General features: G+C 57.7%; 4 protein-coding genes and 2 long non-coding RNA genes across 8 annotated transcripts in view; 4 read left to right on the top strand and 2 right to left on the bottom strand.

Annotated features, from left to right (window-relative positions):
- The window catches only part of Igsf23 (immunoglobulin superfamily member 23), a 7,992-nt gene extending 5,606 nt beyond the window's left edge, over positions 1 to 2,386 (top strand). Inside the window, exons 4-5 of one of the 3 annotated variants that reach the window (XM_027945942.2) lie at positions 549 to 702; positions 1,645 to 2,386. In XM_027945942.2, coding sequence (XP_027801743.2) covers positions 549 to 702; positions 1,645 to 1,654 — 164 coding nt within the window. In that variant the 3' untranslated portion in view covers positions 1,655 to 2,386. Of the gene's footprint in view, positions 1 to 548; positions 1,011 to 1,644 lie in introns of those variants that run through there. The other 2 variants (XM_027945943.2, XM_071604154.1) reach the window with 2 other exon arrangements.
- A 13,686-nt stretch (positions 2,387 to 16,072) lies between these two features.
- On the bottom strand, positions 16,073 to 20,758 carry LOC114100892 (uncharacterized). Its single transcript, XR_003584167.3, has 2 exons — positions 20,041 to 20,758; positions 16,073 to 16,757 (listed from the first exon to the last, which is right to left on the bottom strand). It is a non-coding gene; the product is annotated as an uncharacterized lncRNA (long non-coding RNA).
- A 359-nt stretch (positions 20,759 to 21,117) lies between these two features.
- On the top strand, positions 21,118 to 34,438 carry Pvr (PVR cell adhesion molecule). The gene is made up of 8 exons (XM_071605180.1): positions 21,118 to 21,280; positions 23,317 to 23,664; positions 24,879 to 25,184; positions 26,620 to 26,737; positions 29,100 to 29,245; positions 30,204 to 30,320; positions 32,262 to 32,299; positions 32,642 to 34,438. Exons 1-8 carry the CDS (start codon positions 21,220 to 21,222, stop codon positions 32,705 to 32,707), a joined length of 1,200 nt encoding a protein of 399 aa, XP_071461281.1. The 5' UTR covers positions 21,118 to 21,219; the 3' UTR covers positions 32,708 to 34,438.
- Positions 34,439 to 38,614: 4,176 nt separating this feature from the next.
- On the top strand, positions 38,615 to 45,375 carry Ceacam19 (CEA cell adhesion molecule 19). Its single transcript, XM_027945785.2, has 6 exons — positions 38,615 to 38,681; positions 38,929 to 38,991; positions 39,489 to 39,893; positions 44,682 to 44,787; positions 44,888 to 44,934; positions 45,263 to 45,375. Exons 1-6 carry the CDS (start codon positions 38,615 to 38,617, stop codon positions 45,373 to 45,375), a joined length of 801 nt encoding a protein of 266 aa, XP_027801586.2.
- A 432-nt stretch (positions 45,376 to 45,807) lies between these two features.
- On the bottom strand, positions 45,808 to 47,603 carry LOC114101051 (uncharacterized). The gene is made up of 2 exons (XR_003584209.2): positions 47,505 to 47,603; positions 45,808 to 46,085 (listed from the first exon to the last, which is right to left on the bottom strand). It is a non-coding gene; the product is annotated as an uncharacterized lncRNA (long non-coding RNA).
- Positions 47,604 to 58,015: 10,412 nt separating this feature from the next.
- On the top strand, positions 58,016 to 63,970 carry Ceacam16 (CEA cell adhesion molecule 16, tectorial membrane component). Its single transcript, XM_071604173.1, has 5 exons — positions 58,016 to 58,052; positions 59,355 to 59,699; positions 59,971 to 60,246; positions 61,348 to 61,626; positions 63,546 to 63,970. Exons 1-5 carry the CDS (start codon positions 58,016 to 58,018, stop codon positions 63,968 to 63,970), a joined length of 1,362 nt encoding a protein of 453 aa, XP_071460274.1.
- The last annotated feature ends 3,724 nt before the right edge of the window (positions 63,971 to 67,694 follow it).

Below are 67,694 nucleotides of genomic sequence, written 5' to 3'. Positions count from 1 at the left end.
CCATTTTTACTTTTTATTTTGAGACAGATTCTTGCTAAGTTGTTGAGGCTAGCCTCAAATTTGAGATCCTCCAGCCTCAGCCTCCCAAGCCGCTGAGGTTACAAGTGTGCACCTCCGCGCCCGGCTCTGTGAGACCCTTTCTAGCCAAAGTGTCGTCTGTCCTTCCCTCCAGCAGGCCAGCTGTGGCTGAGGCTGAAAGAGGCTGACGCTGATGAAAGCCCAGGACAGGATCTGCACCGGGTCCCAGCTCCAGCCCTCTCTCCCCTCTGCGCCCCAGCACGCGCCTGCGAAGCGGATAGACAGACAGACAGATAGATAGAAAGAATAGATAAATAAGTAAAAAAAAATAAGTTTGAAAAGAGAAAAGAAAGACCCTGCGGCTTCCAGCTGGGGGGTGGGGGCCAGGAAGCGGCGACCCCTCGGGGAGGAGCTTGGCAGAGGCCTGGTGGGTGGAGGCCGGGTCCCGGGTGACCCAGAGGTGGAAGACGGGAGTGGGAATGTGCGGGAGGGCGGGCAGCTCTGCACCCTGGCTCCTCCCTGGTCCCCAGAAGTCGACGTGGAGCCCACTCCTGCGTGGCCCGTTCGGCACGACCCCGGCCTGACCCTGACAGGGGCATCTGCCATCGGGCTCATCGTGGCGGCCAGCGTGGGCGGTGCGACGCTGCTCGGCGTCGCGGTCTTCTTCTGCAGGAAGAACCTATGGTACAGCTGTCCCTTCCCTGACCACTGGGCCCATCCACTTGGCCCCCACCACATACAGAGCTCCCTCTGCATAGAGACAGACCTAAATAGCCGGCTGTGGCGGTGCCCACCTTGGATCCCAGTGACTAGGGAGGCTGAGGCAGGAGGATCACAGGTTGGACACCAGCCTCAGCAACTTAGGGAGGCCCTAAGCAAGTTAATGAGACCCTGTCTCAAAAATTTTAAAAAAAATAATAAAAATAAAAAGGGCTGGGGATGTGGCTCAGGGGTAAGAGCACATCAGGGTTAAATCCCTGGTACTAAAAAAAGAAGGAGCCAAGGACTCCATCAGAGAGGGTCACCCTGACCTCCCATGTGCCCCGCTGCTTCATCAGTTCAGGAAGCAACATCAGGCAACAGAGAGGCACTGGAGCTGGGTGCCTGGGCTCCACCAGGCAGGCACTTACCCTGTGCCTCAGTTGGCCAATCTGCAAAGTGGGACCAGAATAAAAGCACCCACCACCCAGGGTTGATGTGAAGAGGGCTGGATCTCACAGCACCTGAAGCAGTGCCAGGGACCCGGAGGGGCTGCCCGGTCCCCTCGTCGTACCTACCTCAGCCCACCCTGTGCCGGGGGCTGCAGTCCCAGGGGATTAAGCATGAAGAGTCCCTCGGGGACCCCGTGTCCCGCTCGGGGATGCCCGTGATACCCACGTTGAGCAAGGAAGACCTGGAGAGTGGGTCAGATGAGGTTGAGTGGCCCGGAGGGAAGGCCTGGAGGGGGACAGGGAGTGTGGGGGCCGGTGCCACTCATCCAGCAGGGAAGGAGCCACGTGGGGACCTTCCGCCGAGGTCACTGAACAGTGCTGAAGACGCGGGCCTCAAGTCGGGTCGCACCAGGGCTAGGGCTTCAGGTCTGACGGTGACAGTGACTCTCCCTCTGTCCCCCTGTCTTCATCCCAGCACTGACTGACAGAGGTGACGAGCGTGCAGCTGGCCCGTGACCTCGGGGAGGTGAAAGGAAATCCTGGCTCAGGGAACAGGACAAGCTCCTGAGCAGGGGGTCCTCGGGGACCTCCTCCCTCCTAGTTCCCTGATGATTTGCCGAGAGCCCAGGACTGCTCCTCTCTGTCCTGCCAACTGCCCGGGCCACGACCGTCCAGCTCACCAAGCCCTTGAAAGCTACCTAAGCAGGCCGTCTGTGTTTCTTCCACATTTGGAGCTGCAAGTAAAAGAAACTCACTAACGGAACCCCCCAAAACAGCGGGGGATGCCAGATACTGTGGCCTGTCATCCCAGCGGCTCAGGAGGCTGAGGCAGGAGGATCACAAGTTCAAAGCCAGCCTCAGCAACTTAGTAAGGCCCTAAGCAACTCAGCAAGACACTGTCTCTAAATAAAGTATTTTAAAAGGGCTGGGGTGTGGCTCAGTGGCTACGAGTCCCGGGTTTTAATCCCTGGTACCAAAAAAAGGGGTGGGGTTAAAGTTTGGGGTGCAGCTAAGGGACAGAGTGCTTGGCTAGCATGCATGTGGCCCTGAGTTCCAGTGCCAGCACTGCAAAATAAATAAACAAACAAATAAATAAAAATAAATGTAAAGGAAGACTTTAATATTAGGATCCAGGAGGATTTCTAAGAATCCTAGGTGTATCCGTCAGCATCTGCTAGGTAACAAATGACCCCCAAAATAAAGCAACTTGAAAACAATCGTTTATTTAATCACAATTCTGTGGGCGGTCGGTCAGTTTGGGCTGAGCTCTGCTGAGCAGTTCTTCTGGACGCTGCCGGGCTTGTTCCTGCGTCTACAGTCAGGTGATGGGCTGCCTAGAGCTGTCGGGACTAGGACAGCCTCCACTGAGGCACCGACCTCAGGCCTCTCCCATGTGGACTTGCCCTCCAGCAGGTGACCCAAGCTCATTCCCGTGACAGAGTCAGGGCTCCAAGGTGGGGGAGCAGGTGCTGCAGGGACGCTCGAGGTCCAAGCTCAGAACTGGCACACGATCATTCCCGCCACATTCTGCTGGTCAAAGCAAGTCACTGGCCGGTCCATTGCAGGGGTGAGGAGACCGACTCCACCTGTTGCTGAGAGGGGTTGAATGCGTGGCCATTTTGGCAATCTGCCACCACCTGAGGCAGAAGTGCGTGGCTGCTGCTCTCAGCCTGTCACCGCCGCGCCTCTGTCCCCTTCTCCAGGACACGGGCTTCCCATTGCGCGCCCTCTGTCTCCGCACGAGGGTGTCGCACCGTCTCCATCCACGTGGGGAGAGACCTTCCGTCCCTAACACCTGTGTTCAAGGGAGCAGCCCAGCTCAGCCGCCCCGTCCCTGCTTCCAAAGCCCTGGAGGAGCATCTGATGGTCCTGCGCTGCCCTTGGTTCCGTCGCCATGGCCGTGGGGCCGCACACAGCGCCAGCTGATGTCCAGGTCAGCCCTTCTGTGCGGCTCCTAGAGCTGGGGGACTTCGCTCATCGGCTGGGCAGATCCTGAAATATGTCTTATGTACATTGAGGTCGTTTTTGCTCCTTAAAAAAAAAAAAAAGAAACTTTCCCAATGCAGAGAAGATGGGGAGGTGGCCACAGCCCCCAGAAATCCATGGCACATATAGAAATCAGATGGAAATTAGACAGGGAGGGGACTGGTCTCACCAGCGAAGCCTCACAGATGGCAGGCATCGGGGACATCATCGTCGATGACTCTTGTGTGCCAAGGTCCAGCCCTGGCTGGGGGAGTGAGGGACCAGGGGTCCTGGAGGAGGAGTGGCATCCGTGAAAGAAGAAGAGTTGGTGACAGGTTGTAAGTTAGGAGCAGCCTCCAGAAGACAGCTCCCTGCCCCTGGAGGGACCTTTATTTTTGTACCTTTCTTACAGGTGTTTTTTCAGGTAGTTAATGGATAGCTTCACAGCCCAAAACTTTTTGATTTACATAATTTTCAAGAGTTACAATCTCTCCTGACATACATTGATTACCTAGATATTGAGTACATTGTTCAAAATATTCTTCTGTAACCTTAGACAATCACGATTCACCTTTTACGTTCACTTCTCAATCACTAGGTGCTAGGCGACGCAGCTAGACTACACGACTCCTGACCTATTATGCACTTCTAACTTTAAAGCATACCTATAATTATTTCATTAACCTTTAACTTTAAAGCGTACTTATGATTATTGGTGAGCGTTCTTACTTCTAAACTAAAATCCCAGTAAAACACACTTAAAGTAGTGAAAGTCTATATTTAAAAGCCTACCACTCTGAAGTGCCTCTAAAATAGATCTACGTTAACTTTACATTACTCTATTTTTAATTTCCAAGGTAATCTCCTTTCTCCGTGTGACCTAATCAACTGCTTTCTTAAAGAACTTCCTTGATCTTTGGTCAACGCACACCAATTCCTGTGTCTTTGTAAACTTTAACAGGCTTGGCACCTCGACCCACTTGTCATTAATATTAACTATGTGTTTTCCAGTTTCATCCTAAGTTTCTGCTTAAGGCAAAGGAGGGTCTCCTGGTTGGGGAATGTATTTTTATTAGCCTCTTGTCCTCGGGGGGATCCCAGAAGCTACACAGGGTGGTCCTTGTACTGTGGGCACAGCATCTGTTTCTCTGTAGCTAGGAGTTGTACAGGGTTGTGGCTTTAGGATGGGGTGGGGGGGGGCTAGTGTAAATTGTTAACCATGGGATAAATATTTCTCGTTGTTCAGGTTGGGGAATACACCATGGTCTGTATCCTGGGAGACACTGAAACGCACCTCAGGGCCTGTCTCCACTGCATCCTTAGTCTCATTCTGGGAATTTTCCTGCAATCTCACGCAACTCGTACTCTTATTATTGACTGACGCACGCCCTGTTGTCCAAACAGAGCACTTGACATTCCCGATGGCTCCGGTTTCCAGGTGGTGGGCCCTGCCCAGCACCCCCCACCTGTGACGCTGTCAGACAGCGGGGGCAGGACCCTTCACCACTTGTGCGGATCTATCATCCGAGAGCATTCGGTGCTTCCCCGACCAACGCGAAGCCCCTGACACAGGAAATCGATTAGCAATCACTGTCCCCACCTGAGCTCAAATCCTGTCCCTGAGGACGCTCCAGGGGAAGGCCACCACCTGGGCACCTGAAGTGACCCATGCAGTGTGCTTCCTTCCTGCGCCCACTGAGGACAGGAGGACGCAGCTCCATTTTTCAGACAAAGCCGGGGAGGCTCAGAGCAGTGGAGTGACTCGCCCAGGGTCACACAGGTGGAATGTGAAGCATGGTCACTGACCCGGGCCACCTGGCTCTGAAATTCTGTGTCCAATACTGCACTGTCCCGTGGCCCCCTCCCTGGAGCCAGGGCCCCCTTCCCCTTCTCTGTCAGGTAAATGGCATTGTGCTCAGGTATAGAGGACGAAAGTGAGGCTCAGAGAGGGAAGGCGACCTGACCAGTGTCACACAGCCTTGCATGATGCCAGGTCAAGTCTGCCCAATTCCAGAGCCCGGCCTAGTCAGCACCTCCCAGTAGAACTTTGCACTGGTGGAAATGGTCTGGGTCCGTAGTCGTAGGTCACCTTCCAGACTAGTGCCCCTCGGTATGTGAACACTGCAACTGAGGAACTGGGCTTTTAAGCTTCTTTAACTCTAATTCATTTTAATTTTAATGCATAGAGGCACCTGTGGCTAGTGGCTATTGTATTAGACAACGCAGCTCAAAATCCTGATATTATTTCTTGACACTGGGGATTGAACTCAGGGGCACCCAACCACTGAGCCCCATCCCCAGGCCTATTTTGTGTTTTATTTAGAGACAGGGTCTCACTGAGTGGCTTAGGGCCTCGCTTTTGCTGAGGGTGGCTTTGAACTCCCGATCCTCCTTCCTCACCCTCCCAAGCCACTGGGATTCCAGGTGTGCACCACCGAACCCAGCTTCTAAATACTAATTTTCACAAACAGCAGTAGTAATAATCCCCAGCAGCCACAAGTGTCCTTGCCGACTCCGTGGCCGCCCTGGGAGGCCTTCCCTGGTCTGTCCGAGGGTCAGGACTTGCTGGAGAGCCCCTGGCATCCTTCCCACCTGAGTGTCCTGCTGAACCTCTTCCCTTCCTGCCCTTCCCTCTGTGGTCAAAGGAGAAGTCAGTTACTTCCTTCTGGGTGACAGTGGGGAGGGGACTGCCCCACAGCTCCAGAGCCTGGCTGCGTCCCAGAGGCGACACTGCAGACGCTGCCTCGTCCAGTCGTCCGCTGACCAACGCTCCGGCAATTCCCACTGCCCTTTAGAACAGCAGGCAAGGGGACACTGTGACAATCCCTCCATTGTCCCCTGGGAAAAACTTCAAATTTCCCCAGAGAGAACTTCCTGGCTACCCCGTTTGTAAATGTCACCCCTTGGTTACAGTCTCACTTACCAGACTGCATCATTAAGTCTTTGTGTGGACATTTGTTTCTCTTGTCCATTAGACGGCCAGCCCCGTGACTTCCGTCACACAAGAGGGGCTTCATGACGGTTGTTGAATGAATAAGTGAATGAGAGATGAGACCACGGCACCAGGGAACTGGGGCTCCTCGGGGGAGGTCATCTGAGGCTCCACCTTCCTGAGGACGCTACGCGGCCCAGATGCGGGATGGGGACAGCCTGAAGAAAGGCTCCCTGCCTTCCCTTGAGGACACGGGCTGTAGGTCATTCCTGTCACTTCCACTCACCTCCCATCACAGAACGTGGTCCTGTGGCCCCACAAGGTCCAACATGGCCTGTCCCGAACCTGCCGATGTCCCTCACCTCGTTCACACCACGCTCCACCTCCCAGCCACGCTGCCCTGACTCAGCCCCGGCTGACAGGTGCTGGTGCCTCCGCTCCGTGAGAAGGGACACCACATCCGTCCTGGTCCGGTGCAGGTAGCTGAGGGAGACTCTGCTCCCTGTGGCCATTCAGGGTCCAGGCTTCTCCCAGCCTGGTTTCTGCTCTCCTCTGGGCCACCTGAGACTGTGAGGACTCACCAGAGGCTCTGAGAGGGGTCGTTGAAGCGAATGCTAGGAACAGCCTGCCAGTCTCCCTCACTTCGGTACTTCGCGGGTTCTCTCTGACCACCGGGCATTTGCACCTGCTGTTCCTTCTGCTGGAATGCTGTCCTCTCCTCTCTTCACCCCATGCATCTCTACTTATTTAAAAATCCTATCTCGCTCTTGTTTGAGTTGCGTCCATCCAGCAAACATCTCCTCAAAACGGATCCAAAGTGGCCATTTTGGCCTGGTGCGGTGGTGCACGCTGTAATCCCGGCAGCTCGGGAGGCTGAGGCAGGAGGATCTCAAGTTCAAAGCCAGCCTCAGCAACTTACCGAGGCCCTAAGCAACTCAGGGAGACCCTGCCTCTAATGAGACATAAAAAAAGGGCTGGGGACGTTCTTCAGTACTTAAGTGCCCCTGGGTTCAGCCCCCGGTACCAAAAGAATAATGCTAATAATAATAATAACAAAACCGAGGGACACACTTGTGCATGCTGAGGAGGGGGAAGGACTGAGGGACATACAACATCAGAGACCAGGTCATGGCCAAAGCTGTTCATTCATTCAGGGACACACTTCCTGCAGTGGCTGATCTGGGGATGACAGGTGGCCAGCCCTCCGGGCCGCAGTTCCGCGGAGGAGGCAGGGCTGGGCCGACCCAGCAGGTCGCGGTCGGGGCTGGAATGCAGAGCCGCAGGTCTGGCCCCGGAGGGGGCCCTGGGGCGGGCAGGGGGCGGGGCGGCTGGACCACGTGACGGGGAACCTGGGAAGCCGCTGTTCCCGAGGGCGGTGCTCCGGCAGCCTCGAGGGCTCAGGAGTCCTTCTGTCCTGGTTCCCGGGGTCTGGAGGGTAGGCGCCCTAGGACGGGAAAGTGACCGCTTCCTAACGTGAGCGTCACTGCCCCAGCGCCACCAAGCTGGCAGCCCAGTGGGACTCAGCCCTGTCCCCACGGTGGGCAGGCTGGGGCCGGCCAGAGAGGGCGCTGCTCACCCTGGGGTCCCATCGGGCTTCCTGGAGGGCGGGGGGTGGGGGGGGGTGAGCAGCCACTAACGGGGCGCAGACGAGGGAGAAGGGTCCAGGACACGAGGACAGGATTCATCCAGAGGAAATTCCTCTGGAATTTCCAGGGCTGCGGGGGGCTGGGGGGAGTGGACGGCTGGATCCCTTGGGATGTCCGCCAGGTTCCAAGAATAGGGACTCTGTTCTGGTAGAAACCCACAGTCCACCCCAGGGTGTGGCCAATTAGTCATCAGATGGAGGAGGACTCTGTGTGTCACTTCCTCCCCCCACCCCCTACCCCTGCCATTGAGAAAACCTGGAATTTGGAGAACAACCCTGTGAGGTACCACACTGCACCCCAAAGGGACCGGGAAAGTGTGGGGGCTGTGGGACATGGGGCTGGGGGTGGCCACCTGGGGAGCCAGCCAGTCATGGAGGACCAGAAAGGGTGTGGTCACAGCCTCCTTCCCAGCTCTTTGTGCCTAGCCTCAGAGAATAGAGAATCCTTTATTCTCTGCACTCCCGGGTCCCTTTGGGGTGCAGTGTGGTGCCTCACAGGGTTGTTCTCCAAATTCTGTGCCTTCACCAGCACCGCCATCCACTCTCTGTCCCCTCCACAGCACCACCCAGGGAAGGGGACAGGGATCATCACTACACTTTCCATCTGAGGAATGTGAGAGTAAGCAACGGTGAGATCCCTCCCCTGCCTGAAACTCTCTATAGCTCCCTGCTACCCACAGAAATCGATTACTTAGGAGTAATGCAGGAGGTCTCCCAAGCCCCAAGACACCAATACCTCTTGTTGCCATTTGCTAAGCAGCAGCATAAGTATATTATTATTATTATTATTATTATTATTATTATTATTATTATTTTATTATTATTATTGGAATTGAACCCGGGGCACTCAACACGTTTCTAAGTAATTTATTTAGCCATCACAATGCATTTTTACTTCATGGATAAGAAAGAAAGAGGCAGGAAAAATGATACAGGTTGCTTAGGATTCCAGCTGTTCATCAGTGAAAACAGAATTTGAACCAAGGGAATCCCGGAGCCCCAATGTCACCTCTGGTCTTTGTCCTTCCCCTCTGCAGGCTTTCCTCCTTTCTCTCCCCACCCCCCACTAAGCCTTCCCACATAGACCCTTTTGGAAAAATCTCCACTTCTGAAATGTAAAGGAAAATGAACTTCAGTGACCATCATGAGCGTCCCTCAGCCTGAGCTTTGCACGGCGGCGATTTAGCAGTGTCTCCTAAGACCACAGAGATGCCCTCCCTGTGATCCAGAAGGCCAGTGTCTAGGAACGCAGGTGAGAGATACTATGGCACATCCAGGAAACGGAAGGGACAGGGTTTTCCTGGATGGAACAGTTTGATAAAGATTGGAAACACCTGAACGTCCCTTCCAAGGAGGACAGGTTCAGAAATCACGGTGCTGTCTTAGAATACCTAGGAACAGGAGGTTTATAAAGAAGTTTATTTAGCTCACAGTTCTGGAGACAAGGACGTTCGAGAACAGCAGTCACATCGGCTTTGCTTCTGGCAAATCACAACCTAGGTGTCACACCACATGCCAGAGAGCTCTGGCTTCTACAGCCATCGACCTGTTTACTCATCACCATTGATCTGTAAGTGGATTAATCCATTCACGTGGCAAAGCTCACATGATCAATCACCTCTCAAAGATCCCACCTCTACACACCATTAAAATGTCACGGAGGATCAAGTTTCCCACATGAGAAATTTGGAGAACACATTTCAACCACAGCAGGGCCTTCGTGTTCTGGCGACTGCACGGCTGTGACCGCATGAGCAGAGCGAGGACGGGGAGCCTCGGCGCCAAGGTAGCCAGGTAGGCTGCTGGGTGGAACCCAGAGGAGGGTGTCCGCTGCTGCTCCTTTCTGGGAATGACAGTGTCCCCACAGGAATGAGCTCTGGCAAAGGATCTCCCTCAGCCCTCTCCAGAAAAGGAGGAGCCCCACGAAGCAGCCCCCAGTGCAGAGCCCGACTCCTTCTCCGTGGATGTGCGGCCCGGATGCTGGGATCACCTGGTCGTCGGCCACACACAGTGGTGGTTTAGGGTGGTGGCTGCTCCCTGTCTTCTGCCAGGATATGGGAGAGAAAGCAAGGCTTCCAGAAGGATCTTCCTCTAGGACAAGGCCGCACTAAGGGCCTGTGAATCAAGTAGTGGGAAGCCATCCCAAAGCACACACTGTTGATTTAAAGAGAGGGGGTTGCAGCCAGGCCCGGTGGCCCACCCCGTGATCCCAGCAACTCAGGAAGCTAAGGCAGGGGGATCACAGGGTGGAGGCCGAGATCAGGACCATGGAACAAGAATGGGGCACCCAAAGAAGGTTTATTGGGGTGTGCTCTCGGGCGAGAGTCACTCGTCCCCAAAAGGGTGAGGGCGGGGGACGTCGGCCCGGAAAGGCAGGAACCATGCTCATAAGGGAAGCTGGAGGTGGGCAGGCCTCCGCCATCTAAACTGCAGCTGCCCACCGCAGGCTGGCCAGCCGGGTCTAGGGGACCGTGTCTGTCGAGGGTTGTCAGGGCCGATGTGGGGTGATGGGGCGACTGCTTCAGCAGGAGGGAACTGTGGTGGCTGGGGTCCGTTGTCATGTCAGCTTCTGATTGGCCATTGGTCTCTTCAGCCAGGGGGACAGTCCCCGCCCACAGCTGCCATGGGGGGGGGGGGGGAGGGAAGGCTGCCCACCCGACATCCCGACCTGTGATGTCACAGGGCGCCGTGTCATCTGGCTGCTTCCTCCAGGGGCCTGGTCTAGGGGAGGCCAGGGGTTGGGGGCCGGTGGGAGGGGCTGGAGGAGCAGCTGATTCACCGCCACGTGGGAGACTTCGCTGATGCGGTTTCGGATAAATCTGAGGGGACAAGGAGCAGAAATTAGCAAGACACAGATCAGGGGGGCGGCCCACAATGGGACCCAACCAAGTGGCGGCCAGGGCAGAGCTCCACCAGCCCGGGAGGAGCGAGGTGGACCCTGAGATTCGGTTCTTCACTCAGCCGATGCAGCGTGTCCCTGTTTCCCTCTACTAGGCCGCTCCGTCGAGTAATGGCAACCTTCGTCCCCGAGAACAGACAGGTTCCTCCTCTGTCAGCGCTGAGTAGGTCTAGGGCCCGCCGCCTGTTTTGGAAAGTGACCAGCACAAGCCACGTTCTTTGTCTTTGGAGAGATGCCAGGGAGCGGGCAGAGGCTTCCATGCCAGCTGTGATGTTTCAAGCTCTTTAGTTGTGGTTAAGCTATGGCCCAATGCCCGGCTCCGATGCCCCAGGCCACCAGGGACGAGGCAAGGGAAATGCCTGGAAGAAAGGCAGCCCCTCCAGATCTGGTGGGTGGAGGCTCAGGGAGAGGAACTCCGCCTGCCCAGAGTGTCAGTGGAGGATCCAGGTGACAGGGTGCAGGAAGGAGCGGCAGTAGAGGAGCGGATGGCTTTCTCAGCACCCCGTCCCACCAAAGGAAGAATCCCGGGGTGCACGGACTGGGGAGGACCCCGCAGTGGTCACGCTGCACCTGGGGGCGGCTTGGGAGGCTCAGCAGGTGGAAAGGTTTTGCCGCTGCTGCAGGGGACTGTCAGAGAGGGGGATCCCCGACAGAGGCAGAGAGGTGACACCCCCGTGGGAATTGTTAAGGGGAAAGGTCAGAGGGACTGCCATTAAGGGGGACGATCCAGAGCAGCACACAGAAAGCAATCAGAAATACCACTGACCCTAGGAGTTGTAGCCCCTGACGCAGCCATGAAAATGGGTCCCCTTCTCTGCCTCGGGGGCCCCTAGTCGGTGAGTGAGGGCAGTTTCTTTCTGAGGATTTCTTTCAGGTTGGCAATCGCTGGTCCTGATGTCCAGGTCTCACCATCTAGGTCCCCTGTGCCTGGAAACGCCAGGTAGGGATGAGGCAGCACCGTTCAGGTCGGGGCACCTGTGGGAACAGATCCAGAGGAGGAGTGGAAGGCCCACAGGTGAGCTCAGGGGGTCCCACCAATGGGATGAGCAGGACTTAGGGCTGGGCCAAGCCTGAGGCGAGAAACATGGTACCAAGGGGAGAGGCCTAGTATCTGGCTGATGTGGGGTGGTGAGACTCACCGTATGGGGTCCCGTCCAGCACGGTTGGAGTGACCGAGGAGGGAGTTCCTTTAAGAGGACAGAGTCTCCTGGTTGGAGTGGACCCTCAGAAGGTGATGGTCCATAAGTTCCCGGAGGAGGCTGCGGACCAAGGTGAGGTAAGGTAGGTGTGAGGCCAGGGGCGGGGGCTGGACGGGAAGGTTGTGGTCATCAGGGAGGGGCAGCCGTAGAGCAGTTCGAAGGGCTGAGCCCTGTGGGGGCTCCAGGGCAGCTCGGATTCGGGTAAGAGCACGGGGAAGCAGATGGGGCCCGGAGATTGGAAGCTCGACGGAGAGTTTGTCGGGTGGTCCTTGAGGACCCGGGGGCCGCTCAGCCTTACCCGGGGACTGTGTCCTGTAAGGAACGTGGAGTCCCAGGAGCTGTTAGGCTGTCTGAGGCCTCTGGACTGTCTGAGGAGTGAAGGCAGTCACTGTGTGACTGGATGGACGTCGGGAGGCCGGACCTGGGGTGATCTGCTCAATGAGGACTGAGGCCACAGTGTCCGGGTCCCCCGGGAGGTCGGGAAGGCCCAGTCCATCCTGAGAAGGTGTCAGCCAGGGTAGTAGGTGTCGGAACTTTCCGTGTCTGGGCATGTGAGTGAGATCTGCCTGCCAATCCTCACCTGGTTGGTGTCCTCGCACCTGATGAGGGGGGACCTTGGGTCGCAGGCCCCCTTGAGGTGTGAGGAGGACCATGTCGAGCTTGTGGAGTGGCCCTGTTGAGTGAAGTCAGCCTGCCGGGGAGGTAAGAGGGAGAGGGGGGTGTAAGGGCTGGGACCCCTGGATGAAGGGAGGAACCACTTCGTGGACTCAACGGAGATCCTGCACTAAGCCGCGTGCTCCTGACGGTGTGCGGACAGGTAGGACCGGAGTGTCGGAGTGTCGCAGGGAGAGTCTGTGGAATAAGGAGGCCTCGATCCAGGAGCCGCTCGATGACGGGCTCGTGTCCCCTGCGGTGAGGGAGAGAAAGGGGACATGGAGGTCTCGAGGGGAACTTAGAGGCGGGCTTCAGCTGAATCTGCACTGGTTGGTGGTGGTTGCTCTTCCAGTTTGGAGGTGCCCCAGACTTGGGGGGCTGCGAGGCCTGGTGGGAGGGGGTGAATGGTGAGGGGGGAGGGGGTGTCCGTAGCGGACTGAATCAAGGGGAGGAGGAGCTGGGAGTAGGGTCATGGGGTGAGAGCTGGAGGGGGGCCCCCAGAGCTGAGAACACCTGGTCCTAGGAGGGGAAGTGGACAGGAAGGGTCACTGAGAAGCACTGGGTAAGGGGACGTCCCTCTAGGGAGTGCGTCAGAGTGGCTGTTTTCTTTGGGAAGCAGGATGTTCCGTCTGTCCCCATGACCAAGATCTGGGAGGGATAGAAAGGCCCGGGGTGGACAGGCAAGACAGAATAGGTGGCCCGTGTCCACAGGAAGGTGATGGCCTTACCCGCTACCTGGAGCAGTACCCTGGGCTCAGCGAGGGTCATCAGCCAGTCCCAGAAGCCCAAGAGAAGGGACTGCCTGTCCGGCCATACCCGGATGTTGAGGCTCTGGAGTGGGTCCAACCAGGGGACAGTTACTCTTCCAATGTTGTCCCAGCTGCTTGGCACTGGGGCACAGCCGAGAGGGGGACCACGAGTTAGGGCACTGGGTGGGGGGCCAGTGGCCTTCTTGTCTGCATTTGAAGCAGGCCCTGGGTGGGGCAGATTTCTGCAAACCCCTGGGAGTCCCCGCCGGGGGCCAGGGTGGCCTCAGAGCTGCCCCAGGGCTTGTGTCTGGAGGCCACCCTTTTCTGTGAGTGGCCTGCCGGCTGAGTTCGGCTGATTCCTCACGGGCACCGTAAACTTTAGAGGCCATTTTCACCAGATCTCGGGTGGGGCTTGGGGACCATCCTCAGCCCACTTTAGCTTTCTTCTAATATGGGGAGCTGACTGGGTGATAAATGAGTGGCCAGAACGGTCACCCCAGAGGGAGATTCAGAGTCTAATCTAGTTCAGAGAGCGAGGGCCTCCGTTAGGCAGGTAAGGGTCGTTGCAGGGCTCTCACAGGCCCTGAGTGACTTCGGTTAGTTTATTAAAATTAACAACCTTATTAGAAACTGCCTGCCTGCCTGCCTGCCAGCAGACGCGGCATCATCTGGGCACAACGGCGTCGGCCCTCTTCTCCATTTTGATAGTCCCAACCAGGATAGGTGTCGGGGACCACGGCCACGCCTGTAGGCACGGTGTCATCGGTCAAATGAACCTGGTCGGCATGGTCCTGTGCAGCTATGTGGACTCGAGTGCATTCATCCTGGGTAAGAGTGGAGGCGAGGGTGACATGGACATATGCCACGTAAGGCCACAGGCTTGGGAAAGGCACTTAAATTCTTTGCCGTAGGCAGTGGGTCAGCAGAAAGGGAGCCTAGGTGTTTCTCAATTTGGGAGAGGTCTTCTGGGGAAAAGGGACATGAACCCGGACGATGCCCTCAGATCCTGCCACCTGGCAGAGAGGACAGAGAAGTTCAGCAACAAATGATGCCCCAGTACTGGATATTCCGTCCTCTGTGATGTCCTCAGAGCCAAAGGCTTCCTAGGACCAAAGACTCTTTCACCTCCCAAGATGAAGGTGGGAGGTTTGTCCCGAGACCAGAGCCACATCTCAGATGAGAACTCTCCAGATGCCCCTGCAAGGGACTAAGGACCTGCCCATGTTGTCCAGAGGGAAACACCTGAGGGAGTCAAGGCCGTTTTGTGTGCCAGCCTTTCTCCACCCCAGAGCTCATAAGCTGGAAAAATCATGCTCCCTCCTACACGGAGAAACCCTGGGCCAGGACTGATCTGGTGCAGCCCATTATCCAGACCTAGGACGGGGCCCAACCAAGAAGAAGGTCTAAAGGTAAAGAGATGTCAAGAGGCCTCAGAGACCTGGGATGGGACTGACTGGGGAGGAGCCGGGGCGGAGGGTGGTCTCACTGGGGGGGGGGGGGGGCGGTTCCGGAGAAGGAGGAGGGTGGGGCAGGAGGGTCTGCGGGTGGTGAGGAGAGTGTCTGGGGAGGTTCAGGGAGTGGAGAGGGTCAGGGTCAGGAGTGAAGTGGCACCCCTTTCTCCACAGAAAAGCCTGCTTCACCATGGCTAATTTTAGGATGTCAGCAAAAGAGTCCATCGTAGATAAACTTCCCATTTTCCTGTCGCCCTGTTTACTTGGCCACTGGCCAGGAAGATACCAGCCCTCCAGGTGCTGGACACCCCCTCACTAGTTTTTCACAAACATGTATCCACTATAGTACTTTGAAGAAATGTGCAAACAAGGCCTCTGACCTTGGGCTGGGCTTCACAGAGATGTCTACATTTTTAAGATAAGTTACAACTGGGCTCCATGGTAACAGCTGGCAGGGGGAGGAAGGAGAGGGGAGGAGAAGCTCCCCCCTTCTCAGGTGTTGTCCTTGAAGGGTTAACTTGCCCAGAACAGTGAGAGAAAAAGCTGCTTTTATGTGAACTTCTGCAGACTGGGAACTTCTGAGCCCCTCCCGTTACACGCTGGGTATAAAACTCTGAAACTCCCTGAACTCGGGGTTCAGGGGATTGATTGACGACAGCAAAGGCTGTGCCCTCTGAACCTGGCTGCAGCCAAATAAAACTGTGTCCTGCTGTCTTCGGTGCCTTGCCTCGTTTGTCCCTACAACAGGAGCAGAGGGGACTTGGAAGGTTTCTTTAGCAAGGAGGACTTGGAAAGTGGAGCAGAGGAGCAGAAAGGGGGGAGCACGAGTCCCAAGAGGCCTGAACATAAGGAACCTCCAGCCACTTTTCCATCTGTCGGCAGAAATGGCCCCAATCAGTGAGGACTTTAAAATCAAAAGTCCCCTCAGGAGGCCACTTAGAGCCATTATCTAAAGTGTATTGTGGGATAGAAGAGGAGCCATTTACCGCATAAGTCCCAGTGAGTCCCAGCTTGGGAAAAAACTCCCCAAGGGAGTTTCGGGGTCCAGAGAGGACTCTGGGTTTCCCATGACGACCGACCCCGGGTGTGCAGGGAGGGAAACGGCAATTGCCTGCTCTGCTCCCCGAGAGCCAGGGCCTGGCCAGGGACGGAGAGGCTCCGCAGTCCACTGGGGGCCGGGTCGGGAGGGGAGTCTCTGCAATCGCAATCGGGAGGGAGTCAAAGATCAAAGAGAAAGGGACTCACCCCACGTTCCCGATCGGATGAGGGCGGGTGGTCTAGAGATCCCTGTTCCTTCGGGTGGCGGAGAGGAGCAGCCTCCACCCCAAGGGGAAGGCTTCAGCTCCTCCCGGGTCTCGGCACCAAATGTAAAGCAGAAAGGGCGCGAAATCAGGACCACAGAACAAGAGGAGGCCCCAAAAGAAGGTTTATTGGGGGCGCTCCCGGGCAAGGGTCACCGGTCCCCAAAAGGGTGAGGGCCGGGGACGTCGGCCCGGGAAAGGCAGAAACCATGCTCATAAGGGAAGCTGGAGGGGGAGGGCCTTGGCCATCTAACCTGCAGCTGCCGACAGCAGGCTGGCCCTGGCCATTTCGGGTCTCCTTGTTCAGGTGGAAAGTCCCCCCCTACAGCCGCCATGGAAGGGGAGGGGAAGGGAAGCCTGCTGACCCCACAGAGGCCAGCCTCAGGAACTTAGCAAGACCCTGTCTCAAGAAGAAAGATAAAAAAAGGCTGTGGGTGTGGCTCGGTGATGATTTTTTCGATGTCAGCTTCTGCTAGATCTTGCTGCAGTAACAAACAAGCCCAGCATCTCTGGGGCTCACATGATCAGTTCCTCTCCCACATTTCATGTGCACTGCAGGTCGGCCGGGGGTCTTTTCCATGTGACATCATCTGGGATCATGGCTGAAGGAGCAACACCCTCTGGGACAGGCAGTTATTGTGACTGAACAAGAACCATGGATGAAGCAAGAACTTCTCAGGCTCAGAACTTCTGCTGGGAATCAGCTGACCTCACTTTAGCTCACATTCTGTTGCCTAAGCAAGTCACATGACGGTGCTTGCTGTCCGTGGGGGGGTGGAGCAGTGACCTCCTCCTGCAGGGAGAGCAGCAGATCACTGGGAACCATAAGACTATCCACAAACCTTCCCTGACCCCACCGTGGTATGACCTTCCGGAATCTTCCACCACCCACTCTTGGCTATATGCAATAGAGAGCACTGAAGGATGGAGGCAGGAGAGCTAACAGGTCACCTGCAGAACCCCCGGGACAACCAGAGAACAGGACGGTGCTCCGCAGGGGGAACTGCCAGCTCCCCGAGGCTGCCCTGGACTGGATTGTCCCCAACCCCATCCCAGTGGACCAGACACAGGACCACCATGTTGCACATGCAGGGTTCCCCATGGACGAGGTGTGACTGGACTCCCTGTGGAGCCAGGTGATGAGGTGCCCTTCACCACTCACTCCCTCCACCAGGCCTGCCTAAGGGGTCATTCCCTTGCCAGGCTACCAGTTGGCACTGTCATCTCCAGAGGCAAGCTGATTGGTGAGACCTAGTCCACAGCCAGGCCGCTTGCTACAGGAAACACTAGAGCTGTGAGTTTGGGGACTTCCGCCTTGAAGGGAGGACATGAAGAGGAGAGTTTAAAATGTTGGGTAACCACAGAGGAAGTGTCCCCGAGCTGGGGTGGCAGTGAACTCCTGTAATCCCAGCCGCTCCAGAGGCTGAGGCAGGAGGACGCCAAGTTCGAGGTCAGTCTCTGCAACCTAGCGAGGCCCTAAGCAATTTAGCCAGACCCTGTCTCAAAATAAAAAATAAAAAGGGCTGGGGATGTGGCTCAGTGGTAAAGCACTTCCTGGGTTCAGTCCCCAGTACTGGGGGGGAAACTCTGCGGGTCCTTATGGTCTCAGAAGATTCAGACAGAGGCACCATGGCACAGGAACAAGACTCTAATGTTCAGGCACAAAGGAGGCAGTGCTTGGGGGACAGCAATCCCAGGCTGATTCAAACAAGGGACAAAAGTGTGCAGCTTCCACAGCATCTACAGGTAGGAGAGACGATGGGGTCTGTTGACGCCATCACAGGTAGGAGTGGGGTTTGGGCTGCACCTGAGCTCTTCAGGCCTGATGGAGGGAGGCAGGCTCATTATTCTGTGACTCAAGGTGCAATTTTTATTAAGCTGAAAAAGTCCATGAATCTCTAGGCTACTTTGGCGAATGAAGGTCTTACTCATGGTGCTTGCTACTGACCGAAAGAATTCCCCACGCAAAGACACTTCGCCGGGAGAATTCCAATTTTATTGCAAAAAGCTGTGTGCTTATATAGAACTAAGGGGGAGATGGTAGGGCTTAGATAAATGGCAGGCAACCCGTTTATTGGCAAGTTCTTTCAGATATCAGCTCCGGAGCCCAGGAATTAGTTCTCACTGGGGCTAAGGTTCCCCGCCAGCGAGATTTGAAATTGGCGCCGCCGGGAGAGTTCACACGGGCGGGAACTTTTCGCGCCACTGCAGAAAAGAAGAAGGTAGGAAGAAGAGGTGCTTAGGCGCCATGTTGGGGTTTTTCTCTGGGGTATGGCTGCCGTTTATACTTTTCCCAACACTGACCACCTGGAAATTGCCCCTTATCATCTGGGAAAGGTCATAAAATAATTTCAGAACAGGGCAGACCATTGTCCTGCCTCATGGGTTTGATTTTAATGGCCCTGCATTTCTGGGCTCTGGCTTCCTGCTGTCTCTGCTGGTCACACAGCCTTTGAAGGCTGAGCTGAATCCTCAACTTTCTGTTGTCTTAATTCCATAACCTTGAAAACTGGTTCTAATTCCTCTGGAGCCAGGTGATGAGGTGCCCTTCACCACTCACCTCCTCCACCAGACCTGCCTAAGGGGTCGTTCCCCATGCCGGGCTGCCAGTGTTGTTGAGCTGATGACCAGACAGAATCCTGGTTCTCAGAGGCATTTATTTGATGGAATCCTCCCTTGTCTGCTCACCCTGTCTTATTTTTCTCAGTGGCCTTTACCAGGTTCCAACAAAGCACCAGTCTATCTTATCTTTCTCTCTCTCTCTACCTCCCACCCCAGCATGGGACCTCCAGCGGGGCAGGGACATACTCCAGTGGTGTCTTCAGCACCTGGGATAGATCCCAATACATAGTAGGTGTTCAATAAATCTGTGTTGACCAGATGAAGGCAAGCAACAAAAGACCCAGGCTGGAGGAATCCACAGAGCTGTGGGAGCCAAAGGAGGGTCATTTCAATGATTCCCTGATCACCCCTCGGGCTCAGAGGTGGGGAGAGGTTGCCGGGGGAGCCGCTCAGCTTCCTCCTCTCAAAATGCCCCTCCCACCAGGCAGCAATCTCCTTCCACTGATTCCCCTCCCACATTCAACCAGACCCAAAGTAAGACATTTAATATAGCCATTCTGACAACATGGGCCTTTGACCTTCTCGGCTATTTGCTGACCCAATTTGTTTGTTCATTTTACTCAGGAACATCGGCTACCAAATCCTAGCCCCCTCCCTGAGACCCTCCCATTTCTTGACCTCCGCTCTGACTCCTTCTCAACCTCCACCCCATTCCTGACCCTTAACCCTGACATGCACCCATTTCTGAGCTTCTGGGACTAAGAGACCAAAGCTTCAGTGGTCTATTTTAGGGCCGAGACCCCATTCCTGTCACCAAAAAACAGATACACAAAGGGAAGCGACAGAGCATGAGGTGAGGGGGCCTCAAACGTGGAGCCCAAACATCAACAGGCGAGGGACAGCCTCTGACCCCCCAGAGCTCCGGGAGAGGCAGAGCCACCATAGCAGGGAGCCTGGGAGCTGGGGTAACCCCAGACAGTGACAGCACGCTCCAGAAGAGGAACACAGCGGCCACACTTTCCCGATTTGGCAATATCTCAGCAGAACAAGGACGTTAGAAAATTCAGAGATTTCCAAGACCTGCCTCTGTGATTCCATCCAGAAATTCACCCGGGTGTGTCAGGCTGAGAGCTGCCTGGCCAGGTCCACGGACTCAGGCCACCCGTGGGCATCAAAACCAAGGCAGAGGGTGTCCAGGGACCAAATCCCCCAAAGTAAACAAAACTCAAAAGAGGAATCTTCAAGAATGACATAGGGATGTTGCAAAAGAGGGCCAGACCTGCTTGGGACTTATGGGGACTCTGGCCAAGACAGACACCCCTGGGGACCAGGAAACCTCTCGGGCTCTCTGGGTCTGTCTCTCTCTGCCGGGTGTTGCTCTCCTCACCTCTCTCTTGGTCTCTCTGTCCTTTCTCTGGTCTTCATCCTCTGTGTCATCTATCTCCCTCTCTCCCTCCCCCATCTCCTAGTCCCCGCCTCTGATTCCCCCCCTCCCTGCCTGCCCAGCCCCCTACCTGGCTCTGTGGCTCCATAATCTTTATGGCCTTGGGACCTGAGGGCTTCCGTGGAACTGTTACCTTTCTGATCCATTTCTGTCCACTAGGCTGGGGCTTCAGGAAGGCAGAACTTCTTCTCTGTATTATTTTCTGCTGTGTCCCCCCCCCCCACAGTGCCGGGGATAATGGCTGGCTCAATGACTTAAGGCTGGATGAAGAACAAACGAGCCACCTCTCTGGTGAGCATGGTCCGTATTTTATTTGGTGCTGGGTTGAACACAGGGCTTCACTTGTGCTAAATAGGAGCTTCCTGCCGATGGCTGTAAAGCAACAATGTTAACCATTGTCTCTGCTGCTGCGGCGGCTGCTGGAGTACTCCAGGCCAGGAATCGGGCCAGGCAGCTTCCTGCCCAAGCCTTACAAGTGGTTGTGAAGCACCATCACCATGCTCCATTTCAAAATGAGAAAACTGAGGCCCAAGAGAACCGATTTGTGCGTTTGTGCCCAGATCTGCCTAATTAATTCCCCAGCCCGTGGGTCCCCGATGAGTGGAAGATCAGGGGCGATTTAGAGCTCGGATCTGTCCCAGTTACGGGTTCCAATTTCAGCTCTGCCACTGAGCAGCCGAGACTTTTTAGAAAACTGCTGAATCTGCCAGGTGCAGTGGTGCACGCCTGTGATCCCGGCGCTTCGGGAGGCTGAGGGAGGAGGATCCCGAGTTCAAAGCCAGCCTCAGCAACTTAGCGAGGCCCTAAGCAACTCAGTGAGATCCTGTGTCTAAATAAAATATAGAAAAGGGCTAAGGATGGGGCTCAGTCTTAAGCGCCCCTGGGTTCAATCCGCGGTACCAAAAAAGGGAGAAAAGGAAATCGCCGTATGTCTCTGCCTGCCCCGATTTCCTCCCCTGTAAGATGGACGTCCTCCCAACGAAAGCGTCGTGGGACCAGCGCCCACCTCCAGGGCTGTCACGAGTTCCAGGTGGCTCACGCCTGCGCAGAGGACGCGCCTTCCCGCGGCGGCGCCGGGCACCGGAGAAGTGGGACTTCCCCTTCCGCAGCTGGCGCCTCGGGTGGGCGGTGCCTAGGGCATTCCGACGCTTGACTCCCAGTCGCTACCTCGGACGTCCGCGGAGGAGCAGCCAGAGTCCAACCCGCAGATCGCAGCGGCGCTCTGGGCCTGCGACACCGAGGAACCAACATGGTCTCACCCCTGGCGCTGCTGGCGCTGCTGGCGCTGCTGGCGCTGTCCTGGGGAGCCGGTGAGTGACCTCTGCGCCGCTCGCGGTCCCGACCCAGCCCCCGCCCCGCTCCCCGCAGCTGTCTGCCTCTTGGGCCTCCGAAGGCTGCAGGCACCGACCCTCTGCCACGCAACCTCCTCCGCCCCGGGGCTGGAAGGAACAGGGACCCCCGCAGGACCCCCCTCTGAACCGCCCTGACAGGGGCCCGGTGGAGTTCAGAGATTCCCGAAACCGGAGTCCGACTCCGGGAAAGGAGGATGACTCACGGCGGTGACCTCCGGCTCCCGATCGCCACGCCCGGGCCAGCCAGCGGCCAGGACCACCGAGAGGGCTGACCTGGGAGACGGCGGCACCGGCGCTGGCCCCGGGACCCTGGCCAGTCAGGGATTCATTCATTCATAGAATCGGGGCACTCTCTCCGCACTTGTTTATTGAGCACCTGCTGTGTGTCGGGGAGGGTGCCGGGTGCTGGCGCCGCAGCTCTCAGTCCGCTTGGGTTCAGACCTCAGCTGCTGGGATCTAATACCTGTGTGACCGTGGGAAAGTGAACTTGCTGAGTGGTGGCCGCGGGGGCGGGGAGGACCTTCCCTGGCAAGGCGGGTTTTGCGAGGATTTCGCCGCCCGCCCCAGCGCCAGGATGGTCTGGGTGCAGGGTGGAGCCCACCGACCCGCTCCTAGCCCAGGCTCTGCCCGTGTCTAACCCCAGGAAGTGACTTCACCCTCCCAGCCCGGCTTTCCCCTCTCTTAAAGGGACGAAAATTCTAGTGTGTATCCCACAGGGCTCTGGAGAGGGTTGGAGGAAGCTTCAGCAGAGGCCACCTCGCCCAATTTCATCCCCCACAATAGTCCTGCCAGGGAGGGGAGTCACCGACCCAGAGCTGCACAGCAAGTCAAGGGCAGAGTCGCCATCCGTCCCAGACCCCTTCAGTCACTGGGGAAAAAAAAAAATGCCTGAGATAATCTTTTTTTTTTTTTTTTTTTTTTTGAGACAGTCTGGGCTTTATTGACATGATCTTGCTTCATTTCATTGATATGTTTCTTCTGTGCCCGGTGGGGGTCGTTGAGGGGTGTCAATCTGACATTATCTTGCCTTGAATCGCTGTGAGGTTCCAGAAGTTTTTGGGGTGCAGGTTGCTCTAGGGGAAGATGCTACTGTGCTATTGAAATCTAACTCTTTTTTGGGGGGGAAGGTTGTTACCAGGGATTGAACCCAGGGGCATTTAACTACTGAACCACGTCCCCAGCCCTTTTTTTGGTACTTGATTTAGAGTCAGTCTCACTGAGTTGCTTAGGGCTTCCCTAAGTTGTTGAGGCTGACTTTGAACTTGTGATCCTCCTGCCTCAGCCTTCTGAGCCACCGGTGTGTGCCACCTGCCTGGAGAGATTATCACCTTCTAAAGAGCAAAGGTTTATTTGGCTCACAGTTCTGGAAGTTTCAATCACTGATTAGTTGGTTTGGGGCTGGTGACAAGGCAGCATATAATAGCAGGAGCGAGTAGTGGAGCTAAACTCCAGTCGGGGAGGAAAAAAGAGACTAAAGTCCCACCATGGCCTTCAAGGGCACACCCCCAATGACCTAAAGCCCTCCCACTAAGCCTCACCTCTTAAAGGGTCCCAGCCTTGACCACATGGACCTTTGAGGGAGTCCTGAGATCCAAACGATAGCACCCATTTTACAGATGAGGAAACTGAGGCTCAGAGGCCTGAATCCACCTGCACAAGGGCCCCACAGCTTGTGCATGTCGGAGCTGGAGCTCCTGCAGGCCCCTCTGTTCCCTTGCCTCCTGTCCCCTCCTGCTCCCCCAGCCCTCTGAGCCAGCACTGACCTTATTATTATTAAGAAGAATCCATAGCGTTATGTTTACTAATGTCGGCAAGGGCCAGCACATGCTGAGGACCTACTGTGTGCTGGGCGGGCACAGAGAAGATTTTCCTATAGGATCTGGCGCCTTACTACAGACAGCCCAGGTTCCAATTCCCGCTGGCCCGGCGGTGAGAGGGAGCAGACCTCTGGGCCAGTGTCCCCATTTATAAAGGTGCTCTTGGTTTCCCTGCAGGAACGGGGACTGTCGTGGTCCAGGCACCTGCTCAGGTGAGCGGCCTCCTGAACGGCTCTCTGTTACTGCCCTGCCACCTGCAGCCTCTGGAGCCCAATGCGCAGGTGACCCAAGTGACGTGGATGCGGCAAGACTCAGAAGGAGGCCTCCACAAAGTGGCGGTCCGCCACCCGACGCGGGGCCCCAGCCTGGCGGAGCCGGAGCGGATCAGGTTCGCGAGCGCGGATCTGCTGGACGCCTCGCTCAGGGTGTCCGAGCTGCGCGCCGAGGACCAGGCCAACTACTCCTGCCAGTTCGCCACCTTCCCCATGGGCAGCGGGATCGCGTGGACCTGGCTCCGAGTGCTCGGTGAGCGGAGGGGACCCGAGGCGGGCGGCGAGGTGGCGGGACGCCGGGGCTCCACCGGCAGCTCCTGGGGACGGAGTGGGCGGGGCCCTGGCGGGGGCGGGGCGAGGTGGAGCGGGGACCCTGCAGGGACCGATCTTGGGGACTGGGAGGAAAATGCAAAACTCCTGTAAACAGCGCCACACTCAGAAAGGTGTCCTGGGGTCGCCTGAGTTTAGCCAGGTGAAGCTTTGCAAGGGGACGCTTGGGGACTTGTCCCCGCTCCTGGGAGCTCCTCACTAGATGTCAGCCGTTGCTCCCGTGTTTAAAGAAGGAAAAGTTGAAACTGAGACAGTTGGGAGGCAGCGACTGCCAGTCCCGCAGGGGACCGCTGGTTGTCCACCCCCCCACCCCCACCCCGACTGCAGGTGGGGCCCTGGGGACGGTTTCCTGAGCGGGGGTGGGAGGGTGGGGGTGGTTGACTAGTTTTCCTCTTGGAACTTGAACAGAAGTCCCCACGCCCCAGTTTTTCCTAGCCCTTCCAATGAGTCATGAAATTTTCATCACCTGCTTGGAACGTGCCCTGCAGACAATAGCAATACTGATGACTCCTCTTGGGGTCCCCCAGGCTGGGATTCCGAGTGTTAGATTTAGGCTGGGGGGGAAACTGAATCCATGAGTCACCCAAGGAAAAAGTCTTCAGTGAGTAATGACCCAGGTCGTGACAGGAAGCAACCCAGGGAAGCCCCCAGCTAGGGAACCACCACAGTAGCCGTTCAGATCTGGTCAACAGGGTTCTGGAACCAGGCGGACCTTGCCAGGAAGCCCAGCTCGGTGACCTTGGGTGGGTCACTTCCCCTCTGGACTTTCAGGGCTCAGGCTTCCTCTCCTCTGCAACATCTTCCTCTGATGTCCCCTCTGGGTCCCCCATCCCACGGCGGATCATCACTGTCTAGGGAACATCTGTTTGTACCCCAGGGTGGGGCAGGGCAGGATGGCCTTGGTCATTACCACCCACCATTGAGCATTTATGTGCCAAGAGCTTTGCCTGCCCGCCTTCTCATTCCCTGTGACCCTTAGTTATCCCCAGTTGACAAATAAAGGCCACCGAGCTGCTCAGGGCAGAGCTGGGATCTGACCTGACCATCCTGGATCCTTAAATAGACACCGGCTGCTGCTGAGGGGTTTGGGAATGACCTCAGGCAGGAGGTGACCCACCCTGTTGCTTCTCCCCCCAGCCAAGCCCTGGAACACAGCAGAGGCCCAGGAGGTCCCCCTGAGGCCATCCACCGGGGAACCTGTGCCCGTGGCCCGCTGCAGCTCCAAAGGGGGGCGCCCACCCGCCAAAGTCACCTGGTCCCCGTTCCTGAATGGCTCAGCCAACAGCACCGTGGAGCCAGGACCCCTGCCGGGCACGTACACCGTCAACAGCGTCTTCACACTGGTGCCCTCCGGCCAGGCAGATGGCAGGAACGTCACCTGCAGGGTGGAGCACGAGAGCCAGGAGGAGCCTGCCGTGCTGCTGGTGACCCTCGCTGTGCCCTGTGAGTGTGCCCACGTGTGATCAAGGGAAAAGTCTCCATCGTCACATCGGCCCCACTGAGCCACCATAGCACCGCCCCGAGAACCGCAGCCCCACAGGACAGCCACTGCCCACACTGACGCCCCACCCAGTCTACACAACTCCCTTCAGCACGGTCTACACTGCCCCACACCTTGCCTGCAACCTGCTTCCCTGGGGCAACTGTCTACACTGGCCTTCCCCAGTGTCCACACGGCTGTCCCCCTTGTCTATATCCGTGCCTGTCCATTTTCTTTCTTTCTTTTTTTGGTACCAGCGATGCTCTACCATTGAGCTACACCCTCTGCCCTTTATATTTTTTATTTTGAGACAAGGTCTCTCTCAATTGCTTAGGGCCTCACCAAGTTGCTGAGGCTGGCCTCAAACTTGCAATCCTCCTGCCCCAGCCTCCCAAGCCTCTGGGATTACAGGCGTGCATCACCATGCCCGGCCCTCCTTATGCATTTTCTACCCAGCTTCCCGTTGTCTACACTGACTCCTGACATGGTCTATACCAATGCTGCTGAGCCACCAGCTCCCCTGGGTTAGATCAGTTTGCCCCGAGTTTTTTACCCGGGCTCCCTGAGCAGCATCGACATGATTCTTCCAGTGTAGCCTACGCTGCCCTCTGCCCAGTGCTGTCTACACTGCCTGCTCCCTGGGCTGCCCAACCCCCTGCATTGCCACACGGCTTCCTTGTGTTCTGAGCCCACAGCCCCCACAGCCTGGGTCTCCTACACAGTGTCACTTCCTCTACCCCCTCCAGCATTGACATCACTGACACCCCAAAAATATGTCCACACGGGCAGCCCCATCCGATGGCAGGAGGGCACGAGCTACTATATGACTTTAAAGTTTGGACTAGCCACCTCCTTAAAAGAAAAATAAATGGTCCTGGGGACTGAACGCAGGGCTCCCCACTACTGAGCCATGCCCCAGCCCTGTTTATTTTTTATTTGGAGACGGCCTCTCACTAAATTGCCCAGGATGGCCCTGAACTTGCATCCTTTCTGCCTTAGCCTCCCAACGTAGCTGGACAATGGGGGGCCCGGTGACATTTCTGGACTGATGCAGGCTCAGCCAGGACTCTGTCTGCAGGACTTGTCAGAACCTTGAACGTGCTCCTGTGGGCTACAGGTGACGGGAGGCTTCTGCTCCCAGGACACCCAGGGCAGGCAGGGACGTGTCACAGGGATGTTGGCAGGGAGCTGGGCCCCGAAGCCCCCTCCACACCCGCCCTGACAGGGCCACCCACGCTCTGCCCTCGGAAGGAGTCCCCCGCCCTGGAGTCCCCCCACAGGCCTCTCCACCTTGGGCAGCTCTGCACTCCACGGAGGCCTTCTCCTGCCGGGAGGGGACACAGTGCACCTTCACACCCCAGGAAAGCGCCCAACTCAGCCTGTGTCCATCTCCCCCAGACCCCCCTGAGGTTACCATCTCTGGCTATGACGACAACTGGTACGTGGGCCAAGATGAGGTCACCTTGAACTGTGAGGCACGCAGCAACCCAGAGCCCACAGACTACGCCTGGAACACGTGAGTCAAGTGGATGGAGACCTGGGGCTGGGCCTGGACCCTGGGTCTGGGGGAGGGGGCTGGGCCTGGACCCTGGCACCCCAAACCAAAGCTAAGCCAAAGAAAAATCAACCACAGTCCAGAGTCTGTGTCTGGCTTCCCACTCAGTCCCACCAACCCCTGGGCAATGCCACTTCCCTATCACCCTGTGAAGCCACTTAGTCACCTCCACAGGCTGCATGAGAAAGTTGAGGCTCCCAACCGTAAGATTCCCCAAAGTCACACCAAGGTTGAGATTGGGAAAAAAAGGCAGAGGGGCTCATTCCTGTCATCCCAGTGACTCAGGAGGCTGAGGCAGGAGGATTGCAATTGTGAGGTCAGCCTCGGCAACTTAGCAAGACCCTGTCTCAAAATAAAATAAAGGGAAGAAAGAAACAAAAAGAAAAGAAAAAGGTATAGTTGATTTCTTTATTCATTTTGGCGCTGGGGGTGAATCGGGGCCTCAAAGATGCTAAGCAAATGATCTTCCACTGAGCTACACCCCCAGCCCCAAAGGATAAATTGCTTTACATTGTTGTTATTGAGCCTTTTTCTTCAGACAATATTTAGGAGTGAAAAGAAGAAAATAGTGCCTATAGTCATGTGAAGCCAGTCACCTCCAGAAGTATCTGCTATTACCTTTTGTTATTTATCCTTCCTCTCTTTTTCTCTACTTCTAAACAAAAGCTGGCTTTCCGTTGCTTGCGTGATTTTGATACTTCCTGTTCTCTGAACACCTTTCCGTGCCAAAGCACGTAGTTCCACAACCCCATTTTCCCTAACATCTTTATTAGGGGATTTTTCAAACATACAGTCATAAAAATTTCCCAGTCAACACTCCAAAGTCCACCCAGTGGATTCTCTCGCTGACACCGTACTGCGGGTCTTATCCCAGGTCTGCCCGCCAGCCCTTCCTGTCCTTGTATTTCAAAGCACCTCAGTCCTTTTTGGAATCTTGCTGGGATTCCATCCCAGGACCTGCCATTATGATCAACTAGCCCTAAGGTGGGACACGGGGATCATTCTCCATGGTCCGCTGTGCAGATGTCACAGTGGTGCCGGTATTAAGCCTCCCACTTTCACAGAAAGTCACAGACATTTACCAATTATCAGTGGGAAAACTGTCATCAGGATTTTCTTTCTGTCTTTTGTTCCGGGGATTGAACTCGGGGGCATTTAATCACTGAGCCACCTCCCCAGCCTTGTTTGGTTTTGGTTTGTTATTGTTTTTAATTTTAGAGACAGAGTTTCACTGAGTAGCTGAGTTGCTTTTAGGGCCTCACTAAGTAGCTGAGGCTGGCTTTGAACTTGGGATCCTCCTGCCTCAGCCTCCCAAGCCACTGGGATTATAGGCATGCGCCACCAGGATTTTCAGTTGGCGGTGACAGGTGCCACCTTTGGCATCCTGGCTCCAGGCACCACAATTCGGGGTCTCAAATCTGATGGCTGGATTTACATCCAGCTCTGCAGAGCCCAAAACGTCACCTCCTCCACCTCTGTCCATTAAACCAAGGTGCTCCGCTATTTCCTGCATTCGGGGCCATGGGCCAACCTACTGCAGTAAATAAGACGGAGCAGATTCCGTCCCCTTGTGGGGCACCGAGGGAGGGGAAATAGGCAGGATGGAGTCGTAAAGCACATAGCAGGTCCGATATTGATAAATGTCGTGACAAAGATAAAACAGAGGAGGGGGATGGAAAAGAGGAGGGTCGTTGCAGTTTAAACAGGGTGGCCGAGGACGTTGTTGTGGAGGTGACATCTGGGCAGAGGCCTGAAGGAGGTGAGGGTGAGGTACCTGGAAGAGCATTCCAGGCAGAGGAACAGTGTATGCAAACACGTTTCTGCCCCTGGGCCTGCATCTGCAAAGGACAACCAGGAGGTCACCGTGGATAGACGCAGGAGCAATGGGAAGACTCATAGATAGTGTGGGCAGAAGGCTGGGGTAGGAGGGCGCAGGTCATGAGGGTGGCAGGGACCAGCCAGGGCAGGGTTCTGAATCCAGGAGGGGAAGGAGCTGAGGTCGGGCTCGCTGACGCCCTCTGGTGGTCATTTGGGGAACAGGCGAAAGCAGAAACTGGAGGGCCAAAGACTGGACCAGGGTGGTGGCTAGGGGGGCCCCAGGAGCGCGTGGATGATGGACAGGTTTTGAAGGTGGGGCGACAGGATTTTCCGGTGTTGGATGTGGGTGTGAAGGAGGAGAAGAGCCCCGGGACTCCAGAGTTGCTCTCGACCCATGTCATAGATGGCGTGATGGTGTCCATGTCCCTGGCACACACTGCATGCTGGGTGGCAGTGTCCCTAGGGCTCCAGCAGAGCCCCGTCCTTACCCATCTGTCTCCCCCAGGACCACAGGTCCCCTGCCATCCTTTGCTGTGGCCCAGGGCACCCAGCTCCTGATCTCCACCAACCAAGCGATCAACATGACCTTCATCTGCCGCGTCACCAACGCTCTAGGGACAAGTCAGAAGGAACAGACCATCCTAGTCAAAGGTGAGGCGCTCCTTGGAGACCTTCAGCCCCAGGATGCTCTGATGCCAGGCTTCCTCTGATCCCTCTGGTGAGAGGACCAGCAGGGTCAGCTTTACTTTTTCTTTTTTGGGCACCAGGGATTGAATCCAGGGGCACTTAACCCCAGAGCCCCATCCCCAGCCCTTTTGATTTTTTATTTTGAGACAGGGTCTCACTAAGTTACTTAGGGCCTTGCTAAGTTGGGGAGGCTGGCCTCAAACTAGTGATCCTCCTGCCTCAACCTCCCAGGCCGTTGGGATTACCGGGGTGCACCCCCACACCTAGCTAGTGGACCTGCTATGTGCCACCAGACCATAGTGCAGCCACCTGGACGCGCTCCCTCCACCCACTCAGGCTGGGCCAGTTGTGCGATGCCTCTTCCCCCAGGGACTCAGAAAAGCCTTTCTAAGTAGGTGGGGAAGAACTGCATCCATCGCAATTGACAGAAAAGCATGACTCAAAATAATCCGAGCAAAAAGAAGAAGTCGAAGACTTTATTGAGAATTTGCTTTCAAGTGCAGTTGGATCTGGGCGCCCCAGCTATGGAGCCCAGCAAGTTTCCTTTCCTCTCGCATCTCCGTTTCTTTCTGCTCTTCGGTTCTGTCCTAGGGAATCCAGCTGGTGCTCAGCAGCTAGAAGAGCTCGCCCCCACCTGTATACCCGGGGGAAGACAGCCCTGAGAGCTCTAAACCAAAACCCCAGGGCTGGCTCTCATTGGCCCAGCCCAGGTCCCAGCCCGCCTACATGAGCCAATCACAGCAGCCAGGGAGCTTGAGACGTTCCCATTGGCCAGGGCTGAGTCCAAGTCCGCCTGAGCCACACCCACTGGGCGGGGCAGAGTGGCCCACGGGCTGCCGGCTCTAGAGGGACGGGTGACGCGCGCAGGGCGGGGGATCGCCCCAGAAGCTCCCTCACCTAAGGCCTGTTTCCTTCCTGCCAGACCCAGAGGGGTCTCGCCTGAGCCCCGGCGCCATCATCGGCATCGTTGTTGCCACCATCGCCTTCGTCATCCTCATCGTCGCAGGGATCCTTTATTTCAAGCTGCACAGGGGCTGTGGTGAGTCCCCTCCTCTTCGGCACACCCCCACCTGCCTGCCGTGAACCAGCACCCCCAGTCACCATAGTTGAACACCCACTGTGTGCTGGGCGTGGTGCTCACCGCGTGCACCTCTCCCTCCATCACCATGGAGTGTCCCCCATTTTAGAGACAAGGACCCAAGACCAGGGAGTCTCCGTCCTTAGTTCATCGAGTCATTTTACAAATATTTAGGGAGGGGGACAGTCATGTAAAGCCTCGAAGGCCACCGGAAGGACTTTGGCTTTTAGTCTGTGTGACACGGGAGCCCCTGCCAGAGTGATGGAGGGTGGGGTGACACGCCCCCACCAGCTTTTCTCTGCCTGCCTTGCCCAGGAGTGACCCCAGGGGGAGGTGGCAGGAACTGGCCCCCTTGATGCTTGGCTCTCAAAGGCCAGTGCCTCTGCACCGCAGGGACTTTGTCCAGGCTGTCCCCTGCCTGGAACCCCCTCCCCCCTCCTCCTGTGAAGCGCTTCTGCGGATTCTGTTGTCACAAGGCTGCGTTCGCTGAGCACTTTCTAGGGACCAAGGGTTCTGACACAGGAGCTCAGTGAATAGCACAACCACCCAGAAAAGAGGGTGCCACCGTAAGCCCTGTGTGACAGAGGAGGGAGTGTTTGCTGTGACAGGAGAAGTCTCCAGTCAGCAGTCACACAGCGAGGCAGGACTCCTGGGAGGAAGCTTTTCCCTGGGGGGAGGGGGGAATCTCGGGGTCCCCCTGGCCACACCTCCAGGAAGCCCTCCACCACCCCACCACCCCGCAGAGTGCACCAAGGTCTGCTCCCATTGGGAGCAGGAGCCATTGGGGTCACCACCGGGTGGGTATGTGTGTGTAACCCGCTGATCTATGAGCCCAGGAGGGCACAGTGGGAGTGTCAGGGCCACAGCTGTGTCCCCAGCACCACCCGGCACTTAGGGAAGGGTTTCCTGAGTGGAGGGGCCAGTATCTGTGTGGGGGCCTCATGCCACACCATGTCGCCCAGCTCGCCCCCTCCGTGACCCAGGCCTGACAGGCACAGGGAGGGACAGTTATTTGGGCTTGTGGCTTCAGACTGTGGTTGCTCAGCCTTGTGGCTCTGGGCTGGTGGCAGCTCAGCACGTCCTGGTGGGAGCCTGGGACAGAGGAGGCCCGGCCAGCTCATGGTGGCCAGGAAACAGAGAGCCAGGAAAGAGTCAGGGCCCAGCATCCCCTCAGAGGGCATGCCCCCCAGTGACCTAAGGTCCTCCCATCGGCCCACCATCCAGTCTCCCAGCACCTCCCATAGCTCCAGGGCTATGGTTAAGCCTGCAACACAGTGTCCTTGAAGGTCATTCAAGGTCATAACCATGGCAACTGTCTCAATCTCACCATGAGCAAATGGTGTGACTCAGTTTCCTAAACTGTAAAGTGGGAGTAGCCATCAGCATTTAGCACAACATCGACATGCTGTAAGCTACGCCTTGCTATTACGATCATCATCATCATCATCATCGTTATTAAAATTCTACCAGAGCGGGGAATTTTTGTGTCTTATGCACAGTTGAATTCCTAGCACCTTGAATGCCCCTGGTACAAGATAGTTACTGTTTGTTGAATAATAATACAATCTTCTGAATAAACCCCTGTTGGATAATGGAGGAAACCGAGGCACAGAAAGGTTAAGTCACACAGATCCTAAAGAACAGAGATGGGATTTGAGCTCATGCAAATAAATTTTCATTTATTTTTTATAATCAAATTAATATCTGGACGACTAACTCCTTAAAGAGCACTTAACCATCCATGTTTGATAAATGTGTACCCCGCTAAGGGAAAGAGCACCCCCAGATCACTAGCAAAGGCAGGACTTTGAATTTCCAGGGCCCAGACATCCGCACAGGTCCCCTTCCCAGCCCCGCCCCCCAGCATTGTCCTTTCTTCCTGAAATTTTCCTCTTTCTCCAGATGGCCACCGCGACCGACCCAGACCTTCGGAGAACGGGGTAAGTGCGGAGGTGCAGCTGAGGAGGGTTTGGGGGTCTGTGGGGACCACAGGTCAATTGCTAGGACTTTCTCCAGGAGGGGACACACAGAATGGCACTGGGGGCCTAGATCTTTCCTCCCATTGCCTCAAGCTGCGGGAGTCTCGGTAGAGTTTGAAGCCCCCTGCGACTCAGGTGGGGGCTGGGGATCGTCCCTGCAGCACTGCGCCCCCCAGTGACTGTTCCTGGGAGCACTGGCCTGGCTTCCAGGGGGAGGGGAGTGGGCGGCGCGCTGCCCTTCAGCTCAAAGATCCGCCTGTTGTCTGAAAGTGTCCGAGGCTAACGCTGAGCTCCCCCTTCCAGGACGTCACCTACTCCCAGGTTCAGAGGGACGACCCCCTGGATGGACCAGCCAAAAGCACAAGGTGACAGTGTCAGCACTGAACAGAGGGACAGAACTGCTTAGCCGGGAGCCTCGCTGGCGGGACCCCACCCGATGGTGGAAGACCCCTGCAGCAGGCCAGGCCGCCCCGCGCACACCTGCAGCCTGTCCCCTCACGGTGCCGTGGGCGGCTGCGAGTTGGGAGCCCCCAGGGCCTCTTTCTGGGCTCCTCACTTGCAAGAAGAATCCACAGGCCTCCAAGAAACCGCTGGCCTCACTCAGGAGAGCCGCCAGCTCACGACGACAGGTCACCATCAGCCAAGAGGACAGCACCGAGCAGGTCTGGGGGAGCCATCGGGGGCTCCTCCTCCTGCCTCTCCCGGCGACTCCCAGGGTCAGCACTGAATGCCCCCAGCACTGATGTGACCTCGAGCCAGGGAAGCTCACCAGTGACCGGAGGGTCCCGACTTTTGTTTGTTTCTATTGTTGTTATTGTTGTTTTTGAACTGGGATTGAACCCAGGGACACTTAAGCACTGAGCCACGTCCCCGGCCCTTTTTTATATTTTATTGAGAGACAGGGCCTCGCTGAGTTGCTTAAGGCTAGGTTGCTGGGGCTGGCTTTGAACTCCAGATCCTCCTGCCTCAGCCTCCTGAGCCATTGGGGTTACAGGAGTGTGCCACCGCGTGTCCTGACTTTTTATCGGGGTCAGCACATGGACGCTGCTGGCCTTCTATGCGGCTGACCCTGCTCTAGCCTCTCTGTAGTCAAACCAAGGGCCCCGCTGTAGCTCACTCCATTACTGGAAACCCCCCTCCCCGAGTGGCCCAGGCCCTGAGGCAAACTGACAGGCAGGATGTTCCAAGGGTTCACAGGTGACCTTGCAGGGGCCGGGGACAAAGGCCAGCTCTCTCCTTGGGCAGGGTTAATCTTTTTCTGCACAGAGGACACCGAATGTGCCTGCTGCCAGAGAATGTGGGCCTCTGGCACTGAACTTCCAAACGTCTGTGTCAGCTGGATCTCCGTGGTGACAAGTAGCAGCCCTGAGCCTGGTCACCAAAGAGAACCAGACTGCCCAGGGTTGTACGAGGACCTGGAGTGGCAAGTGACAAGTGCGAGCCTGTGGGGGGCTGTCAGCCACCACCCAGATCCCAGGACAGCATCTGCAGCCGCGCCAGGATTCCCGGGAGGTGACCTTTAGCAAGGTCAGACCCTGTGCCCAGCAGCTATGCCACCCTGGACGCAGAGCCGCTCTGCAGGCCGCACTGACACTGAGAAACTTATTATTATTTTTGACTTCTGTAGATGGTCACATGCCTCCATCTTACTAGCTCCTTATTCTTTTTACGTGGTGCTGAGTATGGAACCCGGTGCTTACACGTGCTGGGCCAGCGCTCGCCCCTGAGCCCAGCCCAGCCCAAGAGACTTGGGACTTTTAAAGTTGACTGTGAAAGGCCTGCGGGAGGCGGGGGTGTTGCTCAGGGCTAGGGGACAGCCTGTGGCCAGCACACCCGAGGCCCTGGGATGGAGTCCCAGCACCACAAAAAAAACCCCCTAGGATCCGAGTCTGTGGGAAGAAACGCAGCAGGGTTTGGAGTCCCTCCAGAGAGCCCCAGGGAGCAGAGGAGGGTGGGGGAGAAGGGACAGGAGTGAGGGACCAGGCCGAGGTCCACACTGCTGGAGAGTCGAGGGAAGGATCGATTTCCATATATTTATTTATTTAAGTAAAATTTATTTAATAAATAAAATTTATTTAAATAAACCCTTAGTTTATTTAACTGTGTGCCCAGGATTTTTTTTTTTTTTAATTGTTTTTTAGTTGTGACTGGACACAATACCTTTATTTCGTATTCATCTTGACATGGTGCTGGGCATTGACCCCAGGGCCTCGCACGTGCCAGGCGAGCACTCTACCGCTGAGCCCCAGCCCCAGCCCAGGGGGCTTTCCTTTAACTTATTTTTTATATTTGTTCATATCGTACACACAGGGAGCATAGCTTCCCCTTCTCGTGGTTGTACGTGAGGTGGAGTTTCACTGGTCGTGTTCACATATGAACTTGGGAAAGTGATGTCTGGTTCATTCTACTGGGCTTTTCCATTCCCATCCCCCCTCCCCTTCATTCCCCTTTGTCTAATCCAGTGAACTTCTGTTCTTCCCCAACACATCTATTGTGAATTAGCATCTGCATATCGGAGAGAATATTCAGCCTTTGGTTTCTGGGGACTGGCTTATTTCACTTAGCACGATAGTCTCCAGTTCCATGCATTTACCAGCAAATGCCATGATTTCATTAATCTTCATGGCCGAGTAATATTCCATTATATATATATTCCGCATTTTCTGTACCCATTATCTGTGTTGAAGGGCACCGAGACTGGTTCCATAGCTTGGCTATTGTGAATTGAGCTGCTAAGAACATTGATGTGAATATGTCACTGTGATGTGCTGATTTTAAGTCCTTTGGGTGTATGCCGAAGAGTGGGATAGCTGGGTCAAATGGTGATCCAACTTCTTTTAAAAGAAGTTTGTATGTGTGTGTTTTAGCACAATTTTGGTAAAAATAATAAAAATTTGTTACAGAAAAAAAAATTTTTTTCCTAAAAAAATTTTGTTTACAAAAGGACAAAGTGACCTGGGAATTCCACTCCATGGAATGTAACCCCCAAAGAATTGAAAACAGGCACTTGAACACATATTTATATGCAGAGGTTCACACCAGCTCTACCACAATAGGAAACGTGGTGTGCCCAGACAAGGGATGTTCTTCAACCGTAAAAACAGAACCGAGCCCCAAGGCATTACACTAAGTGCAAGAAGCTGGCCACCAAGGCCCCCTGTTGCATAATTCCATTTATATGACATTTGCAGAAACGGCGGCATCCGCAAAGACAGCCAGAGTGTTGTGGAGGCTGGGAAGGAGGAAACTGGGAGCAAACTGGGTTCAAGGTTTCCTTCTGAGGTGATGAATATGTCCTGGGTGCAGATGGTGGTGATAGGTGTGCAACATCGTGAATGTACTAACACCATAAGTTTTCAATGGTCAGAATGGGAAAATGTGTGCATTTTAGCACAATTTTGGTAAAAATGATAAAAATTTGTTACAGAAAAAAAAATTTCCTAGTTCTTCACTTACTGGCAGAATTTTCAGGAATACATCAAAGCTTTGAAGTAAAGGATGAACGTATATGCAAGGGTTAGCCAGCACAGTGGGGCCCGCCTGTAATCCCAACGACTCAGGAGGCTGAGGCAGAAGGCTCACAGGCTGGAGGCCAGCCTCAGCCACTTAGCCAAGCCCTAAGCAACTTAGGGAGACCCTGTCTAAAATTTTGAAAATATAAATAAAAATTAAACGGGCTGAACATGTAGCTTAGTGGTAAAGCGCCCCTGGTTCAATCCCCAGTATCAATAGCAACTCCCCCCACCCCCGGCCCCACCCCACCCCTCCTCTGCAGGCTGATATTTAAAATAAGGAGCTGGATTTTCCTGCTCTACTCCAGGAACCCCGGTTTCTCAGCCCTGCTTCTCTGTGATTCATTCTGCTTTCCTCCAAATGTTGCCATCAGCCTCAGGTTGATGCCCACACGGTGGGGCCACTCAGCCATCACCTCCACCCAGTCTCAGACCCAGAGGAGCAGCCCATCCCCTCGGGCTGAATCTCTAGGCCTGAGGAGCTCCTCCCTGCAGCATCCCTCCCATCTCATTGGCCAGCTCCCACACCGCCCAACCAATCCCAAGCCAGAAGAATGGGCCACCCGAGGTGTGGGGTCCGGCCTCTGAGGCTGGGAGAAGCCCGGAGGAAGGAAGGCTGTTGGTGGCGACTGCCTCTTGGAAGCTGGAAGACGTTTGAATTTTATTTTCTTCTTTTTGAGTTAATGACTAATAAATGTTTTATAATAAACAAACTGTGTTTTAATAGTTGAAAATGAATCAGGAGAGGGAGGAAGGGGGAGAGGGAGGGGGAGGAGGGGATAGAGGGGGGTAAGAAAGAGAAGGAGAAGGAGGGGAGGGGGAGGGGAGGGGAGGGGGAGAAAGAGAGAGAGAGAGAGAGAGAGAGAGAGAGGAGGGAGATCTCTCACGCTGCTTCATCAACTGGAAAATCCGGAACAGCTGGCTGCTGTAATTGCTGATTGGCAAAAATCTGACAGGAGATCCCAAAACTGCAGCAAGAAGGACTGGGCTGTTCTGACCTGTGACACCACGGGGAACCTCCCAGGCAGCCGGGAAGTGGGGGGTTGGAAACCCCTGCAGGGAAGAGGCGCCTGGCTGGAGGGTGGGGCTTGGGGACAAGGTCAACAGTAAGTGAGAGCCACCTGCGCACAGCCCCGGTTACTCCTCTGAGCCCTCCGTGAAGTGGCCCTGTGGATTCCCATCCTCCAGAGGAGGAAGCGGGCTTCAGGGCACAGCCCCAAGATCCTGCAGCCAGGGTCTTGTTAGGCCACTCAGCGAGAGACCAAGCCCCGAGGTTGGAGGGCAGGTGGACTCGCTGCTGACCCAGAGGCGCTGGGGCTCTGGAGCTGTGGCCGAGCTGAGGCTTCCTGGGGTTTCCACAGGAAGCTGGGCATCCCTCTTAACGGCCAAGACATGGGGGGACGGAGTTCTTGACCTTTGTGACCAAGGACATGTGCAGAAATGTCACCACAGGTAGTTCCCAGGCGCGGGGAACAAAGACCGTAGAGCACTGGAGGCCGTTATCTTTATGTGTAAATTGTTTTTCCTGGCAGGTGGGCACAATAGCTCTACTTATTTCATTTTTATGCGGTGCTGAGGTTGGACCCCAGTGCCTCCCGTGTGTAGGCCAGCGCTCTACCACCAAGCCCCAGCCCCAGCCCCTGTGGACGTTATCTTGACCTGATGTCACCACGGGCAGCAGGAGATCTAGACGACAGAGTTCCCCTCCTGAGACTCCATCTAGTTCTAAGAACCCCCGAGGTTACAGTTTCGACTGCAGTCAATTTGCCCAGCAATTAGTGACACAGCTGCTCCCCTACAGAGTCCAGAAAGTTCCAAGTAGAAGAAAGGACTCTTCACAGACACCTGTCGCATCTCTGACCTCAAAGCCTCCAGTAGGGGCCTTACATTTTAAGAGGGAGTCCTCGGACTCCTAGAGACTCCTAGAGACGGTGATTTACAGTTCAGCAGGTGGGGACCCTGGGGAGTTGGGTTCCCTGGAGAAAGGCCACAGGAGGGGAGGGGAGCCAGCCCCTTCCCCAGGCCTTGGCTCTTCATCGTGATGTTGTCATGATTTCATTTTGTAACCAGGTCTGGCCTCAAACTTCGGATCCTCCTGCCTCAGCCTCCCCAGTTGCTGGGATCACAGGTGTGAGCCACCACACCCAGCACTCGTTTTTTAATACATTTTAAAATGTACATTGAAATACATTAAGTATGTTAAGCTACATAGACATTTTAAATGGCTATTTAATTTTTTTGATATTTTAAGTGGCTATTTAAACTTATATTGAACTAGCCCATGTGGCTAATCGCTACAATCTCAGCACAACCCGGGACCTTCCAGCGCCCAGGCTGTGTCCCCAAACCAGATGCAGTTGATCCCTCAGGCTCCCCCAGCCTGGCAAGCCCCTCCCTCACCCGGGACTTTGCAGCCACCACAGGGCACCTCGGAGGCTGGCCCAGCCCTGTCCACACCTCAATCCTCCCCACCCATTTCGACTCCCATTCTAGGTCTCCTCCGGGAAGCTTCCTACCCCTCAGGCTAAGTGGGGTGTCCCCTGGGGCTCTCTGGGGTCTGGTCTCCTGCAGCTGAAGATGGATACAGGACCGTCCCAATCGCTGTGTCACAAGCACCACCCAGCACAGGACTGGGCAGGCCAGTGTGCCTGAATGAAACAGCCGAGCACTTCAGAGTGAGCCAGGCGCGGGTGGAATCCCACCTGGCCTCGGTTTCCTCATCTGTGATGTGAGGTGGTTTCTGGATGGGGTCTGCTGCAGGGGGATGGCTGCCCTGGAGGCTGCTGGGACCGTGGCTGTGGTGACGGCTTCACTGCTGACAGTCACTTTGAGTGGGAAGAAGAGGCTAGAGGGCGGGGGAGGAGTCCAGGAGGCCCCAGGAGGCTCCCGTCACCCTGGGAAACTGGTCCGACCAGTGCCTGGCGCCCATCTCAGGCTCGGGAGGCTGTGGAGGGGGCGCTGGGGCTGGGCCGGCCTCAGGGCTTCTCGGGCACCGGGAGTCCCACAGAGCCCTTCAGACAGCGGGCCCAGCCCTCTGGCCTCCTGGGGTCCTGCCTGTGGCCTTTGGCATCTCCACAGGACACTGGGGGACTGTTCCCATGGGGACTCTGAGCTGCTTCACAAAGGGCCTGCTGCTCTCAGGTGAGGAGGGAGCGGCTGAGGAGGGTGGCCCTGGGCCCAGGGCTGGGTGTCTTCTAGGAAGGAAGGGACGATTATTGGGGAAGATGAAATCATTAGAGTAACATCCATTCCCAGGTTGTCTGTAGAACATTCTAGAACCGCGGGGGCAGGAAGGGGTTGGTGTTTGATGCCCTGCTGTACCCCTTGTGACCAGGGGAAAATGTCGGGGATGGTAACACGTCACCTGGGGTGGGCACCATGGCTTACAGACACACACAGATCCTGAGTGTGTCACACCTGGAAGGAGTGGTGCCATAAATGAACTTGGGGATCCTGATGACACCGTACCTCAGGGCAGGAAGCCCTCCTGGGCCCAGAGGGGACACCACTCATGGATGCCAGCCCTGTTCCCAGTGCCCCGCGCTCGGGCTCTGCCCCCAGATGAAGCTCTGTGGGGAGGGGAATGACGGGGTCCCTCCCCGCGCCCCAATCTCCGGCCTCCCTGTTCCTTCCCACAGCCTGCATCCTGGCCCTCTGGCCACCCCACGGCTCCCGGGCAGCCCTCCATATCCAGAAGATTCCAGAACAGCCTCAAAAGAACCAGGACCTTCTGCTGTCCCTCCAGGGTGTCCCCGACAGCTTCCAGGACTTCACCTGGTACCGGGGGGCGGAGGCCCACGGGGGGACGAGGCTCTTCACCTACATCCCTGGGCTGCAGCGGCCCCAGCGGGACGGCAGCGCCCTGGGACAGCGCGACGTCGTGGGCTTCCCCAACGGCTCCATGCTGCTGCGTCGCGCCCAGCCTTCGGACAGCGGCACCTACCAGGTGGCCGTGGCCATCAACCCCGCCTGGACCATGAGGGCCAAGACCGAGGTCCGGGTGGCCGGTGAGTGCAGGAAGCTGAGCGCCGCCATTCCCAGGCCCCACACAGACCCGCTCCCTGGGTTCTCTCGTTCATCCACACACACTGATTGAGCACCTACTGTATGCCAGGCCTTGCAGATGTCATTAAGTCTTCAAGCGCTTTAACTAAAGCGCCCCCAGAGTGTCTGCCTGTGACAGACCCCATGGAAGGCACCTTCTCAGTGACACCACGTGCAGGGGTCAATCAAACCTTGATTGAGCACCTCCTGTATGCCTGGTCCTGAGGAAGACACTGCATCTCTCCATCCTCATGTGCACAGGTCAGGGTGTGCTGACACTCAGGCAAAGCACGGGGACAGGGCAGGGGACAGCAGCACTGGCAGCTGAGTGCCGCCCTCAGCGCGTTCCCCAGAGCGCAGTTTCTCGCCCTCTGCCTCCAGGCGATTCCCACGGCCCAATGACCTGGAGCCCCGGAGGGTGCCAAGGGCGAGTCCAGCGTCCCATCCCGGGTCCCTGGTCACCACGTGGCTTCCTGGTCGTGACCCTCCAAAAGGTCTCCAGGGGAAATGTCACCCCTGCTTAAGAGTCACTGCCCCACGGTGACTTGTTTCTACCTTAAACCAAGAGGCAGAGCCACTATTGTGTCTGTTACCGGTGGGGAAACTGAGGCACGGAGAAGCTATGATTTACTAAGAAAGACGAAATGGGACAGTGTGACATGGGGAAGGTCATCAGGGAGGCCAGACGAGGGAGGCTGAGGAGAGAGGGGTGATGGCCAGGAGGTCATGTCCCCCAAATTCATACGTTGGGACCCTAACCCCAGGTGACAGTATTGGAAGGGGGACCTAGCGGGGTGTGGTGGCCCACGCCTGTCATCCCAGTGGCTCGGGAGGCTGAGGCAGGAGGATCACGAGTTCAAAGCCAGACTCAGCAGCTCAGTGAGACCCTGTCTCTAAATAAAGTACAAAACAGGGCTGGGGTGGGGCTCCGTGGCCGAGTGCCCCTGGGTTCAATCCCCAGGACAAAAAAAAAGGTGGTGCCTTTGGCATTTATCCCTGCTGTTTGGTGACGGTGGGGAGGGACCTAGGACCTTGTGCCCGTCGGCAAGTACTGACTGTACCACTGAGCTGTGTCCCCAGACCAAAAGGCGGGTCACTGGGAGGTGATGAAGCCAGAAGGCAGAGCCTCTGCAGACAGGTCAGGGCCCTTTCTAGAAGAGACCCAGGAGAGCGGCTCAGCCCCTGTCACGTGAGGACCCAGCAGGAAGACAGCGTCCCTTGACGGAGCCCAAGCATGCTGGCCCATGACCGTGGACTCCCAGCCTCCAGAACTGTAAGAACCACACTCCACGGTTTCCAAGGCACCCGGTGTACGCTGCGCGGTTCCAGCGGCTTTAATGAGCCAGGACAGGAGGGAACCCGCACAGAGGCCCTGGCAGAGGGAGCGGCAGGTGCCAAGGCCCTGGGGCTGGGCCGGCTTGGTGTATAGTCAGAGCGCAGACAGCGGACGCAGAGGCTCCAAGGGGTGAGCAAGGCGGCTTTGGAGGCCAGGCTCGCAGGCCATAGGGGGCATTTGCTGAGAAGCCACTAGCGGGTTTTAAACAGGGATGTGATCTGATTCGCGGTGTGACCTGACTGACCCTCGAGTGCAGCGGGGGCTGGATTTCTGCTCTGCTCAGGGGGGAATCGAGACACCGGTGACTTCAGGACATCAGAGTCTGAGGCAGGCCTGGGGTTCCCACGCGCACTGAGTGGCTCAGTTGCTCACGTACCCATCCTTCAGCAAACGCTCCCCAAGGGCCTCCTCTGTGCCCGCCTGGGCTGGGCGGTGCCGAGGACACAGTAGTGACAGGCAGCCCTGGCCCTGCCCTCCCAGGGCTTCTGCCCAAAAGGGAATACAGATGGTACCTGGGTCTCAGCTCATAAAAATACAACATTAGGAACAGTCGCAGCACTGAAAAATCGTACAGGAGTTACGAGGGCGTAAACAGGGGACCCAAGTGGCATCGGGAAGTTGCCCTCGAAAGGCGACCCTTCAACAGGCTTCACGGAAGTTCTAAGAAGCTGGGGGAGGTGTTTGGACAGAAGGCTCGGCCTGTGCAAAGGGCCTGTGGCAGGACATCATAGGGCCTGTGAGCTTAGCTGGCACGGCTAGGCAGGAGAGCAAGAAGGGCATCCTGGGAACCAGCTTCGCAGGGCGGGTCCCTTCTGGGTCCATCTGGCTGGGAAAGCCCGTGTCACATAACAGTTCCTGACTGTAAAGGAGGGTGGCAGAGCAAGTCTGCCGCAGGACACCGTGGCCTAGGGCAGCCGCCGTGGGGGGCTACTGTGGCTGCCCCCAGTTTATAGTTGAGGAAACCGAGGCAGACAGAGGGAAGCCCAAAGTCCCCGGCCAGTAAGTGGCAGAAACGGGGCTCAGAAGCACGTATGGCTTGTGCCTGTCGTCCCCAAACCTGGTGGCACCTTCGCGCCTTCAACTCTGCGCAGGTTTCTCCAAACTCTGGGCCTGACCCAGGGCTGTCCATCAGCCTGCGTCCTGTCAGGGCGCTTCCTGAACACTCGCCCTCCGCCTCCTCGGGTTGTGGCGTGTTGAGCCCATTTCACACACAGGAAATCCAAGGCCGGGGCTGGAGAGACTCGCGGGGCCTCCCAGCTGGAGAAGGGGCAGCTGCTGCCCTTTCAGCCGTGGAACTAAACAAAGGCCCACCAAGGGGCAAAGCCAAGGCCGTTTTATTCAGAGCTCACTCTATACGGCCAGGGAGGCCGCCGCCATCCATGGAGACTCGGCAGAGTCTCAAAGGCAGCAGAGCCGTGAGAAAACTCATGGTGGCCGAAGGGGACGATGGCTTCAGCTGCACCCCGTTCCCCTGGGGCATGAGCTCCCAGAAGAGCTCCCTCCCCAACAGCCTGTGGTCACCCAGCAGCCCTGTAAGGATACGTGCTTTTCTTTTGTTTTACAGAAGAGAAAACTGAGGTTCAGAGAAGCCCTCAGCTTACCAGAGGCAGCGTCTTCCAGACGTCCTCACTTATGGGCTTTATGTCCTGATTAATTAAATGACTTAGTCATTGTTGGAGAAAATCAAGGCAAAGGAAAATAACAATGACAATTCAGGTTGGGTGTCCCTTATCTCACCAGAAGTGTTTGGATTTGGGATACGTTTGGATTTTGGAATTCTGACATAAACACAATTAGGTGTCTTGCGGGTGGGACTCAGGTCTAAACAGGAAACTTTTATGTTTCACAGGCACCTGATGTACACAGCCTGGGAGGGGTTTTCTGCACATTTTTTTTTTTTTTTTGGTACCAGGGATTGAACTCGGGGGCACTCGGCCACAGAGCCACCTCCCCAGCCCTATTTTGTGTTTTATTTAGAGACAGGGTCTCACTGAACTGCTTAGGGCCTCGGCTTTTGCTGAGGCTGGCTTTGAACTCCTGATCCTCCTGCCTCGGCCTCCCAAGCGGCTGGGATTGCAGGTGTGCGCCCCCCCACCCCCCCACCCCCAGCACCCGGCTTTATGCAATTTTTCTGGGTGGAATTTTCCACTCGGTTTATGTTGACTCCAGGAGCTGCAGTTTTGGAGCATCGGGGTGTAGATTTTCAGATTAGGGACATTCAGCCTGTGACAGTGACGTCAGAGTGGCCGGTGCACTTGCTGTGGCAGGCCCTGGGCAGGGCCTGGTGTCCTCCGTGAGGTTGACAAGGGCCAGAGCAAGCCGAAGGCTGGCGGGAGGGAGAGCCCTGGTGCCGCGGGAAGCCTGGGCCGTGGGGTGCGGGGACCTTGATGCTGAGATGGGCGGCTGCTGGAGACTTCCTGCCTGGCCCCACCTGCCTGAGTCACCCGCAGAAGCCACTTGATCTGATCTTGCCACCTGCAGGATTCGCCAGAGTAGAAAGCTCTCAGCCCGGGCCAAAGGCAGCCTCTGGGCCTGCAGAATGGGCTTAACTGAGCCGCCTTGCTGGGGACATTGGCCAGATAGGCCTGGACACAGCCCAAACCTGGGTGTGGGTGGCCCCCTGTCCCCTGTTACATTTTCAAACAGGTTTCAGACACTTTGAATAGAAGAGGTTGAGAGAAATGAATGAGAGACACAAACTACGAATTAATTTGATCACACAAATACACACAAAGGACACAGTCTACACGGTGACCCCTCCCACTGAGCCTGAGGTCACTCACACCCACTTCAGGGGCTCCCAGGGCCCCTGTCTCGGAGCTGCAGAGGGATCCTCAAGTGTCCAGGGGGCCTGGGTAGGACCCGAGCACCATGAACCCTCAGGCGAGTCGTTCCACCTCGGTGCCTCGGGTTCCTCGTCTGTGGAACGACACAGAACCCACCTGGTTGGACAGTGGAGGTCGCAGTCTTACTCCTGCTCCCCAGAAGGAGAAACCGAGGCACAGAAAGGTTGAGTAATTTGCCCTAGGTCACACAGCCAGCAGGATTGAACCCCTGCATTCTGACCTCAGAGTCTACCTGCTTAGCTGCCAGAGGGCTGGGGACAACAGCTTGAGAATAAAGCCTGGGAGGTCCCCAGGCTGGGGGTCAGGTAGACTCGGGGTCCAAGCCGGGAGGGCAGGTTCAAGAATCCTGCGAGTCCCCACATCTCCCACGGAGCGCAGCCAGCACCTGGGGCCTCTGAAGCTGGGAGTGAGGGACACAGAGCGGGCAGCAGGGTGGGGGCACCTCGGAGGTCCATCTAGGGGACAGCAGGTCCCTGGAAGCGGAGACCTCGAGGGGCGAGAGCGGGACTCTGTGCCCTCAGGGCTGGCAGAGCCCCGGGACATCACTGTCCTCTCTCGTCCCCCAGAGAAGCCTCAGAAGCTGCCGGCCACGTCCCCGCCTTTGGACGCCGGGCTCCTGGCTGCCACCATCATCGGCTGCCTCTCCACCGGGCTCCTGCTGGCCGGCAGCCTGGCCTTCCTCCTGGTGACCCGAGGCTGCAGGGGCCCCAGGTGCGTCCCTGCTCCCCCGAGGGCAGGAGGGAGGGAGGACCGGGCAGCTCCTGGCTTCTCTCCACCCACCACCTAACGGGGCTCCCTCCCTGCACCCCAGGGCGACCGCCTCAGGGAAGCCGGAGCTGGGCCCCCACGCAGACACCGGTAAGCTGCCACCTCCCTCCGCTGTCCCCCCATCAGGGGCCTCCCTGGGGGCCTGGACTCAGCCCAGAGAATCCCAGGGCCCCCCCCAAGCTGCTTCTCCTCCTTCTCGGTGGCTGTCACTCCTGCCATCATGCGGGGGATCCTCATGGGGAACCCAGGGTCCCTCCCGGGATTCCTGGATCCAGCTCCTCTGCTCTGAAGCCCTCCATGGCTCCCCAGTGCCCTTGGGGGGGGCACCAATGTTAGCGAATGAATGAGTCAACGGAGGGACGGGCTGAGCTGCTGGGGCGCCATCACCAGCTGGTCCCCCCTCCATCCTCTGCTTCAGGTGACAACAATGTGTACGAAGTGATGCCCTCTCCAGTCCTCCTGGCGACCCCACTCAGTAACACGGGGCCCACGAGCGCAGCCTTGGTGAGTCCCATCCTCATGGCCCCCTAAAGCCCGTGCCAGGTTTTTTTGTTAGTTTTTGGGGACAGAACCCAGAGGCACTTGACCAGTGAGCCACACGCCCAGCCCTCTTTATTTTTTATTTACTTTTTAAATTTTGAGACAGGGTCTAAGTGACTTAGGGCCTCACTTAGTTGCTGAGGCTAGCCTCCAACTTGCCATCCTCCTGCCTCAGCCTCCCAAGCTGCTGGGATGACAGGCGTCACCACAGCGCCTGGGCCCTAAAACCGGCTTCTAACAGGGCGCCTCTCCTCCGAGTTGGCCACGGTGCCTGGGGCGCCTTGACACCCAGTTTAGCCTCCCCACCTCCTTATTTAAAAAATCATAAAGAAAAGACCCTGAGAGGAAGTCGCCCTTGCCCCTGGCACACGTGAGAAACCCGCTCACCTGGCCAGGCGCAAAGAAGACACCAAGGGACACAGGTCTGCAAAGATCCAGGCTTTACTTTAAGGATGGTCTGGCAAGACCGGGTCGTTGGTGGTCAGGGACACACCGCTGGGCAAGACCAGCGTTTTATCCCCTGGAGGGCAGGATCCCTCCAGTTCCTCATGGGCTGAGTGCTCCGGGCTCAGTGCTCTGTGCTGAGTGCTGCGGGCTCAGTGCTCTGGGCTCAGTGCTCTGGCTGAGTGCTCTGGCTGAGTGCTGCGGGCTGAGTGCTCTGGGTGCACAGTCGTCCACAACATTGCCTTGGTCTCCGTTTCCTGTTGGGTTGTTTAAAGAAGTGTCCCTTTAGTTGTCCCCACCTCCCTTTGTCTCTTGTCGCAGGAAAGCCCCTTGGATCCAGTGTCCTTTGGCACACACACAGTTCAGCTCTGCCAGTCGGGGGGGGGGGGGGCTTCCTTTCCTCCTCCTCCCCCCGAGGGGCTGTGAGCTTGCCCACGGGGTGTCACCTGCCACCAACTCTCCCGCTCTGGCCCTCCTTACACTCAGGTCACGTGACATTCAAAGGTCCACGCGTTTTATTCTGGAAACGACCCAGTGGGCCCTCCTAGTCCCCGCCCGGGCGGGTGGCCTGGCTTCTTGTACCCTCCTGGACTTCCCAGGTGGGGACAGTCTCCCCTTCCACTGGGGCCACAAATTACAAAACTTAATGAAAAGAGAAACTTTAAAAATGAAGGCTGTGGCTCAAGGGCAGGAGCCAGGTGGCTGACCCACGAACACAGCCCCCAGGGGCTTCCAGGGGACTTGGGATCTGGGCCTGCCGGAACCCCAAAGGTCAAAGGTCCTGGGGCGCCGAGGGGTCCCAGCTCACCTGTGCTCTTTCCTCGCAGCCCCCGTCCCTGCCTCTACCCTTGAGGCCCGAGCCAGAGGCCCACCAGTACCAGGTACGTGGGGACCCAGGCAACCAGGTCGGGGACGGTCCTCCCTCTGCCCACTCCCCAGGACGCCCGGGGCGAGCCCCCTCCCCTCCTGGGCCTGGAGTCCCCTCCTCTGTAGAACGGGTCCATGTCCTGGGACTTTCATGGGCAGAACAAGGCGCAGAGAGGGATAAGGGATTGCCTGGAGTCACACAGCGGGTCAGGACGCCAGTTGAGACCATTCCTGGGCCTGAGTCTCAGTCCCTCATGTCCCCTCCTGTGTGTCCCTGTGTCACTCCCTCTGAGTGACAGTCTGCCACCTGGGTTCCTCCCACCTCCGTCCCTCCCACCTCCTTTCCCAGCTCCCCTCACCCTCGTCCTCCCTGTCCCCCCAGGACCTGCTGCACCCCGACTCCTCCCCTTACTGCCAGCTCGTGCCCAAGTCCTGAGCGAGTGGAGGGGACAAGGACTCGGCCGCCCTCTGGGGTCCTTGCACAGGCGACGAGGCCTGGCAGGATGGGCCCCCAGAACTGGACAGGAGGAGTCGGCCCAGACCCAGCACCCACCCCAGGCCCCTGGGAGGACCAGGCAGGTCCCCACCTGCCATCAACCTGCTCCGCCAACCACCGGCCCGGCCCCCAGCCTGGGTGCCAGGCCCTCACAGGGTGGGGTGGTCAGGTGGCCTCATGGGCACCACCAGAGGGCCCCCAACTGACCGCGGCCTCCAGCGACCCCTGGAGCCCCTCCCCCGCACGAGGCAGCTCCCACCCACAGGTGCCCCCAGGGGGACACCTGGCCCAGGTGACAGTCCCGGCGGGTTACCTCGGTGCTGGAGCCCCGCCCTGCTCAGGCAGCTGGCGCCCCCTCAGAATTCTGCCTCCCCAAGCCTGCAGCCAGCTCCTGGCATCGCCGCACAGTCTCACCCAGTCCCTCACCGAGTCTCACCCAGTCCCTCGGGCAGCAGCTTCCTGTTCTGCCCCACCCACCGCAGGTGCCGAGCGGCCTCAGCCTGTGGCCCCTTGACTTACTCAGCAGTAAATGAGCCCTGGCAGGAAACTGAACAGACAGAAACTCCTGCCGGCTGGAGGCCACGGGGCAGGGGAGAGAGAAACACAATAAATAACTAAGTGCCATGTGTCTCATGGTGACGAGTGACAGGGAAGCAGAGAGGGGAGGGGGTCAGGAGTATTGGGGGGCTGAGATTTTTGAGTAGGGAAGGCCCCACTGAGAAGGCAACAAGCAAAAATATGAAGGAGGGAAGGGAGGGAGCCACGTCAGGTTCTAGAGGGAGAGCATTCCAGGTACCCACAAAGGCTCAACAGCAGCAGGGAGGCCAGGCCGGTGTGGTAGAGGCAGAGAGGGAGACGGGGAGGCAGGCAGATCACCCAGGGCCATGTGAGAGGCTGGGGCTGGCTTTTGCCCTGGGGGTGACCAGGGAGACTATATAAGCTAAATAATGGTCCCCAAAGCCCCCTACGTCCTCATCCCGTGAGTTTCCTTGTATGGCAAAGACTCTGCAGGCCGCAGAGCTGGGGTAAGGTCCTGAGTACCCCAGGCCATGTGTGACCACAGAAGCAAAGACTGGGGGAGAGTGGCCAGAGGCACTTGGACACTGAGGGAGGGCCACTACCCAGGCAGGGTCTGGGGCCACAGTGACTGATGAGAGAGACCCCGCGGGCCAATGAGAGCTCTCAAGATGAAGGGACTGTGAGTCAGAGAGTGGCAGAAGCTTCTAGAAGCTGAAAAAGTCAAGAGGACGGGTTCTCTCCCGGAGCCTCGGGAAAGGACGCTGACAGCTGAACAGTACCCAGTGAGACCCATTTTGGGGTCCGATCTCCAGAACTGTAAGATAAAAAATTGGGGGTTACTTTAAGCCACCAAATGTGTGGCCTTGAGTCACAGCGGGGGGGGGGGGGGGAGCACTCTAGAGGACCAGGAAGAATTCCCAGAGGGAATGTGGACACCAGGCCTGGGCTCTGACCTCTTCCCATGGGCCAGCAGGTCGGCCAGAGGCCAGGCTGAGGGCTGGGGCGTGGCCACTGCTCCCTGGGACCTGGACGGGGCCCTGCGGCCCCCCCTGGGCAGCAGCTGCTCACCAAGCTCCCCACCCGCCCCTCCGGTTCCCCAGGTCCTCCCCAGGCACATGGTGCTGGCCAGAAAAACCACATTTCCCAGGTGCCCTTGCAGCTAGGCTTGGTCACGTGACCAACTTCAGGCCAATGGGGCGTGAGCAGAAGCCACAGCCCAGCAGGGCTCCTGCCCTAGAGTCCGCCAGCCCCCTCCACCTGTGCCTCAGGCTCCAGAAGACGTCGGGGAGGGAGCCCTGGTGGGTCAGTGGCTGAGACAAAGCCCCAGGGGAAGGCAGTTAGAGCTGAGGGCCGTGGACAGAGCAGGGGGCAAGGTCAGAGGGTTCAGCTGCCCTGATGCCCAGCTCCTTCTGAAGCCTGATCCACGATCCCACCCCAAGACGCAGCATCTTCTAGGGTAGATTCTCTGATCCAGGCAGTGTTTCTGTCAGCCCCTGATACCGGCTCTGCCTGGACTGAATGGTGACCCCCAGATCCCTAAGCTGAAGGCCCACGTATTTGGAGAGCCTCTACAGGGGTCATGAAGGTTACAGGACCTAGTGTGGGTCCTGGTTCAGTAGCTTTAGGGTCCTTATAGGACAAGGGAGAATGTCCAGGCATGGGTGCCCACAGGGCCTGGGCCAGCTGAGGACACCAGGAGGGAGTGGCCCTATGCGAGCAGGGAGAGGGGCCTGGGGGAGCCACACCTGCTGAGCCTCCACCTTGGACTTCCAGCTCCACATCTGCAAAGAAAGTTTAAGCCACCAGGTCTCCAGTTCCTTGTTACAGCCACCCCAGCAGGTAAAACAGGCTCCTGCCACCACTGTCCAGGCAGGTGGGATCCCTTCCCTCATCACAACAAAAGCAGATTTAAATGTAATAGCCAGGGACAGTGGCCCACGCCTGTAATCCCAGCGACTCAGGAGGCTGGGCCAGGAGGATCACAAATTTGAGGCCAGCCTTGGCAACGCAAAGAGACCCTGTCTCAAAATAAAATTAAAGGGGCTGGGGATTATAGCTCAATAGTAGAGCACCCCTGGGTTCAATCCCCAATTCAAAAAAAAAAAAATCGTACACACGCACACTAAAGTTTTTTTTTAAAAAGGAGAGGTGGAGGGAGAGACAGAGGAGATGGGACTTGAGAGGCCAGTCTCGAGCCCAGTTCGGCCTGCTGGAAGGCGAGAGCAGCTGGGGACCCAGGTTGGGTGTGGGAGTGGAGACCAAGAGCCTTGCAGCCTGGCACGATGTCACTCAAGAAGTATCACCTTTGTCCCTGGTTGGGGTTTGCGCTCACTGAGTGGTTCCTCATTGCCACACAGAGGCATGACAGGAGCCAGGCTGCGCCAGCAGGGGGCAGCAGAGGACCGCCCAGATCTACAGGCCACAAGGTGCCTGGCGCCTCCCCCGCCCTCCTGGGTACCCAGAGGGCCCACCCAGGTACGGGGCCCAAAGTATGGGCGCCTCACTCACTTGCTTGGGCTGTGGCAGGCACGCCCACGGCTCCTGAACTTGGCCTTCCCAGTTCCTACAGCCCAGCCCTGAGCCAGGCAGCTTCTCTCCCCTGTCTGCCCAGGCTCCTCCCGGTCTCTTCCCACCACAAGGCGTCCCAGGGGTCTTTTTAAAACCCAATTGGACCTGCCCGTCCCTGCATAGAACTATTCACAGCTCCTATTCCCCCACGGTCCAGGGTCACAGCCTGCAGCGCCCTCGAGGTCTGCGTTCTAGGGGCCTGTCCACCTCTTGGTCAGCCCTCCTTGCCCCTCGCCCCCACTCTGTGGTCATGGGCTGGAGGAAGGGACCTCTTTCTGGTCCCAGAACTCTCTGCCCCATCTCAGCACAGACCCTCCACGCTCTTCCCGCTGCCCGGAGCCTGCTCCCAGGACACAGCTTCCCTCCCTCTGCCCCTCGCAGCTCAGGTGTCAGTCCACACCTCCTCCGCCAGGCAGCCCTGACTCCCGGGCTGGGTCGGTCCCCTGTGTCCATCCACCCAGCCCTGCCTCTTCTGCTCATCCCTGGGGGCGGGTCAGCCTGAGCACCCGACCTGAGCCCTGGGAGGGCAGGGCCAGGGCGCTCTCCACCGCAGAGACCCCGGCACCAGGGCTCAGAACCCACGGAGTGCAGGGTGCCCACTCTACACAACCTGCCCCCGAGCTGGTGGCCTCCATTCCTTCCCTGAGAGAGGTGCATGGAGCAGTCACTGTGCCCCCAAAGTCTGATGCATGAACTTGACTGGGCACGGGTGACACGAGCAAGCAGCTCCCCCTCTCAGGGAGCTCAGTCCTGCGGAAGAGGTGGCCTGGAGCTCAGTGTAATAAGACGAAGTAGGATAATCGCGTATCGAGCACTTATTATACGCCCTGCCTGTGCCGAATGCTTTCGGCTTATTGCCTTGTTTTATCTTCGCGTCGGTTTTGTGAGTGAAATACCCGATCATCCCCATTTTACAGATGAGGAAGCCAGGGTGCAGAACAGCGAGGTCTCAATGGACGAGCTGGGAACAGAACCCAAACCTCCAGCAGGAGGGGACAGCCTGGTCAGAGCCCCGTCCCCCGTGCGCCAGCTCTGTCCACCCTCGGTCGCCCGCCAGGGGTCGCTGTGCCCCCACCGCGGCTCCTTCCCGGAGTCCGGCAGCCCCGCCCGGTTCTCAGGGCTCCCCGGTTCTCAGGGCTCCCCGGGTTCTCAGCGCGCGGCTCCGCGTGTGCAAAAGAGGAAGTGGCCGTGGGGAAGGAAACGGGCTGGGCTGTGACCCAGGGCCATTATGATTCATGGGGAAAACCCTTCTCTTCCGAATTCAACGCCTTTGTGTGCAAAAGGGCTTGTGCAACCCGCGGGGAGCAGAGTCAGCGGGGTAGACTGGCGAGCAGAAGTGTGGACGCCCCCTCACCGGCCCACCCCAACTGCCCCGCGGCCCAGGGTCGTCTGCAGCGGATGGTGGGGATGGAGGTGGGGGCAGGGGACGCGCCTCTTTGGGGCCAGGGATGTCGCTCAGTGGGCGCGCGCCCTCCAGCCCAGGCTGGGCCCTGGGTGCCATCCCCCGGCCCCGGGAGACAGACGTGCAGAGAGGCCGGCGCGTCCCGTGGGCCGCACACACGGGTCCGCTTAAGAGGCTCAGGAGGCTGAGGCAGGAGGATCGCGAGTTCAAACTCAGCCTCAGCAAAAGCGAGGCCCTTAAGCAACTCAGCGTGACCCCGTCTCTAAATACAATATTAAAAAGGGCTGGGGGTGGGGCTCAGTGGTCAAGCGCCCTGGGTTCCATCCCTGGTGCCCACCCCACCCAAATCGTGGCCTCTCTAATATCCCATAACTGTAGATACCACTGAAATGCGGACGCTGGGCAGGGACGATGTTAGGAAGCCTTCTTTGTATTTCCACATTTTAGGTGAAATGATGGCCCCGTGTGTCCGGGTTTTTATTTGCTCTCCAGGCGACCCAGGCCTGGCGCATGCGTGCTGGGGGCTCTCTCTGCCACCTGAGCTGAGCTGCACCCTCAGCCCTGGGAGGCTTTTTTCCAAGGAGTCCAAATCTGTAAAGGAACCAGCTGAAGGCGCCATGAATAAAATGATACGATGCTTTCAAATGCAGCCCCCCCCTCCCCACAGGTCCCCCGTCTGTGGTGTCACCCAACAGGAATCAAAAATATTCAGGGGAGGAAAACAAAAAGTTGTGTCCGTAGTAAATAAGCCCAGACACTTCTTCTTGTCATTATTCCCTAAACGAGGCAGTGTGACTATTGACGTGCACCCACAGCTCAGTCTGTGTTGTTAAATGCGTAGAGAGGCCCTAAAACACACAGGGGAGTGTGCGCGGCTTCCCCGCAAACTCTGTGCCCTCTTATACAAGGTAAGGGACCAGCTGCCAGGGGGTTTGGGGCCCTTAGGACCCCAGAGCCAATCCCCTGGGGACACCCAGGGACAACTGGACTTACTACCACAGAGGGCCCCTGGGCGGGGGGAGACAGAGGGTATGGGGGGGTCCTCCCTTTGTTTTTGATGAGTGTGAAATTTTCCATAATAAAAGTTTTTTAAGTTGATTTTAACCCCAACTTGAAATCCAAGTTCAACTGCTTTTCCATCTTCCTGGTGGGATAAAGGAAGCCCCAAGGAGGACAATACCTAGCCCTTGGGGTCCCCAGAGAACCCTGGTGCACCTCTCCCCCTCCCTCCCTCCCTCTCCCCCTCCCTCTCCAGCTTCCACCTCCCTGACTGCACCCTTCACTTCCTGCCCCCCACCTTCCAGCCCCTCCCACCTATCCACCCAGCCCCCCATGGGACCTCTCATCTCAGACCCAGACCCCTCCCTCTGGGCCTCAGGGACTCAGCCCAGCTGGATCTTCTCATCCCCAGACTCCAAACAATGTCAAGGACCTATCAATCAAGGGCCATCTTGCATTCAAGGTCCTCCTCTTCTCCTCTTCGGATCAGCTGGTGCCTGGGCGACCACCTCCTCTCACTGGCCCTCCCCCTGACCCAGCTCCAGCCACATCAGGCTCCTTACTGTCCCCACATTCTTCAGTGAATTTCCTGCCTCAGGGCCTTGGCACCTGCTCTACCATCTACCATCACTCCTCCCCAGAGCCTGGTGCACCTGTGGGGGTGCACACCTGTAATCCCAGCCACTTGGGAAGCTGAGTCAGGAGGATCTCCAGTTTGAGACCACCCCGGGCAACTCAGTGAGACCCCCATCTCAAACAAAAGAAGAGTAAAAACAAAATGCTGTCTAGGCTTAGTTTTTAAAAAGGTGGGGGGAAAGATTTTTCTCCTATCTACAGGTTCCCTGTCACCTCACACCTCAGACCAGAAAGCCCCCCCCACCTCCCCGTCCCTCCCTGTCCTCGTGCTAAACTTTCTGTCCTGTTCCTGTGGCACTTATCTCCACCTGTATGCATGCTGTATCAGCTCGTTCCTGCCCATCTCCTGCCAATAGGGTCTGGCCCCACCAGGGCAGAGATATGTCTGTGTCCACAGCTTGGCATGGGGACAGCACTCAATAAATATTTGTTCACTGATTGAATGACTTGGAAATTCCCCGGAGGCCCAGGGCGGGCAGAGGTCCGAGGCTGGCTCCTCCCACCCACCTGCCCTCCTGCGCCGCGCCCGCAGCCCCGTGCTCCCTCCAGGGTGAGGGACTAGGGGACATGAGGTTCCTTCTCTCCTCCAACAGCTTCAGGGGCCCCAACCCAGGCCAACCCCAGGACCTTGCCAGGAGGTACAGGAAGCCGCACCCTGGGGACAGATCCATGGGCAAACACCAGGGCACCTGCCCATGTGATAAGCCGGGGACAGCCGGGTTCACACGGAGCAATTAGCCCAGCTGCCCAGGGAAGAGGGGACAAGGGTCCTGCCACCCAGGCCCACGTCCAGGTGTCTAACAAATACGAAGTCAGCGGTGGGCGGGGGCTCGATGAGGCTCCAGCTCCCCCGGAACTCAGGACCCCGCTGAGATAAGAGGGCTGGGGACCCAGAGCTTACAGAACAAGGCACACAACTGTCCCCAGGCAGCTGGATGGGGAGGCAGGAGGCGATGGCCTGAGTCTCAGGTCCCTTGTCTGCAAGATGAGTTTTCTGTTGGGGGCGGGATGAGCTAACAGGAAAGCCAACAAGGTCCCAAAGTCACTGCCAGGGACCACGTGCCTGTGGTCCCTGCACTAGGGAGGCTGAGGCAGGAGGATCACTGGAGCCAGACGCTGAGAACCAGTCTGGGCACCAGAAGCGGAGCCTGCTCTGTCTTTTTATTTATTTTTATTTTTGAGAGAGAGAGAGAGAATTTTAATATTTATTTTTTAGTTTTCGGCGGACACAACATCTTTGTTTGTATGTGGTGCTGAGGATCGAACCCGGGCCGCACGCATGCCAGGCGAGCGCGCTACCGCTTGAGCCACATCCCCAGCCCTGCTCTGTCTTTTTAAATAAGAGAGACAGAGAGAGATGGAGAGAGAGAGAGAGAAATGGTCTCAACAAAAAAATCCACAGTCCCACCGCCGTCCGCTACCTGATCCAGCAAACAAAAGAAATGTGTCAGCCACGGATGAAATTTGAAGTGTTCTAGCCAGACCCAACCCAGCAGCTAGAAAGGCTGAGGCAGGAGGATCGCAAGTTGGAGGCCAGCCTCAGCAGCTTACAAGGCCCGAAGGAACTTAGACCCTGTCCCAAAAAAACAAAAGAAAAACAGGTCTGGGGATGTGGCTCCATGATGAAGTGCTCCTGGGCTCAATTCCTGGTGCCAAAAAAAGAAAGAGAAATGTGTCCTCAAAAAGAAGGGCAGTGAGGGGTCATCACGGTCCAGTCCCCAGGAAGTCAAGGTCACAACCTCCCACCCACCTCACAGAGAGGCAAAAGCCCCTATTCACAACCTCCTGCTCTAGCTCCTGCTCAGCCCCGGGCCAGGCACATAGTAAGTGCGCAAGAAACTGCAGCTCTGGATTGAACCGAGACCCAGGCTCACGTGGGGAGCACCGGGTGCACCGTGAAGGTGAGCAGCAGACGGGAAGGGCCTGGGGTGCGTCAGGTGCTGGGGGCCACGGCTGGGTCTGGACAGAAGCCAGTCCTGCCCCTGGCTCCCTGGCCCAGCCTCGTGGCCCGCCCCAGTCAGGTGGCAGGGCCCTGGAAGCCTGGGCCTCCCTGGAGACTCGTCTCCCTCTCGCTGTCACTCACACCTGGTGTCCGGTTCCACAAACAGTCTCTGAGTCCCTGCTCTGTACTGGGCAACGTGCCGGGCAGTGATGGGGACACTCTGGGGACAGCCCAGGCCCGTCTTCTTGAGGTTCACATAGACCATCCCCAGACAGTGAACATCAGGTGATAAGGGCTGGGGTGGGGGACCCCATAGGGCAGTCTGGAGGGCTTCCTGGAGGAGGAGACAGTGAAACAGAGCAGAACATGCTCGGTGGAGTGGCAGTGAGACAGAACAACGGCGTCACAGGGTCCCAGCAGGCAGGAGAGGGGGTCCCTGAGGCTGTCAGGTGGGTAGGCAGAGCCTCACAGGTCACTTTCCACTGAGGGCACTGGGGAGCCATAGCAGTTTCTGAGCAGGGGAGGGACGGGCAGGTTTCTGTTTTAGGATGTGCCTTTGTCTGCCAGATGGAGGGGACATGGGAGGAGGCGAGGCCAGGGCCAGGGACTGAGGAAGAGTGGAGGGGAGAAGAAGCCGGGCATCGCCGGGGGACCCGGGAATGGGGAGAGGTTGGGTGGGGGCCACAGGGAGGGAGGGAGGTTTCAGAAGCAGTCAGCAGGGTGGGCACCTCAGGGGGGAGGACCGGGCCCCTCCGTCCCTGCAGTGGGGACAGGGGACATCAGCCACCTCCCACGAGGACCAGGGAGAAGAGCGCCTCTGGGAGGATTCAAGATCAGTTAGAGACGAGGTCACTCTGAGGTGAGCGAGAGGCACCGGGGACAGGGGGGGGGGCATCCTGAAGGACACTGGGCCGTGGTCCCAGGACTGGGGTGATGGCAGGGCCGTCCCGAGCAGGTGAGGTGAGGCCACAGGTGGAGTGGGGACAGGAGGCGCCAGGACTCCCCCGCGCCGCCTCCCCGTGGCCTCCCTCGGTCCCCTCCCCTCCACCAGCGCCCAGCCCTGCGAGGGCAGCCGAGGACAGCACCCGGGGACACGTGAGCCGCAGGTATGGCCCCCGCCCAGACGCAGGCCCAGAGCCACTGAGACACAGTGATAACAACCGTGCGGCCCTGGGGACGCCTGCCAGCTGCCCAAACCAGTGTGAGAGGGCAGACCCCCCCCCCCCCGCCTCCCTTTCCCTCGGATGTGGGGCAGACTCTACTCTTCCCTTGTTGGTCCCTCCCCGGGCCCAGGGCAGGGATCTGTTTCAGCCGTGGTCTTCACCGGGGTCTCCCCGGAGCCTAGGGCAGTGCCAGTGGGTAGTAGGTGCTCATTAAATAGCTGGGAAGTCCATGGGTCAGTGATTTACGGGCACTTACTCTGTGAGCACGTCACACAGTCACACCTCGAACCAACCGCCAAGAGGTCTGGGTCTCTGAGCCCCTCAGTCACCAGAATCCACAATGCTCAAATCCCTCACATCAAACGACACAGGTGGGTTGTGGGGCACATACCTGCAGTCCCAAGCACTTCAGAGGCTGAGGTGGGAGGATTGCTTAGCCCAGGAGTTGGAGCCAGACTAGGCAACATAAAGAGATCCTGTCTCAAAAGAAAAAAAATGTTAAGAGTCTTTCTTTCTTTCTTTTCTGGTACTGAGGAGGAGTTAACCCAGGGACACATCCCCAGTCCTTTCTATGTTTTATTTTGAGACAGGGTCTCACTACATTGCTTAGGGCCTCACTAAGTTGCTGAAGCTGGCCTCCAACTTGCAATCCTCCTGCCTCAGCCTCCCAAGTCACTGGGATGACAGGCGTGCACCATCCGGCCTTGCTGGATCCTGTACCTTTAACAACAGTCCCACTGATCTGTCCTCTGTCTGGGGCCCCGTTGTGCCAAGCCCTGGTGGAAGTTCTGCCTTGGGACACTCCATGACAGCTCTCGACCCTGAAGTGGGCTCCATGCCATGTCTGTTTTTCAGAAAGTGGGGACTCAGCAAGAGGCCAACCCAGCCCACTTCAGGTAAGGGCAGAGACAGACCAAGACTCTGCGGAGGCCCAGAGCCTCCACAGAGGCCCACTGGGCAGATGGGGACGGAGGGCGCAGGAGAAAGAATGTGGGTTTCCCAGCCCTTTGTGGGAGGCCCAGGAGAAGAAAGGCCCGGGGAGCCCGCGTGACCGTGGCCACCCAGCGGGCCTCCGACCCCTCTCCCTGCAGGGACCTGGACAGCTCCGAGCCCCGGCCTCCGTCTTCCCACCTGCATCCTGACGGTGCCCGCCTCGCAGGACCATTTTGACCCTGGGGTTGGAGAAGTGGCCGTCCCCGTTCGCCAGTGGCCACCCCAGAACCACCCGCAGGCCGTGGCCGGGGTCAGGAGGAGCTGCCTCAGGTCTCCCCTGTCCCTCCTCCCTCCTCCCCGGTGACCTGGTTCTTCTCCCAGAACCAAACCGGGGCCTTTGGCACGAAGAGGGTGAGGCAGCGGCCCCAGGAGGCCTGGCCAGGTCGTGGCCCTTGGCCGGTGCCCGCCACACCCACCCTGGTCCCCAAACGGGGCCCCAGATCCTTGGAGACTCGATCCCTCCAAATTCAGGTGATCTCCCCCGCCTCCAAGTCACCAGCCCTCCCCGGCCGGCGGCAGACGGAGCCCAGCCCCAACCGGGAAGGGCCCGGAGCACTGGGACCCCAAGGCCACCGTCTCCAAGGTCCAGCCGGGGGTGCGAGATGGCGCTGACCGGGTGCAGCTGGCTCCTCCTCAGCGGTGAGTGAGAACGGCAGCCCCAGGACCCCCGGACCCCAGACCCGGGCCTCGGGAGGGGAGGGGACCCCAGCCTGGGAGGTCCCTGGGAGGGGACCCCAGCCAGGGGAGGGCAGCTCCGCCTCACGGGCAGTCTGTCCCCTCCAGAGGCACCAGTGGGGGACAGGCCAGGAACAGCCTCCCAGGGAGGTCCCCGGGTGGGCTCTGAGGTTCCTGTGACCAGAGCATGACCCGGGACAAGGGGCCACCATCATCTTTCATCCACATGAGCGGTGGAAGCCTTGACCGTCCGGCTCTGGCCAGCAGCTCTGCCCTGAAGAGGTAGCTTTGGGTCAGCATCTCAGCCTCAGTCACCCACAGGTGAAATGGGTCTAAGTGACAGACTCACTAGAAGGTCCCTATAGGCAGCATGGATGAGCACTTACTGGATACCTGTCCTGAGTGCTTTCCACTGTTAACAAGCCCTCTGTGAGGGAGGCCCACTCATGACCCCACCTCACAGAGAAGAATGAGGCTCAGAGAGGTAAAGTCACCAGCCAAGGACACACAGCACAAAGTGGCAGAGCTGTGTGCCAGACCCGGGGCTCCTCAGCCCCCAGCCTTGTTCTCTCAACCTGGCAAGGTCTGGAACCAGGCCTGGCCTGCATTTCCTTCATGAGGAGTGCCATAGCCACCCACCTCAGGCCACCACACATGAAACCCAAGCATCCCTGAGCAGCTCTTGGGGTTTGGGGCTCCTGGTCCTTGAGAAGGACCAAGGTGGAGTAGATTAACCGTCCCTGCGGGAGGGGCAGAGGACGAGCCCCCGGCTGGACATCAGGACCCCCACATCTAACCCTTGGAGTCATAAAACAGCTGGGCTGGAGGAAGGGGTCCCCTGGGGTCTACCGGAGGCCATTGGCAGCAGGAAGCTCTCTGGGTCCAGCTCAGCTTGGCCGAGCCCTTGCTATGCACCAGCTGTTTACTTAGGCTAGATCCTTGGCGTGGTCCAATTCAATCTCACAATGTACCCTGAGATGGCAACCTGGGCCTATCATTTATGGAGCACCTACTGTATACGAGGTGGCCAGTCCTCATATTCCTATGTGAGGGTTGAGGCTGAGTCCATGCAGATGGCCTCCGAGGAAGGTCAGGAGGCCCAGGTGCTGGAAGTCACAGGGCTGCAGGCTCCAATCCGGGCTTGGTGTGACCTTGTGTGCCCCGAGGACCTCAGGCCAGGGATGGTCCCTCCCTGCCCCGGAGCCGGCTCCCCTGCAAACGGGGGACTGGGTGGAGCCGGCCCCCACCCTCTGTTCTCCTCCTCAGTGGGGATCCTGAGCGCAGGGGCCGAGATCTCCATCAGCCCCGAGCCCGCCCAGCCGGCCGAGGGGGACAACGTCACTCTGGTGGTCCGTGGGCTTTCGGGGGACGTGCTGGCCCACAGCTGGTACGCGGGGCCCACGCTCAGCCTGAGCTACCTGGTGGCCAGCTACATCGTGAGCACAGGCGACGAGACCCCGGGGCCGTCCCACACGGGGCGGGAGGCCGTGCGCCCCGACGGCAGCCTGGCCATCTGGGGCGTCCTGCCCCGGCACTCGGGGACCTACATCCTGCAGACCCTTAACCGGCAGCTGCAGACCGAGGTGGGCTACGGACACGTGCAGGTCTATGGTGAGAGCCCAGCGCGCCCCGCGGCCTCCCGCCCCTCCCCGCTCCTTTGGGGGACAGAGAATCTTCTAGAAAAAAATTTTATTAGAGAAAAAAAAAGCCTGAAATAACTGAGCTGCTGGCCTCCCCCAGGAGGGCCTCCAGGATGACACCTGTCTCCTAAACCCACCCTTCGCCCCTCTGGTGGGGACCCAGGGGCACGGCCACGTCTCTGTCTGGGGCCGAGCCCTGGGAGCAGGTGGTGCCCGCCCCTCCCCGTCTCTCGCCCCCACAGAGATCCTGGCCCCGCCCGTGGTCACGGCCAACAACACGGCGCTGGTGGAGCACAGGGACACCCTGCGCCTGGCCTGCAGCAGCCCCAGCGCCGCCGAGGCCCGCTGGTTCTTCAACGGGGACACCCTGCCCGTCGCCGTCCGCCTCGGCCTGTCCCCTGATGGCCGGGTGCTGACCCGGCATGGCGTCCGCAGGGAGGAGGCGGGGGCCTACCAGTGTGAGGTGTGGAACCCCGTCAGCGCCAGCCGCAGTGAACCCCTCAACCTGACAGTGTACTGTGAGTGCCCTGGCGCCCAGAGACCCGACCCCCGTGTGCACAAGGGGAAACCAAGGCCAGGAGCAGGAGCCCCGGGGCACACAGCAAGTCAGCAGGAGGCTGGGGTCAGGAACCAGGGTCCCTCTTAAAGTGCACTTGACCCTCACCTAGAGAACAACAAGGCAGTCAGCACAGTGGAGCCCGCCTGCAATGCCAGCAGCTAGGGAGGCTGAGGCAGGAGGATCGCAAGTTCAAGGCCAGCCTTGGCAACTAATTGAGGCCCTGTCTCAAAAATTAAAAAGGGCTGGGGACGTGGCTCAGTGGTTAAGTGCCCCTGGTTCAATCCCCAGTACCAAGCAAAGAAAAGAAAAAAAAAAAAACCTACAGAACACCTTTGACATTGAGTCATCCTTTAGTTTGAAGAAATCCTGCAGAGAAAAAATACTCATGTGGCTGGGAAAAGAAGCAGGGAGGTAGTAATGGGGGAAGGGGGTAGGGGGCACGTGACCAAAGCTAGCTGTCATTCCCAAGGACAGCAGATGTGCAGCGTGGAGCCCTGGGAAATCACTGAGGTGCACAAGACCGTGGTCTAGAAAAACCAAGCCTAGAATCCTAGAAGCCTCCGACCAGAGAGCTCTCGATTTCAGAAGCCCTGGGCTCTAGACTCTGAGAATTCTAGAAACCCAGCAGCAGAGATGCTTAGACTCTTAGAATCTGGTTCTAAGATCTTAGCATCTAGAACCTCAGTGACCTAGTTTTCTAGAATCTTAGTACCTAGAAGCTTCGACTCTCGAAGCCTTAGAATTCTAGATGCTTAGAATGGCAGGAAAAACAACCACTTAGACTTTTTCTTTATTTAACAAACCACGGATTTCAACCTGCCCTGAAGTGTCGCTGGCTCCAACCCTGTTTCACAAAGGGAAAAACTAGATTCCCCCGGGAGGGGACGTGATTCCCAAGATCCTAGAGCAAGTTAGACATCAAGGTGGGACTCGAAAAGACCCGAGCTCTTTTCTTCCCACCACTTGGCCCAGGTAGCCCCAGGGACCCAGCCTGGTGGAGAGGACCCCTGGCTGCCCGCCTCTGTGCCTCTCTACTGCCCCGTCTCCCTCCTGCCCGCAGTTGGCCCCGAGCGCGTGGCCATCCTCCAGGACTCCACCACCCGCACGGGCTGCACCATCAGGCTGGATTTCAACACCTCGCTCACCCTGCGCTGCGTGGCCCGGTCCTGTCCAGAGCCCGAGTACGTGTGGGCCTTCAACGGGCGGGCCCTGCAGGAGGGCCCGGACCACCTTGACATCAGCAGCATGACGTCGGCCCAGGAGGGCACGTACACGTGCATTGCCAAGAACCCCAAGACCCTGCTGTCCGGCTCCGCCTCCGTGGTGGTCAGGCTCTCTGGTGAGTCGTCCCCAGCCTGGCCACCACCTGCCCCCCTCGGGGGCCCGGCTGGCCTGGAGGGGCAGACCCTCGTCATTGGAAGGTGGACTTCCAGCCCACTCATGGCCCCCCTTTGTCATCCAGGTGCCTGTCACCTGGAAAACAGATGACAAATCAGACCTTCCTCCTTGAGGGATGAGATGGGAAATGGGCCACGTGTCCCCACACTGTGGGGTGGCAGAGTGGGGGGCCATACAGAGGTCCCTTCAGAGGGTGCCCCTGCTCCAAAGCTGGTCACCAGTTGCTCAGGGCTTCAGCCACCCAGACAGCTGGACGACTTTGCTGCCAACTAGATGACATGCTCATCTGGCCCAGATGGTGGCACCCACAGCAGGAAAGTCACGGCCAGGCGGTTGGCAAGTGGAAAATCACAGCAGAGACGCTGTCTTCTTGCCTCTGCCCTGAGATGACCTGGGGGCTGGGTTGTGCAGGCACCTGGTGTTTCCAGAGCCATCCGGTTGCCCAGGGGACCTCTGTTTACCCCCGGGGAACGGTGGCTTTTAACATTGGGGCCTCATTAATTCCATCTCAGTTCCTTCCTAAGTGGCCATCATCCCCCTGGGGACAGTGGGGACAGTGCTTGCCTTCATCTTCCTCCTTCCCTCCCACTAACAAGGTGGCTACTCTTTTACCCTGAGCAGGAGAGGCGGCCCCAGAGGTAAGTGGACCTCACGCCCCGCCCTGCCTGGGGCGTTGGCAGCTGGTCTTGGCAGGAGACCAGGGAGTGGACCAGATGGCCTGAGGCCCACCCCAGCCCCGCCTGTGCAGGCCGACATGGGGGGGCCTGGGGTGCGCAGGTACGCCGAATCCAGCACCCCGCCAGGGCCTCCCAAACTGTCAGAGACCCTGCGGCGGAGGCCAGGAGAGAGAGGAAAAGACCCCGCTGTTCCCTACTTATGGGAGATGCTGGCCAGAGGCGCAGACGTGGACCCTTGGGGAGATGGTTCTAGAATATGAAAGCATCACACACACACACACACACACACACACTCACACACACACGCTGATTTAAGGAGCTGCCAAACGGAGGAGGCCGGGCCTCGTCCTCCCTGGGCTGCCCGGTAGCCAGGGAGGATGTGACGTCCACTCTCAGTGAGCATCCGGTCAGGCCCGTCAGAAGCAGGAGACCCTGTCTGGGAGAATTTCCACTCTGGTGGGGGACATGGTCTTGAGGAGATGTGACTCTGGTTTTTGTTTTTGGTTTGTTTTTAACTCAGTCTGATGGGGGAGGCACATTTCCTACCTTTGGGGTACTTCCAATCTGATGGGGGAGTACAGGTCCCCACTTTCTAGGAACTTCTAATCTGAGGGGGAAAAGCATGCCCCCCAACTTCAGGGGTTCCCAACCTCATTAGAAAGACCCACCCCAACAATCTGTCATTTCTCAATCTGATGGAGGAGACAGGGTCCCAGCCCGGGACCTGATTAAGGAGGTCCGGGCTCTTCCCCCAGAATCCTTCAGTCTGATGGGGGGACTGGAGCCCCCACTCTCGAGTCTCTTGATCTGACAGAAGAGCTGCCGTGTCAGGGTCACAACTCCTAACTATCTGATGGGAGACACGCCCCCCTATTCCGAAATTTCCAGTCTCATAGGGGAGACATGGCCCCTGGATTTTGGAAAGTTCCAGTAATCTGATGGAGGAGACATGGGCCGGTCCCCAGGGCCGTCACCTGCCCTGAGGCTGGCGATTCCTATTCTGATAGGGGACACACACTGCTCCCTCGGGACAGAGGAGCTGCTTCCACCACCACACCAACCACCTTGTCCCCTTTCCCCCAGCACCCACGCGGGGACCCAGCCAGCCAGGGTGGCACAGATGAGCTAGCGGGCAGGGACCCCAGGCCGGCGCATCCTGCTGAGCCGGCCCCTCTCTCCCCAGCGGCGGCAGTCACCATGATGATCGTGCCTGTGCCCCCCACGCCGACGGAGGGCCAGGACGTGACGCTGACGGTGCAAGGCTACCCCAAGGACCTGCTGGTGTACGCCTGGTACCGCGGGCCCGCCTCCGAGCCCAACCGGCTGCTCAGCCAGCTGCCCTCGGGGAACTGGATCGCGGGGCCGGCGCACAGCGGCCGCGAGGTGGGCTTCGCCAACTGCTCGCTGCTGGTGCAGAAGCTGAACCTGACCGACGCCGGCCGCTACATGCTCAAGACCGTCACGCTGCAGGGCAAGACGGACACGTTGGAAGTGGAGCTGCAGGTGGCCCGTGAGTGTGGGGGCGGGGGGCGCACGCGGGGCCAGAACCGCCTTGGCCTCCCCCCAAGGCTGGGAAACCCTCCCAAGGACCAGGACTCCTCCAGCTGACCAGGGGCAGTCCCCAGGTGGGGCTCTCTCCTCTCCCATCCACCCGATGACCCGATGGCCCAGGCGGGGACAAGAGGGGCCTCCGCCATCACACCGGTCTCAGTCTAAAAGGCTTCCGTGACCTCTCGCTTATGGAAGAGGGACAACAGATCGAAGGTTTTCTTTAAAAAAGGAGCACAGTCAGAGGGCGGGGCTTCTTTATCCTGTGAGTGGAACCTAAGGCAGAGGACAGATGGCCTGGTCACCAGATCAGGGCCATGGGCTAATGCTGGGCCTTCAACTCCCCGTCAGACCCGAGCTAGAGAGTGGGGGCCAGCCAGCCTCTCAGCAGACCCTGAGGTCCTGGACGGTCGGGCTCACTTCTCTTCCTTTCTTTTGAAACAAGGGCCAGGACAAGATTCCTACCATCACACAGTGAAGTTAATTTCTCAATCTGACCCAAGGGTGATCTCTATTAGAATAGAGGCTTCTAGGGGAGGGATTTGTCTCCTCCATCAGCCTGGGAGCTCCCAGATCAGGCACCATGTCTCCTCCATCAGCCTGGGAGCTCCCAGATCAAGGACCATGTCTCCTCCATCAGCCTGAGAGTTCCCAGATCAGGCACCATGTCTCCTCCATCAGACTGGGAGCTCCCAGATCAAGGACCATGTCTCCTCCATCAGCCTGAGAGTTCCCAGATCAGGCACCATGTCTCCTCCATCAGACTGGGAGCTCTCAGATCAGGGACCAACTTTCTCCCATCAAGCTGGACATTTCCAGAGATCTAAGAGACTTATGTCACTCAGGCAGGTGCATTGGACAAGGCGCAATCAGACAGTGGGAATGAGGTCATTTCCTGAGTACAGAGTCTTGCCTCCCCATCAGGCTGGGTCTCAGGAGTCCCGTGCCAGGGCCAGCGATGGTTTTGCCGCCCTCAGAATGGGGGCTTCCAGGATCAGGGCCCCTGAACGGCCAGACACTCCTCTCCACCTTTGCCCATTCGCTTCCCGAGCCCTGGTCCTGAGTCAGCGGGGACTGCTGATCCAGGACAGGGCCCCCCCGAGCCCCGGCATCTCCTTTCACCCTGTCTCTCTCCTCACAGTCCACCTCCCTCCCTCGCACGAGGACCAACGCCACCTTCCTGAACCTGACACTGGCAGAGGCTGACCGCTGGAGGCTGGGGGGGCTGGGAGGCCGGGATGGGAGAGCAAAGGGAGGGGTGGGCACAGGGGCTGCAGTCCCTCACCTGGCTGATGGCCTCCTCTGTCCCTTCCCGTCCTCCCTCACAGCCCTGGAGTAGCAGCGTGGCCACAGAGACCTCGCGGGGGAAGGGACCTCCACACCATCTCCCCAACTCGGCCCCCAGGGGAGGACCACTTGCTGCCGGCAAGGACGCTCCTGTGGTCCAGCTCCCACTCCCACCCACAGTTAGACCCTCAGGACCCTGCCCCTCTGCCTGCCGTCCCAGGGCCACAGGGGCCATAAACGTCCTGAGTCATGCACACGCGTGTCCGCCTCTCCTTCCACCTGCCCGGCCCACACCCGGGCGCGCGCTGCCTCTTCCACCTGAGGCCACCCCCTGTCCGGGCGCATGCGTGCACACGAGGGCCACATCACGGGCTCAGGTCCGCACTGGATGGCGAGCCTCAGGCCCTTCCCACAGCTGCCAGGTCACGGAGGAGGGTCCTGCTCTCAGGGGGCCGAGGGCTGCCCCTCCCTGGAGCACCAGGGTCAGGTGACAAGGGGCACAGCAGAGCTCCCCGCTGCACCTCGCCGTCACCCGGCCCGGGGGCAGGCTGCTTGAGCTCAGGGGATGACCACGTTTCTCAAGGGTTCTGGCACCTTCTCGTCCCCGCCCGTGTCCTGGAAGAGGCTCCTTTGTGTGAGCCATTGTCCTGGGTGCCCTCTCGTGGCCCTCCCATGAGAGGGGACTGCAGCGGGGGCAGGGGCCGGGCACCTGGGGGCGGGGCCGGGCGCCCGGGGGCGTGGTCGACGCTCGGGGGCGGGGCCCAGGGCGGGGCCGGAGGAGTGCGGCGCCAACCTCTCGGGAGCAGGGTCTGAGCCACGTGCCTGGCCCGGCCGGAGGCCCCGCTGGAGGAACTCTGGGTCAGAAGCAGTGACCACGGAGCACAGGAAGGCGCGGGGCAGAGAGGGAGGGGTTGTTCTGGGGATGGCCGTTGAGCAGGGACAGTGTTCGGTAAAACCCACAGGCCGGGACAGGCTGGTTTACTTTTTATTTACTTAATTATTTATTTTGGGGTCCCGGGGACTGGATTGAACCCAGGGGTTTCTTACCACTGAGCTCCATCGAAGCCCTTTCTGCTTTTTTATTTTCAGACAGAATCTCGCTGAGTTGCTTAGGCCCTCGCTGTGTTGCTGAGGTTGGCCTCAAACTTGTTATCCTCCTGCCTCAGCCTCCTGAGTCACTGGGATCACAGGCGTACCCCACCATGCCCAGTCTCCAACCTGTTTTTTAAAGCCTCAGAGCCCTTTCTTCAAAGGCTGAGTTCAAGTGGCAGGTGACTGTGTTATTTAAACTAGAAAAGAACCAAATGTAGATTTCAATTCAGAAGCTATGGACTCCTCCCTCCCCCACCAAAATTCTATCCACATGAAAAAAAAATTTCCAAAGTATGATACTCGGATTACAGAGGCCATTAAGATGTAAGATGTCAACAAGAAACAAGAGAGTAAAAACGCTACATATCAAAATCTGTGGCATCTGACTAAGGCCACCCTTGGACAGAAAATCATAGCTTAACTGCTTTAAGGCACCAAGAGTACTGAGGTGGGGGGGGAGGCTTGGAAATGACAAAACAAGTTTTCCACTGAAGAAAGTGGAAAAGTTCATAAATCAAAGTTCATAAAATAAATCAGGGGAAGAAAAGAGGGAAGAGTTTAAAAAAAAAAAAAGATAAAAGCATCCCAACAGCTTGGGAGGCTGAGGCAGGAGGATCACAAGCCAGGCTCAGCAACTTAGAGAGGCCCTGCATAACTTAGTGAGACCCTGTCTCTAAAATGTCATTTTTCTCGTGCATAAAAAATGTCCAGAAAGAGATTATTCAGAGCTGGAGTGGAGTCCCCAGAGAGTTCTACCTGCTTCATCTTCCTTAGCTTGAGGCTTCTATTCGCTCAATCACCTCATGGTCCAAAATGGCTGCAGGAGCTGCAGAGGTCTCACTGTGTTCCAGGCAAGAAATAGAAAGAAGGGCACAAAGGGGAAAATCAGCCTCAAGCTCGTTTATGGGAGACGCCCTTCTAAGGCACTTTCTCCAAAGTCCCACGGACCAACTGTGACCTATGTCTCATTGGTCAGCTCTTAGTCACACGATGGCCCTACTGCAAGGGAGCCTGGGAAGGACAGTCCTGTTGCTGCCCCGAGGAACCTCAGGGTTCTGGTTTTAAGGATGGCAGAGCCCGCGAGCCCCAGGTGAGCCCCAGGTGAGCCCCAGGTGGGCCCTTGGCAAGCTCTGTCCTGCCGGCCTTAGAACTCCTGCCTCCCCAGATGGACAAAATGGCCTTTCTCTCTTACATCCCAAGGGTGGGAGCCAAAGCTTCATCAGGAACCGGGCGCTCCCAGGGGGTTGTGTGTGATCCCTGCAGAAGGAGGCCAGCAGGAGGGGCAGGGGGGGGCTGCTTATGTTTCTAGGTCAAGCAGATTCCATATCCTCAGGGGCAGAGGCTCAGATGTCCCCAGGACCCAGTCTCCCGTCCCTCGGGTATCTCTGGGCTCCTTCTACTGAAT

Source organism: Marmota flaviventris, chromosome 18, assembly GCF_047511675.1.
Source record: "Marmota flaviventris isolate mMarFla1 chromosome 18, mMarFla1.hap1, whole genome shotgun sequence".
In the NCBI taxonomy this organism is placed as follows: domain Eukaryota; kingdom Metazoa; phylum Chordata; class Mammalia; order Rodentia; family Sciuridae; genus Marmota; species Marmota flaviventris.
The sequence above is the reverse complement of the archived record's forward strand: the minus strand, read 5'-3'. Positions and strand labels throughout refer to the sequence as shown.

Excerpts from the sequence above, each read along its gene's own strand:
- Pvr (XM_071605180.1), top strand. The coding sequence starts at position 21,220 with ATGGTCTCACCCCTGGCGCTGCTGGCGCTGCTGGCGCTGCTGGCGCTG. Across the intron at positions 25,185-26,619 it reads GGTGACCCTCGCTGTGCCCT|ACCCCCCTGAGGTTACCATC; the intron begins GTGAGTGTGCCC and ends CATCTCCCCCAG. Across the intron at positions 30,321-32,261 it reads CAAGCTGCACAGGGGCTGTG|ATGGCCACCGCGACCGACCC; the intron begins GTGAGTCCCCTC and ends CTCTTTCTCCAG.
- Ceacam19 (XM_027945785.2), top strand. The coding sequence starts at position 38,615 with ATGGCTGCCCTGGAGGCTGCTGGGACCGTGGCTGTGGTGACGGCTTCA. Across the intron at positions 39,894-44,681 it reads GAGCGCCGCCATTCCCAGGC|ACGCCGGGCTCCTGGCTGCC; the intron begins CCCACACAGACC and ends CCCCGCCTTTGG. Across the intron at positions 44,788-44,887 it reads CGAGGCTGCAGGGGCCCCAG|GGCGACCGCCTCAGGGAAGC; the intron begins GTGCGTCCCTGC and ends CCTGCACCCCAG.
- Ceacam16 (XM_071604173.1), top strand. The coding sequence starts at position 58,016 with ATGGCGCTGACCGGGTGCAGCTGGCTCCTCCTCAGCG. Across the intron at positions 58,053-59,354 it reads CAGCTGGCTCCTCCTCAGCG|TGGGGATCCTGAGCGCAGGG; the intron begins GTGAGTGAGAAC and ends TCTCCTCCTCAG. Across the intron at positions 59,700-59,970 it reads CGGACACGTGCAGGTCTATG|AGATCCTGGCCCCGCCCGTG; the intron begins GTGAGAGCCCAG and ends TCGCCCCCACAG.